Here is a 63,976-nt window from a genome sequence, read left to right as displayed (position 1 = left end):
TTTTTTTTTTTTTTTTTTTTTTTTGTAGAGATGGGGTCTTGCTTTGTTGCTCAGGCTGGTCTTGAACTCCTGGCTTCAAGGGATCCTCTGGTTTCAGCCTCCCAAAGTGTTGGAATTACAGGCATAAGCCACCATACCCAGCCTGTTATTGAGTATTTTTTAAATTGAACTTCACTCTTATTAATAGAAAACATGTTGACTTTGATAGTAGCATAATTTAGACAAGAATTAAGCAGATTTTAAATGAGACACTGCTTGATTTGTGTAGAGGTATTTTTGAGTAAGTGCTTCTTTTTTCCCTCTAACTCATCCACATGCAACTAGAAACTTGCGAGGATGAAGAAGCATTCGTGGAAAACTAACAATGTTAGTCTTTAAGGCAAGCAATTGATATTTACATTACTGCTAGAGTTTAGGCAGACCCTATTACCCCCTGGTGAGAGTTTATCCAAGGAAATAGTCCAAATGAAGGATAAAGCTATCATCCTAAAGATGTTCATTGCAAAAAACAATTAATTATGATGATTAGCAACGTACCTGGCAGTGCCTCTTCACATCTGTGGATTTCAGTGGCTATGTGAGTTTTGAAAGACCAGTATTTTTTTTTTTGAGTTGGAGTCTCACTCTGTCTCCTAGGCTGGAGTACAGTGGCACTATCTTGGCTCACTGCAACCTCTGCCTCCCGGGTTCAAGTGATTCTCCTGCCTCAGCCTCCCAAGTAGCTGAGACTACAGGTGTGCACCACCACACCCAGCTACTTGTATTTTTAGTAGAGACGGGGTTTCATCATGTTGGCCAGGCTGGACTCGAAATACTGATCTCAGGTGATCCGCCCACCTTAGCCTCCCAAAGTGCTGAGATTACAGGCATGAGCCACCACGCCCAGCCAAGACCAATATCTATTTTATGTGTGTCTTTGATTTGTGTGGAAATGAGGAAATTCAAGAAGGAAGGACCATGAAAATTCTTCCTTAGTTTCTACTTAAACAAATTTAGATTCAGCACGGTATTTAGTAAATGGTGCATGATGGCAGGAGTCTAAAAGCCAACCTACCTTATCTCAGAAGGCGTGGTCCACAGAATGGAGCTGGAATGCTTTGGGCTACTGCCCTCAGTCACATTCTCTCTTACAAAAGAGCTCATGGCTCAAGCTTTCCAAATGAATAAATACAGAGTTTCTAAAAATACGAAATAAATAAGAGAACATCGCAATAGTAAAACCTTAATATCGATGATCTGCTGTGGAGACTGAAGAAATATATTCTCCATCACTGACACATATCTCACTTTTATAGGCAGACAGTGAGTAAACACTTATTGTGATGGTCGTTACATTGCAGACTTTTACCACCCACTGTGGATACTTTTGAAAAACATTTCTTGATTGACTGATATTTTTTTCTCTCATTATTTACCTCCTCTCCATACCTAAAGAAGCTATCCAGGGAAGAAAGAAAACTGCATGTGAAATTCTATTTAATTTGTTTTATATTTATTCCTCAAATCACTGGTTTCTTTGAAATAAAACACATTTTTAAACATTACAGTTTTTAAAATTGTTCTCTTAACTCTCTTCTTGAAATAAATGGGTTATGTCAAAGTCATACATACTCTTTTCACATGCGCTGGGACTTCAGTGTGTGGCTTTCAAAGGTCAAAACTCCTCTCTTGTCCAGATGCCAGTGATGAAAAGTGAGGAAAGAGCTTTCCGGTGGTGGCCTCATGCCTGTCCCCCTTTCTGGGTGCTGCATGCTCCTCCATCCTGGAGGAAGAAAGAAGTGGGTCCCTGGACTGAGCGTGGAACTATGTGAACACCGGACCTGGCCAAGATGATTGGCCTATGCCTGATCAGTGACTCAGAAGCTGGGCCAATCAGATGAGCTATTGAGCATTTGGTCACAGAGACTAACTGTGATGGTCTGGATTATTGCTTGGGAAGTATTTATTCCATGTGTCCCTCCCTACTCTGGGTGGAGTGCTTCACTGCCCATCGAGGTTGGGCTTGGCCATGCAACTTGCTTTTGTAGATGAAATGGTCCCAATCATAGGCCTCAAGTATGGTACCTAGCTCTCGTGGTCTGGCAGGAGAATATGCCCCAGGTCGCCACTGTCCCCTCATCTTTGAGCCCCAGTGAGGTAGACTGCACCTTCTAGCCACTGGACCAAGGCCTGAGCAGACTTCAAACCACCTTCAATCTGGGTCCAAAAGCCTAAGGTCTGGCATAGCCTTGCTGAGTTGCAGTTGAATTGAGCATGAGACTAGGTCATTTTCATTTTAAGCCCCTATACTTTAGGGTAGTTTATTATGCAGCATTGCTGAGGCCACGGCCGACCCCTACACTAGCAATGGTTTGGTTGTGGTTCTTGGCAGACAGCAGGTCATGCAGGCTGGGCTTGGGGTGGCTGCTTTGGGGCCCTGGAAGCTAGGGACTAAGTAGAGGAGGCTGCAGACACCTCTTGCTCATTTCCCCGCTGCAGTGTCTTCCTTGTGTCCTGAGGACTGATTTCTAAGTGGTCTGGAAGAGAGAATGGTGCTCAGTCATACATGCCACAAGTATTTCTCCCAGTGTCTTCCGATGTTATTTTTTGCAGCCTGGAATTTTGTAACAAGGAAGATGATAATTCTGAGTAGAATGTGTTGATCAATCTAGGGAAGGGCTGTGTAATGACAGAAAGAAAGGTGGATCTGAATGTTCATAACCAACTCAAATGGGCATTCTTAACACACAGTCACACTGTACAGTGAGAAGGAGGCAAGAGCTGTCCAGCTTAAAAGCTGTTAAGGTTGTTAGGTGCTCACAGAAGATTGTCAATGATGCAGACAGCATCCCTCATGCAGGCACAGAAACGGACTTTCCGGATGTTCGTGAATATGGACGTGCATCCGCACTGACCGGTGGCCCTGGTGGTTTAGCTGAAAGCACAGTAATGAGCCAGAGTAACCCCAAAGTCTTCCTGATGAGAGGAAGAGATGTTTTCCCCTATAAACAGTTCGTATTGCTCTACTGTGAGCCACTGTGCATTTATAATTTTTATGAAATGTTAAGATGGTGACGACTGTATATAAGAATTTGATGCTCTGCTAGGCTGTGATACGATAGAATAATCCAGAGAGAAGTTAAGTGTGCAGTGGAATTTGAGGACTAGGATTTTCTTGGTGGCAAGAATAAGAAAACCAAATCCAACTTGTTTAAACGATAAAGGGAATGTATTAACTCAGAGAACTGAAGAGTTCAGAAAAACTCAGGCTTGTGAAGGTCTGGACCAGTGGGGTCAGCAGCACCAGGTGCTGCTTCTGCTCCCACCTCGAGGCTGGTCCTGCACGATGCTGGCACAACCCGAGGCTTGGCTGTCCCCGGGTGGAAAGCAGGTGGTCAGCAACAACCAGGGCTCTGTTACGCTTTAAATCACTCATAGTGGGGGAGACGGTGCACATCTGTGGTAGCTGCCACTGAAGAAGGAGAACATTCCTTCCCAGAAGTTCCTAGAAGTCTGCTTTAATCTCTTTTGCCTGGATTGGGTCACGGGCTGACCCTCAAATGAATCCTTGTAGCTGAAGGACTGTGCAGGCCACACTGGGCCACGTGGCTGGAAGGGGTCAGCCTAGCGCTGGTTGGTCACTGGGGCCACCACCAGGAGTCCTCTGCCCAGCAGGATTCACAGTGTCCTGGGGCAGGAGTTGAGACAGGCAGATAATTACCCTGCGGTGAGATGGGAGCTGGGGTGGGGAAGTGAAGAGGGCCGCCACTCAGGCAGGTGTAGGGGTGTCCACAGAAGAGTCCCAGCAGGAGGTGCAGGCCTGGGCCTAAAGGATGAACGGGAGGTTAGAGGACAAAGGAGAGGAGAGATGGAAATAATTTTGGGTAGGAGGAGCATCAAGAAGTTTTTCAGAAGCCTGAAGTAACAATTAGTATTGAAGAGTCTTCTTAACAAAAATTGGCTAAGTAACTACAAGAACTGCAAGATTGAAATACTGGAAAAGAGACTTCCTCTCCAGATTTCGTGGCTAACTTCCCGGTGATTGCCTGGGTGCTGGACTAAGGCATCTCTGAGTATCTCCCCAGTGAGCGATTCCACAGCCTTCAGCAGGAGCACAGCAAATTCAGTTGCTTATCAGGGGCTATGTGCTTCTGGAAGGAAAGGGCTCTGTCTATTCGGTCTTCAGTCTGACATCCTCAGCTTTAAACTAAGTGCAAAGGATGCTTACTGGGTCCTGTTAAAAAATGAGAGGTGTGCAGTTTCAAACATAGCCCTCCCCAGGGACTTTGAGAATCTTGACCTACATGGCATTGCAGAGATTACGTCTTTCTAGTGGTCAAAACAAAACAAACATTAAACAGAAACGACAAACCAAAATAGAAATTTGAAAATTCCCCCAAATCCCACACCAAACCCCACACTTCAAGTCCTTCTTTTCCGGCTTGAGGAGGGAATATTGAGGGTTGGGGTGGAAGGGTCCTGCTGTGCCAACAGTGTGTGAAGCCTGTTCAGACTTGACACCCCAGAGTCAGGGAGGAAAAGTAACTTGGTAATTTTGCTGCAGCTGCAAAGAGCTGGGCCTGAGCATCCCCAGGCAGGGGGTGGAGAAAGGGATTCAGCCCAGGGGCCTGTTCATCTCGTTGTGAGGTTCTGCCACTGATGCGCCACCGTCTTCCCACCTGAGCTCCTCCAGTGCCATCGCCTTGCCGTGGCTGGGCTGTTCTAACACTGCAGATCTGAAAGTGTTGTGCTGCTGCTTAAGCCTTGGCAAGGCTTCCCCTTGCTCTTAGCTTCAGAACCTTTGTAGAACCTGCAAAGCCTTGCGTGCCCTGACAAGTTCCTTCCCCAGTCACTGGCACTCTCCCTCCTCCTCAAGGAAAGCCACCCCTCCCGCCTTAGCACCCTAGCTGGATGCTCCCCAGCCTCCTCCCGCCTGGTGACCGCATTTCATCCTTCAGCCCCGGCTTCCACCACGTGCTTTGGCCCACCCCGTACCCCTCACGGGCCTCTCTGCCTGTCCACCTCTCTCCCCTTCGCTTCATGCCCTCCCCCCGTTCCTCTCTGCCTGCCTTTGGGATCCCCGGGCACCTGCATTTCCTCCTCGGTGGCAGTGGGACCGAGGCATAGGGCTTGAGTCCTTAGACTGTGATTAAGCACAGACACCACCTGGGAGTCTGGATTCAGATCCTGGTCCTGCTTTCATCACCAACTGAGAAGTCACATGATGACTTGGAGCTTCCAGCTTCCCCATCTGTGAGATGGTGGGAAGAATATCGACTTTATAGGACTGCTGGGAGAATTCACTGAGAATACGGACATGCAGACCACAGTACTGAATTCACTGAGAATACGGACATGCAGACCACAGTACTGAATTCACTGAGAATACGGACATGCAGACCACAGTATTGAATTCACTGAGAATACGGACATGCAGACCACAGTATTGAATTCACTGAGAATACGGACATGCACACCACACTATTGAATTCACTGAGAATACGGACATGCAGACCACAGTATTGACTGGACACTGCAGGCTCCCAGCAAATGTTCCTTCCCTTTTCTCTTTCTAAGTAAGGTGGGAAACTCGTGCATATCTAGGATTGCATAGCCCAATGTTCATGTGTGACGTGGCAAGGGCATCTACATAAACGTGGGCTTGGGATTGAGAAGATTTGGATCAACAGCTGGTGGCACCACTGACCAGCCAAATAGTGTCAGAAACTCCGTGAACTTCAGAGTCTGTGTATATGAATATGGTAATAATGTTCATACCTCCCAGGGTTGCTTTAAGGATTACATAAGTTAATATATGAAAGTATTTTGTAATCCTTGGAGTTTAAAAATGGTCATAACCCAGCATTTGTGATTGTCTTGCTTTCTCAGCACTCACTTGGGTGAGCTTTGCCTTGCAGCAGGTCTCCTAGTGCCCTCTTCCAGACCCTTGGTGGCATTGAGCACAGAGATGACATTTGTTAAGAGTTTTCTGGTGCCGTGAGAGCGAGAGACACAGAGCTGTGCCAGACGCCTCAGGGGAGGACCCACTGCCCAACTATAGGGGTGGTCTGCTGCCTCCCCCAGCTCTCAGCCCCTCCAGGTTGGCCTCACACCTTCCCAGAAGCAGCTTGCTTCTGGTGACTGAGCTGGGTGGGGCCTGAGGGCTGAGGTTTTTGGGGCTGCCTGGCAGCTCTCTTCTCCCTCCGCAGTCCTGCCCCCAGAAGGCTTCCCCACAGCATCCTGCACTGTGAACTCCTCAGAGCCTGTGACTCAGAGAACCCAGACTGAAACATCCAGTGTCCAGCTAGATTTCACCCTTGCAAGCCTTCACAGATATGACTCCACAGATTATCTCTGTGCATTCGAATTGAGAATCATCTCTGTTGTCAATGTTCAAGAAATAAAACACCTGGGTTGTTGCAGGTTACGCTGGTCCTTGACAGGGAAAGGAACATTCCTTCCTGGGTGGCTCACAGAGTACCATGTCATTGTGTGTGTCCAGCATTGTCACTAGGCTGCTGTTGGGGAGAAAGTTTCCAATGATAGGAATAGCTGAAGAGCTTAGTCTATATTCTCTTAACTCTATTAACCTTGATTCCATTATTTTCCTGCAAGAAACTGAGAATTCCTATACCACCTAAGGTGTTTCAGAATAGGAAAATAATCAAAATCTCTCCCCAGTTTATTTAGCAAAGTTAGGGTAACTTACATGCCAACATCTGATAAAGATAGTATGAAGACAGGAACACTGCACATCAAATCCAGCAGCATTTTAAAAGAATAATGCCCGGTGGCACCAGGGCTCTCAGAGAGGCTATGTCCTGCAGGGAAAAGTGCTTGGGCTCTGAGTCAGTCGGGGCTCAGCTATCTGGCACTGAAAGCCGGGGCTTGCTAAGTAACCTCTCCAAGCACCGGTTCCCTCCATTGTGAGATGAGAAACCCACTTCTAGGGTTTTGTAAAGATTGAGAAAGGTAATTCCTGTTCAACACTCAGGGTCTCCCCTGCACATAGGGCCCCGGGCCAGCTGCCCTGACCAGTGTGGGAGGCTGCGTGCTGCAGTCCAGCTGCTCACCATGCACAGAGGCTTCAATTTTGAGCACTTTCCTGGGACACCAGGACCTTCTGCAGAACCCTCTCTGATCTTGGATGTGAGGACTATAAGCGGGAGTACTTGACCCTGCCGATGTTTTCAACACACAAAAACGAGTTCCCTCCCTCACACTACATTCCCAATGTGTATTCTTAACATTCAGAACGTCCTCCTAGAATTCCACCCCGTGGCTCCCAGCATGGCTCGGGACTCCAGTGGCGTTTGAGACCAGCCAGACTCTGGTCCCCACTCTCAAACTGCTGGAAGGCTGTGATCGTCTGCAAAGCCCAAGGAAAGCTCTGGTAGTGATATGGCCCCATGCATCCCGCCCTGGCTTGCAGGGGCAGTGGTGCTTCTGCCTATCGTGAATATAATGATTCTTTTGGGGGTTGAAGGTCAGTTTTAGGTGTCAGAGAAAGGAGTGGTCCAGAAACTATTGTGAAAGGCCAGGATATTTGACAAGAGTATATCCTTTGTTCTCTTTTTTGCTGGAGTAAGGAAAGCTTGTGTGGTTGATAAAGCCTGGCATGGTACGTGCAGTCCTGGAGGAGGCGTGAGAGCCTCGGGCAAAGAGGGGTGCGGTAGGGCCACAGATGAGGGCTCCCAGGCACTGGGCCTCCTTCCCAAAGAACAATCATCAGGAGATCCCAGAGACCGCCATCCAGGAGAAGCGGGGTGACAGAGCCCTCTTTGAGCTGGGGAGCATTTTAATCAGTGAGTAAGAGGAAGAGAAAAGCAGCAAAAGTGCAACCAGCCAGAAAACAACCAAGCAGCCACCCACCCAACCACCCATCCAACCGGCCACCCACCCACCCACCTACGCAACCAGCCAACCATCCACACTACCCACCCAACCAACCAACCCCGACCCACCCAAGCAAACCAACCAAACACTCACCACCACCCCACCCACTGACCCAACCCAACCAAACCAACAACGCCCACCTACCGAACCAACCAACCCCCACCCAACCAACGCAACCACTCACCAACCACCGCAGCGCGACGCGACCCAAGCCACCCAACCAAATACTCCCCACCGCCCACACCCAAACCACACCCCACTGACCCCAACCAACCACTGCCCATCACCAACCAAAACCAACCCTCACTAGCCGCCAACCAAACAACCAACCACTCACCCAAACCAACCACCATCCATCCACTCCCGGCGACAACCAGCCAGCCACCCACCCAATCAACCAACCACCCACCTACCCAACCACCCACCCAACCAATCAACGAACCAAGCAACCAACCACCTACCAAACCAACCCACCCCACCACCAACCAACCACCAAGCAACCATCCACTCACTCCAACCACCCACCCACCCACCCAATCAATCAACAAACCAAGCAATCAACCACCTACCCAACCAACTAACCCCCATCCACCCATCCACCCAACCAACCAATCAACCAACCAAGCAACTACCCACCTACCCAATCAACTAAACCCCACCCACCCAACCAGTCAAGCAACCAAGTAACCATCCACTCACTTAACCAATCAACCAATCAAGCAACCACTCACCTACCCTACTAACTACCCCGCAACCACCCACCCACCCAATCAAGCAAGCAACCAAGCAACCATCCGCTCACCCACCCAACCAACCACCAACCAACCAAACAAGCAACCACTCACCCACTCAACCAACTAACTATCCAACCAAGCAATCACTCAACCAACCAACCAACCAACCCACCAACCAACCCACCAACCGACCATTCAAGAACGCGTTGGGGGAGGATTTTCGCTCGGGGCTGACGCGGTTCTCTGGCCGCGGTGCCGCGCTGGGCCACTAGGTGGCAGCGGAGGCCGCCCGGAGCGACAGCCGGCGGGGCGGAGGCGGGCCCGGCGCGGGCGGGCAGGAAGTTTAACGCCTGGCAGAGCCGCAACCGCCTCGCTGGGGAAGAGGCCCGTCCCGGGCTGGCCCTGAGCGCCGCGCGGCCGTCAGATCCCGGGGACGCCGGGGGCCCGGGCTGAGCGCCGCAGGCCGCGAGGAGGAGCACCGGTAAATAGCCACAACTTTCTATCTCCTTGAGATCCTGAAAATCAATGCAAAGTTGCGCTTCGGCTGCATGTGGAAGTGAGCGGGGCGGCAGCTAGCGTGCCCCCTGAGTTTTTAACACAGCTCGATATGATGTTTAGTATAGTTCCATCATTTACCGATATCTCTGAGCTGCAACTGGACATAAACATGTAACAAATGATGGCAGTTCAATAAACACTTAGGATTACCAATTTTTTCCTTTTTTATTTTCATAGATTTAGGTGCTGTTTTGTTACATGGATATATCGCCTAGTAGTGGAGCCCGGGCTTTTAGTGTAGCCAGCACCCCTATAGTGCACATTGTACCTATTAAGTAATCTGTTGCCCCTCACCCCCTCCCTCCCTCCCTCCCGGAATGATCACCAATATTAATGATGACAGTGATGACAGAAATTCTCTCCAGATGTGATCTGAGTTTGGAGGGCAAAGGGGTTTTTGAAAATGAATCATGAGAGAGACATTTTGCAACAAAGGAGTGTGGTACATGTAAATTGCTGTTTTTTTATACTGTGCTCACGCGGACCTAATAAACGATCAGTTAGACCTCATGGAATTCCACATAATGCAGAAGAGAGGGAAAAACAGGTATTGAGGAAAAGCAGCACTGTTTTCCTCAATTTTAACATGTGTGTGCAGCCTACACTTCCAAACTTAAGACAGTAGCTTTTAACATGTGACTTTGCTCAGGGTAACAGACCACTCTGGTTATAGCCTCACTTACAGCTCTGGAGGCTGAATCCCAGTGGGTCTGAGAAGTGTCAGGACAAATGTTGGGGATGTACCTGTCTGTCTCTCTTAAGGGAATACGGGTCTGTACAGTCTTAAATCGGAGCTCCCTTGAGGAGAATGTCGTGCAGTAGCCTTAGGAATGTGAACTTCGGGAGACTGGCTGGGATTTTGTAGGTTATGAGTTGGGGACATTTTCGATAGTGAACTTGAGCCCAGGAGAGCAGCCATAAAAAGTGAAACTGTCCTGGGCACATGGAGGTGAGTGTCTCTCTAGTAAGATGCATGTGAAAGGCTGGGAGCTGAAAGCTAGGAGAGCAGAAGAGGCTGGGAAAGATTCTAATCCACATGTCCAGGGACACTCTTCCACGTCTGAGGAATGCAGGTCAGAAGGTGCAAGCCAGCGGCTGGGCACGTGACTCACCCCTGTAGTACCAGCAATTTGGGAGGCTGAGACAGAAGGATCACTTGTGGCCAGGAATTTGAGACCAGACTGGGCAACATAGGGAGGCCCTGTCTCTTAAAAAAAAAAAAAAAAAAAAAAAAAAAAAGAATTGAGCAAGCCAAGCTCAGTCCTCTGATGCACTGTACTCATTCATCCCCTTTCTTAGGCTGTGTTGTTTCTAGGCAAGCTGCTGTCTTTCTTTGGTAGGCTGCTAACTTCTCTGGATTGTGAATTTAAAACACGTTTTGCAGTAAATTTGCTGCCAAGACAAGAGGTGTATTTCTCCAGCAATGAATTCCTCGTTTCACCTGCGTTTCTTGGATCTCAACCTGAATGCCACAGAGGGCAACCTTTCAGGACCCAATGTCAAAAACAAGTCTTCGCCCTGTGAAGACATGGGCATCGCCGTGGAGGTGTTTCTCACTCTGGGTGTCGTCAGCCTCCTGGAGAACATCTTGGTTATAAGGGCCATAGTGAAGAACAAAAACCTGCACTCCCCCATGTACTTCTTCGTGTGCAGCCTGGCAGTGGCCGACATGCTGGTGAGCGTGTCCAACGCCTGGGAGACCATCACCATCTACCTGCTCAACAACAAGCACCTAGTGATAGCAGACGCCTTTGTGCGCCACATTGACAATGTGTTTGACTCCATGATCTGCATTTCCGTGGTGGCGTCCATGTGCAGCTTGCTGGCCATTGCGGTGGATAGGTACGTCACCATCTTCTATGCCCTGCGCTACCACCACATCATGACAGCGAGGCGCTCAGGGGCCATCATCGCCGGCATCTGGGCTTTCTGCACCGGCTGCGGCATCGTCTTCATCCTGTGCTCTGAATCCACCTACGTCATCCTGTGCCTCATCTCCTTGTTCTTCACGATGCTGTTCCTCCTGGTGTCTCTGCACATACACATGTTCCTCCTGGCGCGGACTCACGTCAAGCGGATGGCGGCTCTGCCCGGGGCCAGCTCTGCGCGGCAGAGGACCAGCGTGCAGGGCGCGGTCACCCTCACAATGCTGCTGGGCGTGTTTATCGTGTGCTGGGCCCCGTTCTTCCTCCATCTCATTTTAATGCTTTCTTGCCCTCAGAACCTCTACTGCTCTTGCTTCATGTCTCACTTCAGTATGTACCTCATCCTCATCATGTGTAATTCCATGATGGACCCTCTTATATATGCCTTCCGCAGCTGGGAGATGCGGAAGACGTTTAAGGAGATTATTTGTTGCCGTGGCTTCCGAGTCGCCTGCAGCTTTCCCAGAAGGGATTAAGTGCAAAGTGCTCCTCTCTCTGGCTCTGTTCTCCTTTGTTTGCTCACCTATGACAAAGCGACAGCCAAGGGGTAGGCGGGAGTGCTAGCATCCCCTTTCTCTCTTTACCAGCTCAGGCATGGGCCTAAGAGGCTCTGTCTGTTCAGTTCCTGGTGATTGCGTCCAACATGCAAGGGTTGTTTATCCACTCTGGGAACAGTCATGACAATTTCTTACTGTCCTTTGTGTCCTATGGTTTCTACTGCTCCCACCCATTTCTGGGGGCCCCACCCACCCTCCACCTAGCAGGCATGTGCTCAGGGGACGCAGAGTACTCTGAGTGCAAGCCAGGCATGATGAAACACAGACTGTGACGGGAAGAAAAGTTCTGATATCCAGGTCAGGTGGAATTGCTGCTTCTCCCCAGAAGCAGGTCCACACTCTGCTGGCTGCACTCTGAGCTACGCGTGCTTTTCAGGGAAGATCAGAGCGGCCAGATTCTTTCCATCAGAAGGAGTCTGTCCATTTGTTCTGAAATGTCTTCTTTGCCCGCCTTGCCTGAACTTTTGATTCATGGCTTGTGTTCATAATTGTCCGAATAATTGTACTTCTGTCAATCACGGTGTTGCACTTACCCAGACATAAAACCTTATGCTACACACCTTGCCTCATGTGCTGTGGAAGACTCTGTGACTCTTTCTTACCATCTCATTTGGGCTCAATCTGGGGTTTCCAAATGGATGTTTGGGGCATTCCAGGGGCTCAAGGGGTTCAAGGTGCCCAGTGCTGCATGTAGCACACGTCCACAGCCAGGCTTGCTTTGAGTGGCTCACACCAGATCTGTGTCGGAGTCTGAACTCTGGCCTGTATACTTGGCAGCACGTCAATCTCATTTCAGCAGCCAACAAAAGTTAGGGCCCAACCTATTGCCTGGGGAGCCCCATTTTCTCCCAGCCTAGACTGGAGTGGAGAAGCCTGAGTTCAGGTCCTAACTCTGCCATTCACTGCTGTGTGGCCTGAATCATCTCATTTCAGGTTCCACATCTGTGCTGGCTGTACACGATAGCCATGAGAACTGCAAAATTGTGAGAGCTTCTTGTAAATTTGTAAAGCACTATAGGGTTTGCTTTTTATTTTAAAGAAATGCTGGGATTAGAGGCGTGAGCCGGAGGTTGCAGTGAGCTGAGATTGCACCATTGCACTCCAGCCTGGGTGACTGTTCAAGACTCAAAAAAAAAAAAAAAAAAAAAAAAAAAAAAAAAAAAAAAAAAAAAACAGAAAGAAAGAAAAGAAAAGAAAAAGAAATGACTAGATGGGGTAAATACTAAGAAAGGGCACAGGGGCCAGTGGTCAGAGCAGTGGCCTGGACACCAGGAGGTCTGTGTGGTCCTTCTCTGAAGCGAAGGGTTGGAGTCCTTGCAGCTCTCACAGTCCACTCTTGTAATAACTTTTGGTATGATTCCTGGTTTCTGCTTTGTTTTGGACATTCACATCTAGACTGCACCCAATGAAAAAAATGTAAATAAAGCAGAGGACCACTGGGTCACACAACAGTGAGCCACTGGTGCAGAAGAGGGACCCCTCCTGTTGAGGTCTGCCAGGACAGAGGGGCTTCCTGGGTGTAGCCATATCAATAACGTATGCACTTGACCCCTGCCCCTGCAGAGTACAGGAAAGAAACGGTGCTGGCATGAACAGGAGTATGCATAAGACATCCAAATCATTTGAAAACTGGCAAATTAGCAGGCTGTTGGCAACTGAGTTTTGAAGAGGCAGCTGTGTTTTCAAATGTTTCCTCTTCCTTGTTGCTGAAAATTCACGTGTGTATCCATGAATGGGCAGTAGGTGGTCCTGTGTAACCACCATGGGGAACCACAGTGCATTGTTTCTGTGGGACATATTTCAGGAGCCAGGTTTCTGTGAAGGCTGGACTCTCTTCTGCCCCACCCAACTTGGTGGCCCCATGTCCTACAGCAGCTTCAGGCATGGAGAAGGTGCACCACGAATGCTTGTTATTGTTGAAAAACAAATGTGCATCGACTCTTCTGCCTGCTAGACCTGAGTACTAAGTGAGTTCCAATCCTGCGGGCAGAAACTTCAACCCTGCTGTTGACACTGGCCCCAGCTGGGAACCCAATTCTCTTTAGGCTAATTTTCTGCTCTGGTGCTTCGTGAGTTGCTACAAGATCTGACCTTTCATATAAAGGTCTTTAGGGAGATGCTCAAATGCCTTTTAATCTTTATAAATAGTGCAGAAATAACCCAAGTATTTAGATGTGTCTTCATTTGGAAGGAATACATGTATGTAGTGACTTGGTAAATATCTGTACGTAAATGAGCCACCCCCAGCACCCAACACAAAGTGTCTCCTCCAAAAACAATACATATAACTGTGGAATATTGTGTGATAGGGTGTGTTAAATATCTGCTTCTGTAGGAAATTTGTTTGGTGTAAAAATATGTGTTCAAGGAAATGGTTAATAAAATGGAAGGAGCAGACCACCTGTTTGAATTGGTCAATCTGATGTGTAATATCCAGAATGGTTTTGGTCTTCTGCCAATTTATTAGCAGCTACTGCAAAATGAGAAGGTACATTCGTTGGTAACTTGTGGTGAAGTCTCCTTGACGATATTTATTGCCTGTAGGATGGCCATGTCTCAGATCAAAATGATATAACACCTACAAATAAAATAAAATTGCACACTTGCCCTTACATACCGTGCAAAAGTCTGTGTCTTAGTAAGCAAAAGCATTTTGGGGATATCACCCAGCAGTGCTCAGGGTGGGGCTAGAAGCAGTGGCCATTAGAGAATCTCTGCCACCAGTGAGTTTAGAGGACATAATTATTTTAAGACATGACAGATTTCCAGATCCTACACATCAATAAAATTAGATGATTCTGAGCATGTCTTGTGCTTTTCTGCTTCTAGATTGTGTTGAAGCTGCACAGTCTTCAGGGCATATCGTGTATAACCACGTGAGCCTTAAAGTTCGTCCCAGATGCCTTTCTTCTAGGAGGCCCTTTTGACTTCCATAATTATACCTCATAATGGCACACATTCTGCTGGGTACTCCAGAGAATAGATTGTTTTTATGTCCTTTGCCAGAACACAAGCATTTTTGTGAGAAGGGATTTGTGTTAGGGCAGTGCTGTCCAACAGAACTTTCCATGATGATGGAAATGTTTTGTCTGTACTTTGCCCACTATCGTAGCCACTAGCTACATGTGGCAATTGAGCTTTTAAAATGTGGCCAATGTGACTGAGGACCTGAGTTTTAATTTAATTTAATTTTAGTTAATTTATATTTAAATAACTACATGTGGGTAATGACTATCATATTGGACAGCACAGAGTTAGAAGCCGGTTTGTTACATGGAACAGAAAATCTGCGGAAATCCAGTCACCTGGCCAAGATGAAAGTTTCTCTTTTCAGAGAAGAAGTTGGGAGGTAAGGATTTCAAGACTAGAGTGGAGCTCAAAGGCACAATAAAGAATCCAGACTTCTATCTTTTTTTAAAAAAGAGATGGGGTCTTGCCTGTTGCCCAGGCTAGTCTCGAACTCACGTGATCTTCTTGCCTCAGCCTCCTGAGTAGCTGGGACTATAGGTGTGTACCACCATGTCTGGCTTCTATCATTGCTAAGGTCAATTCATGGCCCAGAAAGGCTGCTGGAGCTCCAGCCATACTAGCTGAATTACAGGATAGAACAGGAGGGCGGTCAGGAACTGAAACCTTTCATCACAGATGTTCTTCTTCATCCTGGGAAATCATCTCCTCTTATTTCTTTGATTAATGTTTTTTTCTTTCTCCATTTCTCTTTGTCTCTTTTCATGACTCCTATTAGTTAAACGTGGGTCCATTGGCTTCCATCTTCCACGTCTCTGAATCTTTCTCGTACTACCTTCTTCCTCTTGTCTTTTTGTTATGCGTCCTGAAAGACTGCTTCAACTTTGTCTTTCCCCCACCTCTTCTATTGAATTTTAATTTGGTAACTATATTTTTAATTTCTGTGACTTTCTATTTATCCTTTCCTTGCCTTCTTTTAATAGCAAGCTGTTTCTGAATTCATAGACCCATATCTTGTCTATTTTTTCTGAAGACTGTCATTAGATTTTTTAAAACTTTGTCATCTGACTTGAATCATTTATTTCCTCCAAAGTCAATTGTCCTGTTTGTCGTGCTCTGTCCCGTGGGGAAGGCTCATTTCCCTTAGCTGCTGGGTGAACCTGGATTGACCACGAAGGAGTGGGTTTGATTGATTTAGTACTTGATTGATTTAGCATGGGTCCGTGCAGCTCTGTTGGATGAAAACACCTGGTTGTGCAGCTCTCTGAGGGTGTGTGGAGCCCACCCGGTGGCAGAGGTTACGTGAAGGATGTCTAGCTGTACCCTGTCTGCTAATAGAATAGCCTGTTCTGGCCGGGTGTGGTGGCTCACGCCTGTAATCCCAGCACTTTGGGAGGCCGAGGCAGGCGGATCACAAGGTCAGGATATCGAGACCATCCTGGCTAACACGGTGAAACCCCGTCTCTACTAAAATTACAAAAAATTAGCCAGGCATGGTGGCGGGAGCCTGTAGTCCCAGCTACTCGGGAGGCTGAGGCAGGAGAATGGCGTGAACCCGGGAGGCGGAGCTTGCAGTGAGCCGAGATCGTGCCACTGTACTCCAGCCTGGGCAACAGAGTGAGACTCCATCTCAAAAATAAATAAATAAAATAAAATACACAATTGTTTAGAGAAAAATCCATATAACATTTCTTGTGAGACTAATAATATTTTTGGATATAATACACAGGATAACCTTAGCATGAAGGAGTGGGGTGGTAGATGGACCCCTGCAGTTGCAAGACTGCTGTGTTTTAAGTAAAATGATGCTACATTAATTCTAAGTAGATTATGAGAGTCTGAGGATGTATATTTAACTCCTAAGTCAAACACTGAAAAAATAATGCAAAGAGAGTTAAAAATTGAAAATTAAGAAAAGACATCTTAAAAGAATAATAATTCACAAAAAGGTGTAAAAGGGTAAACTATGGAAGAAAGAAGAGGAATTATAAAATAGAAAAATAATAAAATGGTAATATTGAATATAAGCATATCAATAATTATATTAAATATTAATTGTCTAACCACACCAATTAAAAGGCAGAAGTGATCAGAGTGGATAAAAAAGTAAAACACAACTGTGCGTAGTTGAGAAGAGAGTCTCAATTTAAAGACACATGGAGGTAAAAACAAAATGAATGGGTGAGGTGTGGTGGCTCACACCTGTAATCCCAGCACTTTGGGAGGCCGAGGCAGGTAGATCAGGAGCTCAAGAGATTGAGACCATTCTTGCCAACATGTTGAAACCCCGTCTCTACTAAAACTACAAAAATTAGCTGGGCATGGTGGCAGGCGCCTGTAATCCCAGCTACTTGGGAGGCTGAAGTAGGAGAATCACTTGAACCCGGGAGGTAGAGGTTGCAGTGAGCTGAGATCGCACCATTGCACTCTAGCCTGGGTGACAAAAGCAAAACTCAATCTCAAAAAAAAAAAGAAAAAGAAAAAAGAAAATGAATGGAAAAATATGTAGCATGTAAACAGCAAGCATAAGAAAGATGGAGTAGTGGCCGGGCGCGGTGGCTCAAGCCTGTAATCCCAGCACTTTGGGAGGCCGAGACGGGCGGATCACGAGGTCAGGAGATCGAGACCGTCCTGGCTAACACGGTGAAACCCCGTCTCTACTAAAGAATACAAAAAACTAGCCGGGCGAGGTGGCGGGCCCCTGTAGTCCCAGCTACTCGGGAGGCTGAGGCAGGAGAATGGCGGGAACCCGGGAGGCGGAGCTTGCAGTGAGCTGAGATCCGGCCACCGCACTCCAGCCTGGGCCACAGAGCCAGGCTCCGTCTCAAAAAAAATAAATTAATTAAAAAAAAAAAGAAAGAAAGAAAGATGGAGTAGTTGAACTGCTATTAGAAAAAAATAAGGTCTAAGAAGAAGGGTATGACAAGATACAAAGTGAGATGTCATGTAAATTAACAGGTCATATACTTTCCATCCTGGGAAGACAGAATAGTGTTCTTTTTTTTTTTTTTTGAGACAGCGTCTTGCTCTGTCGCCCAGGCTGGAGTGCAGTGGCGCCATCTTGGCTCACTACAGCCTCCATTTCCCGGATTCCAGTGATTCTTCTGCCTCAGCCTCCTGGGTAGCTGGGATTACAGGCCCACGCCACCACGTCTGGCTGATTTTTGTATTTTTTTTAGTAGAGACGAGGTTTCACCATGCTGGCCAGACTGGTCTTGCACTCCTGACCTCAGGTGATCTGCCCACCTCGGCCTCCCAAAGTGCTGGGATTGCAGGTGTGAACCACCGTGCCGTGTTCTTGTTCTGATTCCTCCTGTTAAATACAGCCACAACCCCTAGATATTACATATGACTCAAGCATGTGAAGACTCCTCAAGATGGAAAGAAGGAAAGCCAACTGGAGACCTCAGGACCCAAGGAAGGCCACAGAGAGGAGCTCCCTGCCTTAAAATTCCCAGAGTTGAACTAGAAATTTCCAATGATCACAGAGCCATCCTCCCATCCAAAAGCCTGTTCTTCCTAACCGAAGGACCAGGAAAGGGGACAGCCTAGCCAGTAGGAAAATCTTAGATGTTAGCCAGTTTATTTCAGCAAAAACACAATAACAACAAAAAACATGGTTCCACCCACACCACCACCAGCAAAGACTCACTAGGGAGCCAGAAATTTCTACCCCACCTGGTGATAAAGAACCTCCCTCCTCCCTCAGTTGTGTCAGTGGAGACAACAAAGGCAGGCTGGACCACCACTCCCACCCAGCACCAGCAAGGTTCCCTCCTCTTTCCCCTTGAGTGATGTCAGAGGATGCCTAGACTCCAGTCAGGATGTTCACCACAGTGCAGGGGTAACAAGACACCCCCCCTTACATGGCGAGGACAGTGGGGACCAAGTGAGGAGCAACAAGACACCCCCACCCATACTGGTCAGGGCACCATTGGCAGAGGCCAAGGGAGGAACCAAAATTCTCACCTGCACTAAGAAGTAATGAAAAGACCCTTCCCAGTGCAAGGTTCACTAAAGGCAGGTGGGGACCAAGGACTTCTTCTGTTACCCAACAGTGCTGAGGCAGCGTCTCCCCACTTCTCCCAAAGTGAAGTATTAGAGAACACAAGGTAAACCAGGTTTAAATAAGATCAAAGTCACGTAAACCAATACCCAAACATTCAGGTTGCCGTCAAAATTATTCATCACCCCAAGAACTAAGAACACCTCAGTGGGTTGCATTTCATTTCCTGAAAGTCAGGTAGGGACTGTGCAGGGCCGTGAAAGACAGGGGCGATCTGCCGCTTTCCCTTCGGCTCTCTCCACACCCTCTGTGGCTGGGGTCTTTGTCTAGTCTTTCTTGCCATTTCTGTCTTTTCTACACTTCCTGCTTGCTGATTACCTTTCCCAAACCATCAATCTCCCCAAGAAAAGGACTCATGCCATCTCACAGCCTTTCCCAGGGCCTTGCCAGGCAATCTGCCCACTAATTTGCCCATCAAACCCATTCCAAACGATAATGGAGGAAGGGCTGAGTGGGTGATGCCTCTTAGGTAACATAGATTACACATTTGCAAAGCGACATGAAATACCAAAATCCAAAGAAGAACAAACAGGAACATTTGTAAGGATACTTCACCAATTTCAGAAATCTTGGGACTGTGCAGTAGTTTCAGTAACTACTCAGACTGAAGGCCAGTCAAGAGCTAATTCTCAAAAAGTAATCACTGTTAGCCTCTTAATGTGATACACTCGTGAGTCTTCAAAAACCTTCTCCTGGCTGGGCACGGTGGCTCAGGCCTGTAATCCCAGCACTTTGGGAGGCCAAGGTGGGCACATCACTTGAAGTCAGGAGTTCAAGATCAACCAGGCCAGCACAGTGAAATTCCATCCCTACTAAAAATATAAAAATTAGCTGGACATGGTGCCGTGCACCTGTAATGCCAGCTACTCTGGAGGCTGAGGCAGGAAAATTGCTTGAACCTGAGAGGCAGAGGTTGCAGTGAGCCAAGATTGTACTACTGCACTCCGGCCAGGGCGACAGAGCAAGACTCCGTCTGAAACAAAACAAAACAAAACAAAACAAAGCACCTTCTCCTCAGGTCTATTGTATCTTTATTTTCCTGTGTATTAATTACATCTCCAAATCAGGGTGATTATCAATGGGAAATCATGGAGGAGGTTCATAGTCAAGAAGTGCATGCAAAGTGTGTGCATGCGCATATTTTGGTGAAGGGTAGATAGGTATCTTCAGATTCTGAAATTGGATCAGTGACTCACAAAAGGCTGAGCAATCCTGTGTTTGCTCCCCTTCCCTTCTGGGGCACAGCAGGACGACACTTCTAGGAAACCCGGTGCTGCTGCTCCCATGCCCAGGCTGGAGCAGCATCCAGTGTTCCTTGTCACGTGGAAGGAGAAAACACAACAAAGAGGCTGAAAGCCATTGGCTTAAGCCTTTGTTAAAACACTACAACCTGACAACAGCTGCCAGGACCAAGGAGCCTGAAGATTTTATGGGCTAGATTGAAGGTAGTCTGAGTTCAGTTTTGTTCTGAGAATTGTTTACTGTTTATGTTCTTATAAAGTTTGGGTAAACTGAGGTTGTTTTAGTCCAGAGACCATAGGTGGGAACAGCAAGACAAGGGCAGTGGATGAGCGGCCACTGGTTGGTCAATTTGGATTTAGCAAGAGGGGCCGGGAGAAGTAAAGGCTAAGGTCTTGCTCAGGTCAGTGGAAAATTTCAGTTCTCAACATCCTTCACACTAGCATGATATAAATGAGTTTAACTTTTTTCTTAAAATCGTATTTTGCAAAACAAATCATTCTGTCAAAAAGACATATGTGCTCGAATGTTCGCTGCAGGAGTCTTCATAATAGTAAAGACATGGAATCAACCTGGATGCCCATCAGTGGTAGACTGGATAAAGAAGACGGGCAATATACATCATGGAATACCATGCAGCCGCGAAAAGAACAAAATCATGTCCTTTGCAATAACATGGATGCAGCTGGAGGCCGTTATCCTAAGTGAAACACAGGAACAGAAAACCAAATACTGCACGTTCTTACTGAGAAGTGGGAGCTAAACATGGACACAAAGATGGTAACAATAAACACTGGGGTTACTAGAGGCGGGAGGGGAGAGAGAGAGGGGGTGGTGGGCTGAAAAACTAACCACTGCGTACGAGGCTCAGCACCTGGGTGATGGGATTGTTCATACTCCAAACCTCGGCATCACACAATTTACCTGTGCAACAAACCTGTGCATGTACCCTCTAAATCTAAAGATTGAAATTATTTTTAAAATACCTACAAACCAAAAATGAAAGGCAAACAATCCAATTAAAAACTGAAGAGCTCAGTTTTAACTTTAGATATAGAAAATCACAAGAGCATATCACTCTAACATCAAGAGAGAAAAAAAGGATAACATACAATTATACATTTTGTTTAAGTCTATCAGAAGAATGAAGTCACAAGTGAAGCAAGTGAACTGACTCACACAGACTGGTAAGAAGTCTCTTTCTTTTGGCAGAGCACAGGAAAGGAACAGGTGGTTTCCATATAAGTAGTAAGAAGCAAACAGGTTAAACAAACAACAACCAAAACCACAGGCCCAGCGCGATGGCTCACGCCTGTAATCCCAGCAGTTTGGTAGGCCGAGATGGGCAGATCCCTTGAGCCCATTAGCGACTAGTCTGGGAAACATGGTGAAACCCTGTCTCTGCAAAAGAACACAAAAATTAGCCAGGTATGGTGGAGTGTGTTTGTGGTCCCAGCTACTAAGGAGACTGAGGTGGGAGGTCGAGGCTGCTGTGAGCCAAGATTGTGCCACTGCACTCCAGCTTGGGTGACAGAGTGAGACCCGGTCTCAACAACAACAACAACAACAACAACAACAACAACAAACCCCACAAATGGGCACAAAGAAACATTTGGAGGTGATAAATATGTTTATTACCTTGAGCGTGGTGATGATTTCATGGATGTATGCATATGTCCAAACTCATCAAATTATATGCATTAAATATTTGCAGTTTTTGTATAACGCTGTTAATAAAAACTACAAAGAAGCAGCCAGGTAGAAGTTCAACAAAATCTTAAAGGCGAAGTGTGGGTCAGTATAACTATTTAGAATAACTCACTCCCAAGCTTTGTCCTGGATTCTACCAGGGTCTCATGAGAAACATTGGTGGCAGAGGAAAGGCTGGAGCGAGCCCCTTTGGGGTGAGGTGAGAGGCACAGCCCACTTCCCTGGACTCTTCTCTTATAAGAAGCAAAATTCTTAAGCCACTGGGGTAAAGACCGGAAGGATACTCCCCAACCCTCAGGCCACAGGCAAAAGTCCACTAATTCTCATGGGAATAGAAACAAAAGTCACCCGCCTCAGTCGGGGAGGCGGCAGGAAATCCTCTTGAGACCAGAATCCTGCAGGAGTACAAATCAGAGGCCAGCTGTTCCTGAAGGAGGGGAAGGAGACTCACGCTCACTTTCTCTTTCCTCTCCTGCCTGTGGCAACCAAACTCTGTTGCCACAGGCAGGAGAGGAAAGAGAAAGCCCACCTCTAAGGCTGAAACTCACAGGCTGAGCCTTGGCCAGGAGAACCACTCCTTGCAGCCCCCACCTCAAGCCTGGCACTGAGTACTGGTCTTCTGCTGTAAAGGAGGTAAGACAATGGAGAGACATACCTTCCATGGCATAGGCATGCAGGATGGCAGAAACTTGGGCATTGAACAGGAAGACTGAGCAAAGACCTCCAGCACCCCGGGGCCAAAGTTCAAAGCAAACTAATAGGAACGAAATGCTGCAGGATGCTGACATCTGTGGTTCTTCAGTCCTTCGGTGCGGGGTCACACACTGAAGGTGAGAGTAGTAAGAACAAACTCAAATCTAGCCCAATTACTCAATAGGCTGAATCAATTTTCCACAGTAAAGTCCCCACAGAAGTAGATGCACACCCACCTCTGGGTATAGGTGCTATTTACCTCAGTCTTCACTGTTCTACACCTGCTATCCGTTGCTCAATCAAAACTCATAAAATATACCACAAGGTAAACAGATCAAACAACCCATTGTCAGGAGGTAAAGAAAACAACAAAACCAGACACAAAGATGACCAAGAAGTTAGAACAATAGAACTGGAAGTTTAAAATAACATGACAAACATGTCCAAACATGTTAAATAGAGGCAACATGAATGAACACTTGAGAAAACTTAGCACAGAGAAAACCCTGAGTCAAACGGAAATGTTAGAAATAAAATACCTACAATCAGAAGGGAAGAATCCCTTCAGCAAGTTTACCAGCAGACTGGAAACAATTGAAGAAAAATTCACTGAATTTGAATATAAAATCAAATAGAAATTGTCCAAATAAAACCTAAGAGAAAAATGTGCAGAAAAAATACAACAGAGCACCTAACAACTGTGAAACAGAAAGAAAAAGTCCAACTTAAGTGTAATAGGAGTTCCAGAAGGAAAAGAGGCATAAGAAATATGTTGAGGAGTGGCCAAGAATTATCCAAAGTTGCTGACAGGCACCAAAAAAAAAAAAAAAAAAAAAAAACCAAAAAACAAAAAACAAAACAAAACAAAAAACAACAACTAAGAAAACACCTAGATACATCATCAAAGTAACACATCAAAGAAAACTAGAGACAAAAAGATATATTTGAAGCAGCCAAAGGAAAAAAAATTACATAGCTACGAACAAGTAAATGGATTATACAAGACTTTTTCTTTTTCTTTTTTTGGTCAGAAAATACACCACAAGACAATTGAGTGTCAACTTTAAATTACTAAAACCAAAACACTGTCAACCAAGAACTCCATGCCAGGTGAAAAACACCACCCTTAACTGGAGGTAAAAGAAAAACATTTTCAGAAAACAAAACTTGCAAGAATCCATTGACACCTAACATGCTAACTGAAATGGTTAAAAAAAAAAAACATTCAGGAAGGAGTAAGATGCAGGATGGAAAGCTGTGTGTACTAAAAGAAAATGAAGACTGGAAATAGTGAAACTGAGGACAAATACACAATATATGTTTTCTTGACTTCAATTGCCTTAAAATATATTTGCCAACTAGAAAATGGGCAGTTGATTGAACAATTTCACTAAAGAGATGAGTGGAAAATGGAGACATGAACGATGTTAACAATGTTAGCCGTTGGTGAAATGCAAGTTAGAGCTATAGTGAGATACCAAGACACATCTATTAGAATAATTAAAATCATAAAAACTGAAAATGCCAACTGAGGACAAGGATGGAGAGCAACCAAATCTCTTCTGCCTTGCTGGTGGGAGTGTAAAATGGTATAGCCACGGCAGAAACAGTTTGCCAATTCCTTGTAAAATTAAGTATATATAGCAAAAAGTATGTTCACACAAAATCCAGGACATGAATGTTCATAGCAGCTTTATTTGTTACTAAAAATTTGGAAACCACACAAGTGTCCTTCAATGAGTAGCTCGACTTAAAAAAGTGACACATGTACACGCTGGAACACAAGGCAGCAATGAAAAGAGCCTTGACTCATGCAACAGTTTGAATGAATCTGAAGAGCACTGTGCAGAGTGAAAACAGGAAATCCCAAAGGATTATACACCATAGAATTCATTAATATAGTGTCCCCAAAATGACACAATTATCGTGGCAGAGAACAGATTAGCATTTGCCAGATTTTAGGGTTTGGGAGAGGGTATTAGGGGGTGAAACAAGGAGTTTGTGGTGAGGGAATGGCTTTGGGTTCTTTCACCCCCTTCAGGTCACTCTCCAACTTAGTGGGGACTTACAATCCGAATGGGCTTCTCCTTTAAGCTGATTTTTAGCTATTAAAAATGAATGAACTCGCAAATTATGTTTCTTTCATTCCTACTGGGGTTGCCACTCTACCATAGCTGGCGTCTTGGCTGGTGGGAGGCTGACACTTCTCAGTGACCGGGTCTGCTTTCACACTCGTCTGCAGAAGGAGGTGGTTTTGCTGCCCTCAGGTCTTTGGCTTGGGGCTCTAATAACAGCACTGTCGCTTGACGTCTTGTTTTGGTTTTGGTTTTCCCCATAGTCCAAAAGCATGGGGAAAATACACACTCTCTCTCTCTCTCTCTCTCTGTCTCTCTCTCTCTCTCTCTCTCTCTCTCTCTCTCTCTCTCTGTTTCTTAAAATACACATTGGGGCTCTTTTCTTGTACTTCTACATTTGAACAAACACACGTAGTTTGGTTATAGCTTCTTCAAATAGTGGCAATTTTCATCTGGCCTTTATGTATTCCCACATAGGAACTAAATGGATTAAATTTTCATTTCTTCCTTTGAAATGTATGCTCATAAAGCATGAGGAAATGTAACAGGAAAGGGTTTTAAGGCCAGTGGGATACTGAGTGACAAAGAAGACTAACAGAGAAGGTTCATTTGTTATTGGAAACTCGAAGCTGGTTATTTGACATTTATGGTTTATACTCAGCCTACTTTCAGAAACTGAGGTGGCTTCAATACATCAGGCTAACAGGGAGAAGGAGGAGGGCGGAGATTCCACATGGCTGTGGGAGACAGACAAATCCAGCTGCAGCAATGTATTCCTCCCAGTGTATTATTGACTTACAAAGACCCTACAGCTTCTGCCTGGAGTTGCATGACCAGGTACTTTAACTTCTGGAAATTGGTTGCAATGGCCTCCACCCCAGAAATGGCTTGCTAGATGTCCACAGGAAAGCAAGCCTTTGCCTTAGCCCAAAGCCTTTGAGTTTTTGTTGCCGTTTTTATTAGGTTGGTGCAAAAGTAATTGCAATTTTTGGTCATTGAAAGTAATGGCAGAAACCTTAATTACTTTTGCACCAACCTAATACTTTGTATTCTATCCTTCTTTTTTTTTTTTTTTTTTGAGGCGGAGTCTCGCTCTGTCGCCCAGGCTGGAGTGCAGTGGCGCAATCTCGGCTCACTGCAAGCTCCGCCTCCTGGGTTCACGCCATTCTCCTGCCTCAGCCTCCCGAGTAGCTGGGACTACAGGCACCCGCCACCTCGCCCGGCTAGTTTTTTGTATTTTAGTAGAGACGGGGTTTCACCGTGCTAGCCAGGATGGTCTCGATCTCCTGACCTCGTGATCCGCCCGTCTCGGCCTCCCAAAGTGCTGGGATTACAGGCTTGAGCCACCGCGCCCGGCCATATCCTTCTTTTACTACATTGTTTTATCTCTCCAGTTACAAAGTTAAAAAGTTGCCCCTACAGTAAGACTGTTCACATAGAACCTAGGTATTAGAAGCACTAGCTGGTGGGATCATCCTTGCATCCATTAGGGAAGGAAGGCCAGTCAGGAGCACTGGCATTTGTTGGAATGTTACATTATTCTGTCACTTGGCAATGTTATTCCTATGGATTCTAAAATCAGGGATCAGTCATTCTAGCAGTACTGCTGCAGAAGACCATCTTTTTGAATGCGTCCCTGAGCTCTGGGCTCCGGAAGGCATATATGAAGGGGTCAATGACAGCATTGCACATGATCAACATGCCGTTCACCTGGAAGAGAGACATGTAGCAGGCGCAGTAGGGGTTACTTGGGCAGAATGTCATTAAGAGGACATGAAGGACAAAGGGGGCCCAGCAGAAGATGAAGACCCCAAGCAGGATGGTCAGTGTGATGGCCCCTTTCATGTTGGTTCTGGGGAGGGTGGAGATCTTCCTGGTGTGGGATCGAGCCAGCAGGAACATGTGCACATAGAGGCACAGGATGAAGACCAGCATCAGCGGGAACAGTGACGTGAAGGTGATCACTGTGGGCACGTGATGGGAGAAGATCACCATGGCGATGCCACTCGCCGTGCAGAACGTCCAGATGACCGCAAGCACCACCACAGTGCGGTGCATGGTCACGATGCTGTGGTACCGCAGTGCGTGGAAGATGGTGATGTAGCGGTCGGCGGCAATCACAGACAGGCTGAAGATGGACCCAAGCAGGGAGAGGACAAACAGGGAGTCGATGATGTCATCAGCTGTGGTTTCAAAACTGCCACGCGGCTTGAGATAGCCCATGTTTTTCAATATGATCAGGCTATTTTCCAAGATCTTATATAGGCTGCCCAGCATATCAGATATGGCCAAGCTACAGATGAAAAAGTACATGGGTGCCTGGAGATTCTTATTCTTGAACACAGCCAGCAGGACGATCAGATTCTCCAAAACTCCAACAATGGAAATTGTGAAAAATATCTCTTCTGGCAAAACCACACGAGGACAGTCGGAATTATTTCTTGCTGTGTCACTGATGTTTTCATACGAGTTGATAATGTGCTTCATTTCTCCTGCTTGTGGTTAAGGCAGTGGTGTTACTTGGACTTGACTTCACGGAAAACTTGATTGATTCTTCAGGCTCTTTTCTTCCTTGTAGCACTTGCTGGAGATCTAAGTTAAAATCTCCAAATCACCTAAAAGAGGGTATACAGAAATATTAGTTGCAAAGTACACTAGAAAATAAAAAACCAGCCACACTCGCTTAAGGAAACTCTATTCCCTCCATAAAATACAAAGAAATCAGGATATTAGAAAGAGCCTGCACACGTATGTTTATTGCAGCACTAGTGACAATAGCAAAGATATGGAATCAACCAAAGTGCTCATCAGTGGGTGAATGGATAAAGAAAATGCGGTACATATACACAATGGAGCACTCCCCAGCTATAAAAAAGAATAAGGTCATGTCTTTTGCAGCAACATGGATGGAAGTGGAGGTCATTATCAAAGTGAAATAACTCAGAAACAGAAAGTCAAATACTGCACGTTCTCACTTACATGTGGGAGCTAAATAATGCATACACGTGGATGTAGAGCGTGGAATGGACATTGGAGAGTCGGAAGGGTGGGAGGGGGTGGGTGATGAGAAATTACCTCATGGGTAACATGTACATTATTCGGATGATGGACACACTAAAAGCCCAGGCTTCACCACTACACAGTATATCCATGTAACAAAATGGCACTTTCGTATCCCTTACATTTATAAAAAATATATATATAAAGTGTTGCAATTTAGGTAAAATAGTATACTGGGCCCTCATCTTAAGCACTTTGTGAGAAACAGCGTTAGTGGAATTTTGAGCTGAGAGATGATAGCAAAGATTATTCTTTGCCGGGCCACTTTCCCTCCCATCCTTCTCGTGAACACATGTGGGTGTGGGATGAACAGATGAATAGCAATGGTGCCCTTGATGAGCAAGGAGGTAAAGCAAGGAAAGGTTCATGTGGGAACTGGAGAGCCCACAGCTGCCTTCTCCGACTGGGAGGCGGTGACTGGGCTCGGTGGACTCAGGAGATGTTTAGGTCCATTCCTTCTCACTGCTCCTCTCCCTGGGTCACTGCCGGACCCCACAGCCTGTGGGATAATGGCAAAGGTGCCGATGTATCATTCCCAAAGATGACTGTGCAATGCGCGTCATCACTTGTGTTTCAAAGGGGGAGCTCCTGGGACTGGCATTTCTGGAGACTTGTTTTTGGTGTCTCTGGGGGGAAGGTGGACTGCCGCAGTGCAACAGTGGGGAAAGCCAGCACCACATGGCGAGTAAAAGATACTTCCCGGGCAGGACAAATTTGAGAGCACAACCTGTGATCCAAAGTCCATGGGGAGCCCCTCACAGCCTCACTCTAGGGACTCGTCTGGAAAGGAACTAATTCCCTTAGAAAGGATTGGGTCAGAGGTCAAGTGTTCGGAAGGAGGTTTTTGGGTTTGGTGGATGCAGAAGGAGGGCTTGACAGGGTATGGCTGCTGCTAGGGTTCTGCCTGGAACGGCCAATTTACCCAGTTTGCCTGAAACATGGGCAGCGTTTAAAAGTCGGAAGTCCTGCATCCCAGGAACCAACTCAGTCCCGGGCAGACAGGGATGAGTCACTTTGTGCCTCCTGCCCAGGCCCAGGGAAGCCTGTGTGTTGTGTCCCATCTGCTGGGGAAGCCTGGGGATGGGAGGGGAAGCCTGGGGACGGGAGGGGAAGCCTGGGGACGGGAGGGGAAGCCTGGGGACGGGAGGGGAAGCCTGGGGATGGGAGGGGAAGCCTGCGGATGGGAGGGGAAGCCTGGGGATGGGAGGGGCCTGTGGTGGTTGATGTTCATGTATCAGCCTGACAGAGCTTCAGGATGCCAGGTATGTCATGCGACAGTATTCTGGGTGTGTCTGAGGGTGTTTCTGGGTGAGATGCACATTTGAACAGGTGACTGAGTAAAGCAGAGGCCCTCCGGGATGTGGGTGGGCCTTGTCCAATCAGAGGAAGGCCCGAGGAGAACAGAACTGCTCCTGGAGAACTAGGGGGCTCCTCCTGCCTGACTGCCTGATGGAGACACTGGCCTCTTCCTGCCTTTGGAGTAGCACAGAAGCGTGAGCTCCTCTTAGGTCTCATGTCTGTCAGCTTTCAGACCAGAACACACCATCTACTCCCCTGGGTCTCCAGCTTGCTGGGTGTAGAGCTCGGAACTGCACACCCGTATAACTGTGTGTGCCAATTCCTTATAATCAATCTCTTAATGTCTCTACCCATCTCCTGTTGTTTCTTTTCCTCTGCAGAATCCTGGTTAATACAGGGCCCAACTCCTGTGGCCAGCATGGGCCATGTACAGAGACTCTGCTGGGACAGATACCCCCCATCTCATGAGTCCATTAAATGTCATCAGAACTAGTATACACTTTCAATTTCAGATGCATTTGATGGTAAAATTCATAAAAAAAGAAATATTGAAAGTGGTAGTAATTTTTTTTAGAAACAGGTGGTTTGGGAACCCCGCTTCAGTTGCTGTGCATTGCTGACCTGCAACTGCCAATCCTATAAATCCATGGGGAAACCTGAATTTGGACAGATATACAGTGTGCCCATGGAGTCCCTTCAAAAGGCCACCAATCAAGCATTGCTGCTGCACATTTGTGGATGCTGCCAAGCTGGTGGTGGGGGCTGCAGATGGTGTGTGGCCCCATTTTTGGTTGAAGGGACAGTGACATCAATTGGTGGCCTTTATGAGTGCTCAGCATGCACTGGGCACGGCCTAATACTCCACATACATTCAGTCACTCAACTGTCAGAGGAAGCTACCCCAGAGAGGTTGGGCAACTGCCCAAAGCCACAGTCTGGAGAGGACACAGCAGGGCCCGCCATGTGACCACTGTGTCACATCCCTTTCACACGTGGCAAGGGTAATAACAACAGATGCAAGAGACCAGACACAGCATCCCCTACTCCAACACAAACTGCAATAAAATTGACACCAGTCATTTTCCTCTCGACTTGGCCTTTCTCAATGCCAAGTAAGATTTGTAAATTCTGCTGCGTTGCTATGCTCCTATTGTTCCTGCTTAGAGATTGCCTATAGAACACACTAAATGACAACTAGAAGAAGCAAAACTCACTCCATTTAAACTTCACTCACCCCCTGTGAGGTGGCATCAGTGATCCAAATATTTCAACAATGTCTTTGGCTTAAAGAACTTGCATGGGGGTCTGCACCTGCCATGTGTCTGACTCTCACTCATTCAAAGCTGTCTGCTGTCCTCTCCCATTTGTTTTTTTGTGTCTCGATTTCTTCACTGCAAACAACACAGGTCTAGAGTCCTTCCACCTCCTTCCAGGGTTTGTGGTTTGCTGGGCAATAAATACCCACCCTTCAATTCCATGCTGCTTTCCTCTGTCCGTACCCTATTGAAACTTGTCTCAAGCTCCTGGGCTCAAGCCATCCTCCCACTTTAGCTTCCGAAGGCACTGGGGATTACAGATATGAACCATCCCACCTGGCAGAGTGATCTTTAAATCTCATTCTTTCTTATGTTATTGGAACCTCTGGAGTTAACTCCTGGCCTGAAGACCAAGCTCCGTCATCTTGAGCTTGCAGTAAACAAGATCTTAGAAGGCTCTAACTCTGCGGTCCTCCCCAGAGGACCCCATGGGGTGGTGAATGAGAAAGGAGAAAAGAGGCAAGTTTTACATAGCTTTAGAATCTGTACCCAGAAAGAAACTTGGTTGATTCATTTGTCTGAAGGCGTAGGTCTTGGCAGGCAGAGCAGACAGTTGGGGCAGTTACAATTGTTCAAGGGACTACAAGGAAAAGTGAAACCAACTTTTGTTTTTTGGCTGGGAGAGGCACACAAATCAGAGTTAACAGCATCACAGGGCACAAGAACGTGGCCCCAGATACTCAAATGCGGCCCCAAATGTGGCTGAATCTGTTAGATGCTTTTTTGGAAAGTCCAGGGAGCATAGGCAACTCTAAAGTGAGATTTTTATATCAATTACCATCTTTAACCCCCCCCGAAAAAAGATATATATATAATCTTTATATTTTTTAAAGGCTCCAAGGGTAAGGAGAAGGCTCTATTATGTGTTAAATTATCGTTATGTGCCAGCTGGTCCTGCGTCCTGTGCTGTGCCTGGTGGGTCTCATTTTAATCCTCTTGATGACAATATGAGGGAGTCCTATTCTCTCTGACTCACCCCTGAGGAGTTGAGGCCGAGAGACCAACAGACCAGTCTAAAGTCCCATAGGCTTTGCGTTGCGCAGCTGGGATTTAAATCAAGATCTGTTTGGCTCCAAAAAATGATTAATCTTAGCATTTCCATGAATATTCATTTGATAAGGAAGTTTTAATGGCTTTAGTAAAAATGAATACAAAATAACGTAACAATATTAAACCTCTGTATCTGACCAAATCAGGATGGTTTTCCTGACCCTCTCTGAGATTTTTAAAGAAATTTAGAGAACAGAAAGACCCGTAGTCTCCACCTGTGGTTTAGGAAGGGCGTTAATCCTGCAGAAAGCCTTTGAGCAGCAGGGCTGCAGCGTCCTGGGGCCCACGGGCTGTGTTTTCTGGTTCCGTGGATCTTGCTGAAGATAAGTGAGCAGCACTGTGCCGCTTTCCTCTGCGCTGCTGGGCGTTTTCTTGAATTGCTCTTCTGGAGAAGAGCTGGGGAAGGAGGACTGAGTGACTGAGTGATGTTTACCAGAGGCTTTCAGGCTTTTCTAGAGGGCAGTCCTGTAACCCAGGCTTTAGAGAGAGCCAGCATAGGACTGTGCTCCTGAGCTCTGGGTTCTGGGGGTGGGAGCTGTCACGCAGCTGGGGCTGACCTGCACGTGTCGGGGTGAGGTTCTGGGACCAGCTCTGAGTGAATCAGGAGCTCTTTTCAGCGTCCCAGCTTCTGTGCTGCCTTTTCCCCTTGTTTTCACTAGATGTATTTAAGATTTTTATGTCACTCTTTGAATAGGTTCTACGGCCCAATACACTTACGTCTGTGTGTCTGTATGTGTGGCTATGCATGAACAGTACAAAGGCTCCCTCCCCACGCTTTATCCATCGGCCCCATCGCCACCTTCAGATCACCGGTCTCCTTCTTCTGGAATTTCTGTATGCACACACCAGCAAACGTGAATATGCATGCCTTCTCTCAGTTGTTACGGTTTCTGGGAAGCAGATGCTGAGATGGGATTAGCGATGCCTGTCAAGCATGAAGAGGAGCCTGCACACTGGAGGCAGGCATGACTCCTGGGCACGCAAGGAGGAAGAGGATGGAGTAGGGCGAGTCTCAGACTGCAGCACAGATCTCAGAACATTTTCATCTGGCCATGGGGAGGCTTCAAGCCAAAGCTATCCGTGAATATTGGTGGGAGAGGAATTTGGAAAACTGGGCTGTCAACTCTTTTCCAACGACAGGAGACCTGAGTGTCTCATGTCCACGGCCAGAATGCCTCCACTTCCTGTGTATTCAAAGAGAGTGTATTGTATATCACGTCTGTACCCTGTTCTTATCTTGGAGGCTTTCCAACAAGTAAATGGATCACTTCCTCCTCTCCTCGCTCTTCTTTCTTTCCTTCTTCCACTGCATGGTGCTCCATTTTATGGATGTATCCCAAGTTATTTAATCTGCTCTGTATTGATAGTTATTTTGTTTCTTTGCTGTGTAAATCATGCTACAATGCATAATCATCTACGTATATAGTTTTGTGTGAACCTACACGAGGAGGATAATTTTACAAAAATGGAATTGTTGAGTGCAAATGCACACACCAGCAAACGTGAATATGCATGCATGGGTGGTTGTGATAGACGCTGCCAGGCTGCCTTCCACAGGGGCTATCCCGGTTGACATCCTTCCCAGCAGTGTCTGAGTGCCTGCCTCTTCCCTAGCCTCTTCAATGCAAAGTGCTGTCGAGTTATTGGATTATTGCCAGTGACGCATCTGGTGGGTGTTCCAGCGTCTCGCTTCGGTCTGTGCAGTCTGTGATCCCCCTTTTGGTGGCTTTGACATCCCAGCTGGGGCTCGCACGCTGCCGCTGCTGCAGTCTCACAGCGTTCTGGCCCTTCGGGTCTTGGCCTCCAACTTCTGCTTCAGTGCCCAGGAACACACCCAAACATTTGACAGAGGGAGGCAGTGGCGTTTTCTCTTTGTGCATGACCTGTCTTTATTGCTGATTAGTGCTTCTATTTCTTGGTCCTGAATTCAAGCAGAGAAGAAAAAGTGGAAAAACTAAGGAGCAAAATAAGCTAAAGATGATCTAATAAAGAAGAGATGAAAAATGGGAAACAGGATGCACTAGTCAAGTACAAACAAACACACAGGCCCAGGCAGGGTTTTGCATAATTTAAGGGGACCAGCGGTGATGGCCTGTGTCCTGAGAGGCCCAGAGTCTGGGGTCAATTCAGGGGCCCTTCACAGTCATGTGGGGTCGTGGTGGGGGCGCTGGGCTAGGGAATGGATGACTCCCTCTTGCTGATGGTTCGGAGCCCCTGTGGCAGCTTTTAAGCATGTTGAATATTCCTCTGGTGGCAGGTCGGGATGAAGGTGGTCTGAATGTTGATAGCTACCTTCTAAAAGGGGAAGACTTATTGTGACTTTTGCTAGAGATTACTGGCTTTGACTCAAACTTAGAAAACAGGGGATGAAGTGGGGGGCGAGTTGGGAGATGTGGGTCCTCAATAATCTTGTAGGACTGGCTGCCTCTTCCCCTTGAGGGCCTACCAGTCCTTCCCCACCGGCACCCATCCCTGCTCAGCACAGGTCTCTGGGCAGGGTCTGGTGGTGGTTGGAGCATGGGCGGCTGATGAGCCCAGCTCTCCTTGGCTCATGTGCCTTCCTTTTCTGCCAGGGCACCCCTTCACTCCTAGATGCTTGGCTTCAACAGGGTAGAACGCTTTGAAGGACTTGTAATAAAAGTGACAATAAATGAACTTTTTTTTCTTGAGACAGAGTCAGAATAATGTTTGACCAAATGTCATGGCACCCCATAGTTCAGTCAAGTTGAGATAAAATTAACCATGACAATAAAGAAGAAAAGAGAACTATCAACCTTATTTTGAAAGATAGAGAAAAAGAGATGGAGATAGACATAATCTGTCACACACTCACACACATACACACACACACACACACATCTGTTGCTCAGGCTGGAGTACAGTGGTGTGGTCATGGCTCACTGCAGCCTCAACCTCCTGGGCTCAAGTGATTGTCTCACCTCAGCCCCGCAGTGTGCTGGGATTACAGGCATGAGTCACCACTCCTGGCCCCAAATGAACAATTTGCAAAGATTCTTGTGCTTGTTTTGGGTCCCTTACATAACAGATCTCAATCTTCAGTTCATGTAGAGTGAATTATTTTCCCCTTCAGGAGCCCCCACCAAATGTCCTCTTTTTAGACATGAATACTATTGATTGCTGTGAAAGGCTTTGGGACAGCTTCCACCCGATTTCTTATTTGGTTGAATTCTGAATGACATCCTGGAGTTGATATGTTTGTATGATTCACAGGTGGTCCTGAATCAAGCGTTTGCCTTGTTATCCACTGTGGCGTGGGGGGACAAGATGGCTCATTTCAAAGAATATGAGTATTGATAGTGAAAGTCAGAGAGTAACTTTTTACCACTGTGCCTTTTGGTTTTTTAGACTCACCTGAAGTGCAGACCTTCTGCTTTGAAGCTGGTTGATGTGTTTGCTTTGAGTGCTTATGAGTATTCATACGAGCTGTGAAGTAGAAGGACCTTGAAGGTGCCCAAGCTCATCAGGTGTGCTGCTAAGAGTTCTTTCACTAAGGGATTTATTTTTTGCTTGTCTTTCCCTCCACATAAAATAAAAAGTCTTTATATTAATCACCGAGCTTTCACCTCCCTCTTGAGGTAATGGAGATCTCAGCTGGCCCAGCTGTCGCCTGTGCCTCCCCAGTCACTGTTAGTTACTTTGGGGTTTGTGTTGCTTGCTGGCTAGAGGGAAGCTCGATTGAAATCAGTAACAAAAGAGAAGATTTTGAATGTTATACATGACACTCAACGGATATGGATTTTTCTCAAATGATATAGTACAGTGCAGAGGGTGAAGATGAATCACTGATGTGGAGAGGCTGAGTCTGCAGATATTCAGGTATGTGATCACATTTAACTGTATTGCAAGGGAGTAATACTCTGTTCTGGGAAAGGAGCTGAATCTGCTCTAAGAGTAGATTTGAGGGTGTTCACCGGAGGGATGGCCTAAACAATGTTACATTGGATCCCAACACCTCTTCATGAGGAGGCACTGGCTTCTGGGAGTGTATATTTGAGTGATGATAAATCTCTGGGTCTCACCTCTGCTCACTCATCTTTCTCCTTAAAAAGATTCTGACATTCTTCGAAATTTTTCAATAGTCTTGGAAGAGAAATCTGAGAAATAGAAGCGTGTGTGTGTGTGTGTGTGTGTGTGTGTGAGAGAGAGAGAGAGAGAGAGAGGATATATCAATATCAAACTCAAGTTTGATTAGTGACAGGTGATCTTTTGTTCTTTAATTTTCTTTTCTATTTTTTCCCACAATATAGCTGTGAGACAGGTGACCTTTTGGGTATTACTAGAGAGTCTCATCTCCAATTTATCCCCAGTATATGAGAGCTTTTCGTAGAAGTTAGTTTTTGCTTTAGTCTAAGAGAAATAATGATTGAAATCCAGAAACAGCATAAAAGAAGTAGACCCCCTAACGATGGCTGTCTTCACACACGTGTAAATAAATGAAGACAACACTCAGCAGATAGAGTTCACAGGCTGCGGTCTGGATTCTATGTGATAATGCACGTAAATTACCAGCCCAGATCCTGGAACACAGCGTGGGCTCCATAAAGGAAATTATTCTTCAATTAGTTCTCGTTGCCTAAAGTATAAAATTCCACTAAAAAAAAAAGTTTGGCACTTAGAGCTCCATACAATCTGTTCGCAGGCTGTTTTCTCACCGTATTTTCTAGCGTTCTCCTATGTAAAACATGTGTTGCAGCCGGTCCAGGCCTCTTATTGTCTCTAAGATGCCTTGCTCAATTGCCTGTCACATTTTTTAGTGACTGCCCTCCCTCTGAACTTTTCAAATCTTTCCTCTGTCTAAATCATATATTGATTTAAGCCCAAACAAGATCAAGTGTGTGTGTGTGTGTTTTTTTTTTTTTTCTGAGACGGAGTCTCACTCTGTCACCCAGGCTGGAGTGCAGTGGCCGGATCTCCGCTCACTGCAAGCTCCGCCTGCCAGGTTCACGCCATTCTCCTGCCTCAACTTCCCGAGTAGCTGGCACTACAGGCGCCGCCACCTCGCCTGGCTAGTTTTTTGTAGTTTTTAGTAGAGACGGGGTTTCACTGTGTTAGCCAGGATGGTCTCGATCTCCTGACCTCGTGATCTGCCCGTCTCGGCCTCCCAAAGTGCTGGGATTACAGGCGTGAGCCACTGCGCCCAGCCAAGATCAAATGTCTTGAAGGTCTCTGTCTGCATCTCAACCCACGTGACCTGTCTGTACCATCATAACACCACAGCGCGCTTTGTTCTCGGCTTGCGTGTGGCAGGTGACACTCTCTGCTCTTGGGAAAAGTCTCCTTTAAGTGTAGATGTCTTGTCTCCTGAGCAGCTGGGCAGTGCCCTGCAAGATTGCCAGATTTGACACCGTCTCCTTTACATCTTCCTGGGTAACTGGGGTGCTCAGTAACAATGTATGGATGCCTTGGGATGTGACCATTAGCAACTTGAATAATCCAGGGTAATCTGAATAATTCACAACCAGTGCTTCTAAACGAATATGTTTGGGGGAGACATAAAGTGTACAAGAAACAGAGTTAGTGGTTTTGTTTTGTCTATGTCAGAGCTTACATTTTAGTGGATAATAGTTGAGTTAAAATTTTATGGGAAAATAAGTGTTTCTTCTAGAGATCAAAATGCTGCCTTTCTCTTCTTTCAAAGTAGTACCAGAAAAATGGACAGCCTTCACTCTCCTCCTAGGGGAAGTGTTAGAGTCCCTGAAAACAGCTTTATTTACAAGAGCAGTGCTTGCAGGGTCAGAGGTCTCCGGGTGGTGAAGGCAGGAAATGGTGGGACCTTGGTGCAAGAGTCAGAAGAGGTTTTCATTTAGCAGGAAGGGGCAGGAGAGGACCCTGTGCATGTAGTAAGCAGCTAAAATCAGACCTGTTAGTTTTTGAATGTTGAAAAAGAAAAAAAAGTTCAGCCTTTGGGAATGTTTATTCTCGGGAAGGGGAGTGGATACAGTCTACCTCAAGAAAGAGTGGAGAGGTGACGTCAGACCTGGTTTTGGCCGGAGCCCCAGGGGTGGTTAGCACCCTGGGAAGGCTGTGTGTGGGACTGAAAGTGCAGGGCACTAGGAGATGAACCGCCTGCACTAGCAAATTCTGTGAGAAGGTGGAGGAGCTGTCTCCAACAGCAACACCATGAGGCAGCGAGAAGTAAGGACAGCAGCAGATCAGATACCAGACTGGTCTTGCTCAGATTTGGACTCCATAAGTCTCTAGGTTTTAGAAGATTCAGGGGGACAGAGGTAGCCCAGAGGAAGACATTGGCTTTTTTTTCCCCACACATATTAGATTGGCATTTGAATATTTAATTTGGATATTAACAGATATGACTATTTTACCACTACTTTGTGGAGCAACTCATATTGGTTATATAAGGTCTATGTCTAAATGTGAAATCTATGAGGCACATAGGATAAAAAGCACTATGTTGTTCCAATAAATAAGAGTTAGACACTATATATCATGACTAAAAAGTATAAGGCCAAGATTCTCAATGTAAAGGGATGAAAATTTTTACTAGTGTCAGATTTCTGGGGTTCCATTTGGTGCAAATCAAAAAAGTAGCACAGGGAGTTAAGAAAGGTGATGTGTCACCCGTAAGCAGTCTTTCCCGCCTTGACCCTGGCACAAAACTTTCTCAACCAGGAAAAATATATGAGAATTGGCTGAAAAGTGTGAGAGGTAACTATTCTCTGCTTTGGGTAAAAGTTGGGGGAAGAAAATAGGAGTACAATGATTCAGCAAATAGTTTTCTTTTAAGATTGGAACCTAACGTGAACAATGACAGTTCATAGAAAGGAAAATCGAAGAAAAGAAGATAAAAAACAGTTATAAATAAAATAAGTTTCTGTGATTTATTTAAATTTAAGTAAATATAAATCATTCAAAATCTGGGTACCAATTTTTATTAAATATAGGTATCTAATATTACTTTAGACCTTGTAGTTATGAAATTTGTTATCACTAAATATCTGGCGTAAGGAGCAGACTCTCTGCCTTTAAGACCTAAAAACCTGACTGATATATGACTCAGTGGCCTTAAACAAATAATCAATGATGTTCACAAAAATGCGTATACAATGATATTCACTGACTTGTTATATCAGGTAGTGAAAAACTAAAGACAGCATAATAAACTGGTGATTAAGGATTAGTTAAATATGCTCTGGCAAGTCCATACGATAGAACGCTATATGACAATTAAAATCGCGGTTCAACATACCTTGAAATAACAAAGGCAGAGGCAGAACAGAATAGAAGGCTCCACTGATTGCCCCCCTACAAGGACACCAATTCAACAACTATCTACATAGAAAAAACACCTTTATAAGAGCCAAAAACCGGGCAAGCCCTCATGGTACCTGGTTTTAACTTCATATCGCTGAAAGAAGCACTGAAGAGATAGAAAAAACAGTCTCAAATTGCAGACACTACCCCTTCCACACTCCCCAGTGGTAGCATGGTGTGGAAAGCATCTCTGGATGCTGGGGGAGGGAGAGCACAGCAACTATGAGGCATTAAACTCAATGGTGTCTTGTTAGAATGGAAAAAACAACCAGACTATGCTCAGCTGATGCCCACCCACGGAGGAAGCTTTTAGACCAGCCCTAGCCAGGGAGAATCACTGGCCCCAATGGTCGGAACTTGAGTTCCCGCAAACATTGCCACAGAAAGCTACAGCACTCTAGGTCTCTAAGTAAACTTGAAAAAGCAGTCTAGGCCATAAGGACTGCAACTCTTAGGCAAGTCCTAATGCTGAACTAGGCCCATAGACAGCGGACTTTAGGGACACACAACCTACTGAGATACCAGCTGGGGTGGCTAAGGGAGTGCTGGCGTCAGCTCTCCCCTAACCCTAAGCTGCACAGCTCATGGCTCCAAAAGACACCCCTTCCTTCTGCTTGAGGAGAGGAGAAGGAAGAGTAGGGAGGACTTTGTCTTGCACCTTGGATGTCAGCTCAGCCGCAGCAGGATAGGGCACTGGTCAGAGCTGTGAGGCTTCCATTCCAGGCCCTACATCCTGGACAACATTTCTAGACACACCCTGGGCCAGAACTTACTGCCTTGAAGGGAAGGAACCAGTTTTGGCAACATTCATCACTTGCTACCTGAAGAGCCTTTAGGCCCTGAGCAACCAGCGGCAATATCCAGGTATTACGTTGAAGGCCTTGGGTGAGTCTGAGACTTGGTGGCTTCAGGTGAGGCTCAGCACATTCCCAGCTGTGGTAGCTATGGGGTGAGATTCCTTCTGCTTGAGAAAAGCTGAGGGAAAAGTAAAGGGGACTTTGTCTTGCACCTTAGGGACCAGCACAGCCACAGTGGAACAGAGCACCATGTAGGCTCTTGGGGTCCCCAGTTCCAGGAGTTGACTCATGGACAGCATTTTTGGACCAGCCCTAGACCAGAGGTGAGCCCACTGCCCTGAAGGGTGATTCCCAGAGCAGGTAGCATTCACCACAGCCTGACTGAAGAGCACTTGCAAACAAGGAAACATTGCTGGTAGGCTGGCAGTGCTCCCTGTGGCCTGTGGTGGTGGTGGCTACAGGATAAGGCTCCTCTGCTTTCGGGAAAGAGAGGGGTGAGTGGGAAGGACTGTGTCTTTTGCTTTGAGTGCCAGCTCAGCCACAGACAATAGAACACTAGGTAGACTTCTAAGGTTTTTCACTCTAGTCCCTGACCCTTGGATAGCACCTCTGGACCTACTCAGGACCTGGGGGAACTTCCTGCCCTGAAAGGAAGGACACAGGCCTGGCTGGCTTTTCCACCTGCTGATTGTAGAACCCCAGGGCCTTGAGTGAACACAGGCAGTAGCCAGGGAGTGGTTACAGCATGCCTGGGATGAGACTGAGTGCTGTGCTGGCTTTGGGTCTGACCCAGCACAGTCACAGTGGTGGTGGCCACAGAGGTGCTTGCGTCACTCCACCCCCAGATTTAGGTGGCTCAGAAGAGAGAGAGAGACTCTGCATGTTCGGGAGAAAGAAAGGGAAGAGAACAAGAGTCTCTGCCTGGTAATCCAGATAATCCTCCTGGATCTTGTCCAAGACCATCAAGGTGGTACCTCTATGAGTGTGCAAGAACTACAGTGTTACTGGGCTGGGGGTGCCCCCTAAAGAAGATACAGCTTAGATAACAACTCCTAAGTCCTTTCAAATATCTGGAAAGCCTTCCCAAGGACAAGTACAAACAAGCCCAGCCAGTGAAGACTACAATAAATAACTGACTCTTCAGTACCTAGACAGTGATGAACATCAACTAGCGTTGCCATCATCCCGGAAAATATGACCTTGCCAAATAACTAAATAAGACACCAATTCTGAAGAAAAAGAGATATGTTACCTTTCAGACAGATAATTCAAAATAGCTGTGTTGAAGAAACGCAAAGACATTCAAGACAACAGAGATGGAATCCAGAATACTATCAGATAAATTTAACAAAGAGATTGAAATAAAAAGAATCATGCAGAAATTCTGGAGCTGAAAAATGCAGGTGGCACACTGACAAACGCATCAGAATCTTTCAAGAGCAGAACTGTTCAAGCAGAAGAAAGAATTAGTGAGCATGAATACAGGCTATTTGAAAACATACAGTTAGAAGAGACAAAAGAAAAAATAATTTAAAAAAATGAAGCCTATAGGATGCAGAAAATAGCCTCAAAAGAGCACACCGAAGAGTTATTGGTCTTAAAGAGGAAGCAGAGAAAGAGTTATTGGTCTTAAAGAGGAAGCAGAGAAAGAGTTATTGGTCTTAAAGAGGAAGCAGAGAAGAGATGGGGCAGAACATTTATTCAAAGGGTGATAACAGAGGACTTCCCAAACCTAGAGAAAGATACAAATATGGAAGTAAAAGGTTATAGAGTATCAAGCACATTTCACCCAAAGAAGATGACCTCAAGGCATTTAATAATCATACTCCCAAAGATCAAGGATAAAGAGAGGCTCCAAAAAGCAGCAAGAGAAAAGAAACAACAATGGAATTTCAATACACCTGTCCCAAACTTTTCAGCAGAAATCTTACAGGCCAGGAGAGAGTAGCATGGTATATTTAAGGTGTTGAAGGAAAAAACTTTTACCTTAGAATAGTATATCCAGTGAATATATCCTTCAAACATGAAGGAGAAATAACAACCTTCCCAGACAAACAAAAGCTGAGAGAGTTCATCAACACTAGACCTGTCCTACAAGAAATGCTAAAGGGAGTACTTCAATCAGAAAGAAAAGGACGTTAATGAGCAATAAGTAATCACCTGAAGGTACAAAACTCACTAATAATAATAAGTACATAGAAAAGCACAGAATATCATAACACTGTATCTGTGCTGTATAAACTACTCTTATCCTAAGTTCAGAGACCAAATAAAGAATCAATAAAATATAATAACTACAACAAATTTTCAAGATATAGACAGTATAAAAATATGAATAGAAACAACAGAAAGTTAAAAAGTGGGGGATGAAGTTAAGGCATAGAGTTTTTGTTTTGCTTGTTTGTTTATGCAAACAATGTTAACTTGTTATCAGATTAAAATAATGGGTTATAAGATAGTATTTGCAAGCCTCTTCGTAACCTCAAACCAAAAAACATACAATGGATACACAAAAAACCAAAAGCAGGAAACTAAATCATATCAGCAGAAAAACATCACTTTTACTAAAAGAAGACAAGAAGGAAAAAAAGACGGAAGAGAACACCAGAAAACAAATAACAAAATGGCAGGAGTAAGTCCTTACTTGTCAATAATAATATTGAATGTAAATGGACTAAACTCTCCAATCAGAAGACACAGAGTGGCTGAATGGATGAAAGACAAGACCCATTGATCTATTGCCTACAAGAAACACACTTTACCTATAAAGACACACATAGACTGAAAATAAAAGGATGGACAAAGATATTCCATGCCAATGGAAACCAAAAAAGAACAGGAATAGCTATACTTACATCAGAAAAAAATAAATTTCAAGACAACACTGTAAGAAACAAAGAAGATCACTACATAACGACAAAGGAGTCAATTTAGCAAGAGGATATAACAATTTTAAATGTATATGCACCCAAGACTGGAGCACCTAGATATATAAAGCAAATTTATTAGCGCTAAAGAGAGAGACAGGCCCCAATACAATAATAGCTGGAGACTTCAACACACCACTTTCAGCATTGGACAGATCTTCAAGACGGAAAATCAACAAAGAAACATCAGACTTAATCTGCAGTATATGCCAAATGAACCTAATAGATATTTACGAAACATTTCATCCAATAGCTACAGAATATACATTCATTTTCTCAGCACATGGATCATTCTCAAGGACAGACCATATGTTAGATCACAAAACAAGTCTTAAAATATTCAAAATTTTGAAATAATGTCAAGTATCTTCTCTGACCACAATGGAATAAAACTAGAAATTAATAACAGGAGGAATTATGGAAACTATACAAATACATGGAAATTAAACAATATGCTCCTGAATGACCAGTGGATGAAGAAATTAAGAAAGAAATTGAAAAATTTACTGAAACAAATGATCATGCAAACACAACATACCCAAACCTATGGGATGCAGCAAAAGCAGTACTAAGAGGGAAATTTATAGCTATAAGTGCCTACATCAAAAAAGAGGGAAAGTTCCAAATAAACAATGTAATGATGCATCTCAAAAAACTAGAAAAGCAAGAGCAAACCAAACCAAAAAGTAGTATGAGAAAAGAAACAATAAAGATTGGAGCAGAAATAAATGAAATTGAAATGAAGAAAACAATATAAAAGATCAAAGAAACAAATAGGTGACTTTTTTTGAAAAGTTAAAGAAAATGGACAAATCTTTAGCCAGACTAAGAAAAAAAAAAGATATAAATAAATAAAATAAGAAATGAAAAAGGAGACATTACAATTGATGCACAAAAATCATTAGTGGCTACTATGAGCAACTATATTCCTATAAATTGGAACACCTAGAAGAAACTGACAAATTCCCAGACACATACAACCTAACAAGATTGAACCAGGAAGAAATCCAAAACCTGAACAGACCAATAACAAATAGCAAGATTGTAGCCTTAATAAAAAGTGTCCCAGTAAAGAAAAGCCTGTGACCCAATGGCTTCACAGCTGAATTCTACTGAACATTTAAAGAAGAACTAATACCAATCCTACTCAAACTATTTTGAAAAATGGAGGAGGGAGGAACACTTCCAAACTCCTTCTACAATGCCAGTATTACCCTGACACCAAAAGCAGACAAAGACACATAAAAAAAGAAAACTGTAGGCCAATATCTCTGATGAGTATTGATGCAGAAATCCATCCCCACCACCGCCACTGCCCCACTGCCAAATACTGGCAAATCAAATTCAACAATATATTAGAAAGGTCGTTCATCATGACCAAGTGGGATTTTTTCCCCTAGGATGCAACGATGGCTCAACATACGCAAACGAACATGTGCAAACCAATGCAAAATACAATGTGATATATCATATCAAAGAATGAAGGACAAAAACCATATGATAATTTCAATGATGCTGAAAAAGCATTTGATAAAATCCAACATCTCTTTATAATAAAACCATCAAAAAAACTGGGTAGAGAAGGAACATACCTCAACATAATAAAAGTTATACACAACATACCCACAGCCATGCAATCCCTATCAAAATATTAAGGACAATCTTCACAAAAATAGAAGAGAAAATTCTAAAATTTATATGGAACCACAAAAGACTTAGAATAGTCAAAGCTATCCTAAGCAAAAATAACAAAACTGGAGGAATCCCATTACCTGACTTCATATTATACTAGAGAGCTGTAGTAACCAAAACAGCATGGTACTGGTATAAAAACAGACACATAGACCAATGAAACAGAATACAGAACCCAGAAACAGATCCAGACACCTGTGGTGAACTCATTTTTGACAAAGGTGCCAATAATATGCAATGAGGGAAAAGACAATCTCCTTAATAAATGGTGCTCGTAAAACTGGATATTCATATGCAGAAGAATAAAACTGACCCCTACCTCATGCCATACACAAAAATCAAATAAAAATGGATTAAAGACTTAAATATAAGACCTCAAACTATGAAACTAATACGATAAAACATTGGGGAAAATCTCCAGAACATTGGTCTGGGCAAAAATTTCTTGAGTAAAACCCAACAAGCACAGATACCCAAAGCAAAAATGGACAAATGGGATCACATCAAGTTAAAAACCTTCTCCACAGCAAAGGAAACAACCAACAAAATGAAGAGACAACCCATAGAATAAGAGAAAATATTTGCAAATTACCCATCTGACAAGGGATTAAGAACCAGAATATATAAGGAGCTCAAATAACTCTATAGGATAAAGTCTGATAATCTGACCTTAAAACTGGGCAGAAGATTTGAATAGATGTATCTTTAAAGAGGACATACACATGGCAAACAGGCGTATGGAAAGGTGCTCAACATCATTGATCATCAGAGTAATGCAATGCCAAAGTACAATGAGTTATCATCTTACCCCAGTTAAAATGGTTTATATCCAAAAGACAGGCAATAACAAATGCTGGTGAGGATGTACAGAAAAGGGAACCTTCATGCACTATTGGTGAGAATGAAAATCAGTACAACCATTATGGCGAACAGTTTGGAGGTCCCTCAAAAAATTAAAAATAGAGTTACCATATCATCCACAAATCCTACTGTTGAGTATATACCCAAAAGGAAGGAAATCAGCATATTGAAGAGATATCTTCACTCCTATGATTGTTGCAGCACTGTTTACAATAGCTAAGATTTGGGAGCAACCTAAGTGTTCATTAACAGATTAATGGATAAAGAAAATGTGGTGCATATACACAGTGGAGTACTTTTCAGTTATAAAAAACAATGAGATCCTGTCATCTGCAACAACATGGATGGAAGGGAAATAAGCCAGGAACAGAAAGTGAAATCATGTTAAGTGAAATAAGCCAGGAACAGAAAGTGAAATCATGTTAAGTGAAATAAACCAGGAACAGAAAGACAAACATCGCATGTTCTCACTTATTTATGGGATCTAAAAATCAAAACAGTTGAACTCATGGGCATAGAGAGTAGAAGGATGGTTGCCGGAGGCTGGAAAGGTCGTGTGTGGTGGGGGGTGGTTCAGGAGGGAGGTGGGGATGGTTAAGGGTACAAAAATAGTTAGAAATAATTAATAATACCTACTATTTGATAGTACAACAGGCTGACTATAGTCAATAATAACTTAATTGTACATTTTGAAATAAAAAATGCAGATTTAAAGGAAAATTTTAAAAAACAACAAAAAAGAGGAGAATGAAAATGCAGTTTTAATATCCCTGTTAGAGGTATGTTTAAAGCTGTGCTCTTTCTTAGATCTCTGTATGATAACATCCTTAAAAGAGAGTTTAGGTTTTTAAGAACTGCAGATTTTTTTTTTCATTTCCACAGATGTCTGCTTGTATTTTGAGTCACCCTGTTTCTTCTTTCAGTGAAATAAACCCACTCAAAATGTTTTAAAAATCATAATAGGGGCCGGGCATGGTGGCTCACGCCTGTAATCCCAACATTTTGGGAGGCCGAGGCAGGCAGATCAAGAGGTCAGGAGATCAAGACGATCCTGGCTAACACGGTGAAACCCCGTCTCTACTGAAACTACAAAAAAATTAGCTGGGCCTGGTGGTGGGTGCCTGTAATCCCAGCTACTCGGGAGACTGAGGCAGGAGAATGGCGTGAACCCGGGAGCTTGCAGTGAGCTGAGATCACGCCACTGCACTCCAGCCTGGGCGACAGAGCAAGATTCTATCTCAAAAAACAAGAAAAAAGAAAAAAGAAAAAAATCATAATAGGCCAGGCATGGTGGCTCATACCTGTAATCCCAGCAGTTTGGGAGGCAGAGATGGGTGGATCACAAGGTCAGGAGATCGAACTATCCTGGCTAACAGGGCGAAACCCCTTCTCTACTAAAAATACAAAAAAAAATTAGCCGGACGTGGTGACACGTGCCTGTAGTCCTAGCTACTCGGGAGGCTGAACCTGGAAAGCAGAGCTTGCAGTGAGCTGAGATCGCACCACTGCACTCCAGCCTGGCAACAGAGCAAGACTCCATCTAAATAAAAAAACAAAAGCTCAACATTACTGATCATCAGAGAAATGCAAATCAAAACCGCAATGAGATACCATATCATGCCAGTGAGAATGGCGATCATTAAAAAGTCAGGAAACAATAGATGCTGGCAAGGCTGTGGAGAAATAGGAACTCTTTTACACTGTTGGTGGGAATGTAAATTAGTTCAACCATTGTGGAAGACAGTATGGTGATTCCTCAAGGATCTAGAACTGGAAATACCATTTGACCCAGCAATCTCATTACTGGGTATACACCCAAAGAAATATAAATTATTCTGGCCAGGTGTGGTGGCTTACGCCTGTAATCCCAGCACTTTGGAAGGCCAAGGTGGGTGGATCACGACACCGACATCGAGACCATACTGGCCAACATGGTGAAATCCGGTCGTTACTAACAATACAAAAATTAGCTGGGTGTCGTGACTCACACCTGTAGTCCCAGCTACTCAGAGAGCTGAGGCAGGAGAATTGCTTGAACCTGGGAGGCGGAGGTTGCAGTGAGCCAGACTGTGCCATTGCACTCCAGCCTGGTGACAGAGTAAGACCCCATCTCAAAAAAAAAAAAAAAAAAGAAAAGAAAAGAAAAAGAGAAATATAAATCATTCTACTATAAAGACACATGCACACATATGTTTATTGCAGTACTATTTACACTAGCAAAGACATTGTATCAATGATAGATTGGATCAATGATAGATTGGATAAAGAAAATGTGGTACATATACATCATGGAATACTATGCAGCCATAAAAAGGAATGAGATCATGTCCTTTGCAGGGGCATGGATAAAACTGGAAGCCATCGTCCTCAGCAAATTAACACAGGAACAGAAAACCAAACACTGCATGTTCTCACTCATAAGTGGCAGTTGAACAATGGGAACACATGGACACAGAGAGGGGAACAACACACACCGGGGCCTGTTGCGGGGGTGGGAGGTGAAGGGAGGGAACTTACAGGACTGGTCAATAGGTGCAGCAAGCCACCATGGCACATGTATACCTATGTAACAAACCCGCACGTTCTGCATATGTATCCCGTTTGGTTTTTTTTAAGAAGAAGTAAAGGAAAAAAAAAGAAATCAATTTAGCCTTGTTTGCAGATGACATGATGCTATACTTAGAAAAACTCAAAGACTACACCAAAAAACTGTGAGAGCTGATAAATTCAGTGAAGTTGCAGAGTACAAAATCAACATACAAAAATTAGTAACACTTATATACAGCAACAGTGAACAATCTAAAAAAGAAATGAAAAAGTAATCCCATTTACAATAGCCTCAAATAAAATTAAATACTTAGAAATTAACCAAAGAAGTGAAAGATCTCTATGAAAACTATAAAATGCTGATGACAGAAGTTGAAGAGGACACCATAAAACGGAACAATGCTCTATGCTTATGGGGTGGAATAATTAATATTGTTAAAATGTCTATACTACCCAAAGCAATTTATAGGTTCAATGCAATTCCAATCCAAATACCAATGACATTCTTCATAAAAATAGAAAAAAAATCTAAAATTTATATGGAATCACAAAAGACCCTGACTAGCCAAAGCAGTCCAGAGCAAAAAGAGCAAAGTTGCAGTAATCGCAGTACCTGACTTCCAAATTTACTACAAACCTGTAGTAACAACATCAGCATGGCATCAGCATAAAAACAGTTACACAGATCAACGGAAGAGAATAAATAACCCAGATATAAGTCCATGCATTTACAGTCAATTCACCTTCGACAAAGGTGCCAAGAACATACAATGGGAAAAGGACAGTTTTTTCAGTAAATGGTGCTGGGAAAATTGGATATCCATATGCAGAGGATGAAAGTAGGCCTCTATCTCTCACTGAACACAAAAATCAAATCAAGATGGATTAAAGACTTAAATCTAAGACCTGAAACTATGAAACTACTTGAAGAAGACATTGTGGAAATGCTTCAAGACACTGGTCTCTGCAAAGATTTTTGGAGTAAGATCTCAAAACCATAAGCAACAAAAGCAAAAACAGGTAGGTGGAACTATACCAAGATAGAAAGCTTCTGCACAGCAAGGAAAACAATCAACAAAGTGAAGAGACAACTCACAGGATGGGAGAAAATATTTGCAAACTCTCCATTCGGGAAGAGATTAATAACCAGACTACATAAGGAGCTCAAACAACTTAGCAACAAAGGAAAACAAGCAAATAATCCAATTTAAAAATGGGTAAAATATTTGCACAGCCATTGCTCAAAATAAGACATACAAATGGCCAAACAGGTATATGAAAAATTGCAAAACATCACTAATCATCAGAGAAATGAAAATGAAAGCTACAATGAGATATAATCTCACCCCAGTTAAAATGGCGTATATCCAAAAATGGATAATATCGGATGCTGGTGAGGACGTGGAGAAAGAGGAACCCTCGTACACTGTTGGTGGAAAGGTCAATTACTACAGCCACTTTGGAGAACAGTTTGGAGGTGACTCGTAAAACTAAAAATAGGGTTACCATATAATCCAGCAATCTCACTACTGGGTATATATTCAAAAGAAAGGAAATCATTATATCAAAGAGATATCTGCACTACCATGTTTATTGTAGCATTATTCACGAGAGTCGAAATATGAAATCAACCTAAGTGTCCATCAACAGATGAATGAATAAAATGTGGTGCATAAACATAATGAAATATTATTCAACCATAAAGAAGAATGAAATCTTGTCATTTGTAGAAACATGAATGGAACTGGAGGCCACTATGTTAAGTGAAATAAAGCAAGCCCAGAAAGACAAATGTCACATGTTCTCACTCATATGTGGGAGCTAAAAAAGTAAATCTCATGAAGATAGATAGGGGTTGTTACCAGAGCCTGGGAAGGGTAGAGGGGAGAGGGACATGAAAAGAAATTAACTAATGGGTACAAATACGTGGTCTGATAGAAGAAATAAGAGCTAGTGTTTGATAAAGCAGTAGGGTGACTATAGTTTACAACAATCTACTGCACATTTCAAAATGGCTAGAAGAGAAGAATTTGAATGGTTCTAGCATAAAGAAGAGACAAATATTTAGGGTGACAGATACATCTAAGTACACTGATTTGATCTTTACAAATTATATGAATGTATCAAATTATCACATGTACCCTGAAACTACATATAGCTATTAAAACTACATACATACACCAGTTCATAAAATTGCAGTTCAATGGTACAGGAGCTTCTTTGTGTGTGTGTGTGTGTGTATCTCAAAGGCATAGAAAAATCCATGACATCAAATTTTGATGTTGGTTATCACTGGGTGGTAGCGCTATGAGCTATTTTTTAAATAAACATTTTATTTTAGAGCAGTTTTAAATTTATGGGAAAGTTGCAAAGATAGTACAGAGTCCCCACAAACCTCACACTCAGTTTAACATCTGACATCGTGTTAACATCTTACCTGAGTACGCTGTATTTATCACAACTAGTGGACCAATATTGACACATTATTATTAACTAAAGTCCATACCTTTTTCAAATGTTCTTAATTTTGACCTAATGACCTTTTGTGTTTCAGGATCTCATTCAGGACATGGTATTATTACCTTTAGCCATCATGTCTCCTTAGGCTTCTCTTGGCTGTGACAGTTTCTCAGACTTTCCTTGTTTTGATGACCTTGACATTTTTAAGGAGTACTACTTAAACGTTTGGTAGACTTGCCACAATTGTGTGATATTTTTCTCATGATTAGACTGGGGCTATGGGCTTCGGAGGAGGAAGACCACAAGACCTAAACTATCATTCTCATTACATTACATCAAGGGACACGCTATCAAGGTGTCTCACAACTGTGGTGCTAACCACGGTCACCTGGCTGAGTTTGTGCTTGCCAGTTTTCCCCACTGCAGTTACTGTTTTCTGCACACAGTTTCCACGGTGGATTCTTTGGAAGGAAGTCAGGATGCACAGCCCTCACATACAGAGCAGAGAGTTCTGCCCCACCTCCTTGAGGGTGGAGGGTCTACATAATCCATTTGGAGTTCTTCTGCAAGGAGATTGGCCTATCCTTCCCCATTTACTTATTTATTCAATCATATTTTTCTATCAGTATGAATGCATGGACAACTATTTGATACTTTAGATTATAATAAAATGCTATTTGATTTGTTTTATTGCTTAAGTTGTTCCAACTTTGGCCACTGGGAGCTCTCTCAGTTGGCACATGTCTCCTGTGCCAGCCCTGCATCCACTGTGGCTTTCTGCAACACGTATTTACTCTCTGGCACTGCAAGAAGTTCCAGGCTCAACTTGTTATTCCTGACATAGTCATAGAATAAGCCACTTTCCCCAAGGATCCCTGATTTCATCCACTGCAGAATGGTATTAGAAACCAGGATCAGAGTGCTCAATGTACTTATTGCTACTGGGGTGCCATTTAAATTTTAATAAAGTCTATTATTTATTTTTTCTTTCATGGATGATGTTTTTCATGTTATATCTAAAAACACCAAATCCAGTGTCATGGAGATTTTCTCGTATGTTTTCTATCAGACATTGTGTAGTTCTGTAATTTTCATTTAGGTCTATGATCATTTGGAGTTAAGTTTTTTTCTGTAAGGAATAAGATCTATGTTTAAAATAATTTTTTCCCCATATGAATGTCCAATTGTTCCAGCACCGTTTGCTGAAAAGTCTACCCTTTTCCCATTGAACTGCTTTTGTGCCTTTGTTGAAATCAGTTGGCTGTATTTGTGTGGGTCTCTATTTGTGTGGCCCTTACTATTTCATTGATTGATCTATTTGTCTACTCTTTTGCCAAGAACATGCTGTCTTGGTTACCGGCTTTAGAGGAAGCCTGAGAGTTACTCAGACTTGCTGTGGGTAAGGAGTGGCAGTCCTCCGGTGTTGCTGTTCTTTTTCACTGTTGGCTCTTCAAGCTCATCTGCTTTTCCTTATAAATTCTGGAATAAATTTACTGACATCTTCAAAGTAGCTTTCCGGATTTTTGACAGGGATTGTGTTGACTCTGTTGATCAAGTTGAGAAGATTAAAAAAGTGTGTGTCTTGCTGTTTTGCAAGTTTTCTGAATTTGGTATTTAAAACATACACTACACAGTGTCTGAGGGGAGCTTGTACAGCTTCCTGCAGCCTGCCTGGAGGAGAGACAGCTGCTGCCAGAAGGTTCCTGGGGGGCTGCTGGTCCCTGGCCCAGTCCTGGTTGGGCTGAGGCTGCTCCTGTTACGCTCAGTACTAGGGCTCCCTTCAGGGCACCAGGCATCTGGAGGACAGAGAGGCAGCTTGGAATCTCTCAGTCCATCTGTTTCTCATCACAACAGTGTTTGCCCCAAATCAGGCCAGCCACAGTGCGGGAGCTTGTGGATGCTCCTGTGTCCCAGTGTCTCTCCTACAAAACTAGCACCAGTCACCACCTTTCATGGGTGAAAACATCATCCCCAGAAAATGCTTCCTTTTTCAATTCTTATCTTTTACACCTGAGACCAAGTTGACATTGGCTCACTTAATCCCATGATTTATGATTTATAAAAAGCAGTCAGCATGGCTCAGCAGGGAACACAGGCAGGTGCAGCTGCCTGAGGTGAGAGTGTGAAGCAGCAAAACACCATAGCCGGGGTGATTGCTAGAGCAAGGAGGCCAGTGACAGTAGCAGGGACTAGGGGCAAAAGGACATGGGAACAGGACAGGAGCTGACGGCCGGGCAGCCGAGGGCAGAGGCTGGAGTGTCAGGGAGCAACCCGGGCAGCCTGCAGTCTCTTCTGGAGCTCCCTTTTTATTAGATAAAGAAACTCCATTAAATCCTTGTAGTTCACCTTAAAATGAGTACTAAATTCTTCCCTGCACGATCCCATTTTTGTTTTGTTTTGTTTTGTTTTGTTTTGAGACGGAGTCTCGCTCTGTCCCCCAGGCTGGAGTAAGTGGCCGGATCTCAGCTCACTGCAAGCTCCGCCTCCCGGGTTCACGCCATTCTCCTGCCTCAGCCTCCCGAGTAGCTGGGATTACAGGCGCCCGCCACCTCTCCTGGCTAGTTTTTTTTTTGTTTGTTTTTTTTGTTTGTTTGTTTGTTTTAGTAGAGACGGGGTTTCACCGTGTTAGCCAGGATGGTCTCCATCTCCTGACCTCGTGATCCGCCCGTCTCGGCCTCCCAAAGTGCTGGGATTACAGGCTTGAGCCACCGTGCCTGGCCACGATCCCATTTTTGTTCTCATCTCTGAAACGGCTCAAAATTTTCCCTTTTGAAAAAGCATGAACTGGTTTATAACTGGTTTAGTTAGCCAAACAAATGCCATTAAATAAAAGGATATCAGTAAAGATCTGTTTTTTTCTCCCAGATGAAGGATTTAAAATGTACTGGGTATCTTTGGACAAGTGCCTGGAAGACTTCTCCGCCTTACCTAGCTCCTATTAGCCCTACCTTTAAAAAGTGGCCGAGCCCAGCCCCCCCCAGGACCACCATGAGTGCAGCGGGTAGCTTTGGCTTCTAGACCTTGCTCTGGAGTCACTGGCTTTGTGCCCTCCATGGCAGGGTCTCCATCCTAGGGTCTGGGGGGTGTTAACTGGGAAAAAGGGGGTTGGGGCATATGGGGAGGACAGGAAGAAGAAAGACTTAAGATCTTCTGGGGACTTTAATCCAAGTAATCATTTAAGGAATTGGCAATTTTTAGCACCTCTAGGATCCAATTTTAGGTTATGTGCCATTGGAAATCCAAAAATACAGGAAATGCCGTACTGCCCATGAGCATCTAGCTGAGGAGGTAAGACATGCACAGCTGAGAGAGAGGACAGGTAAAGCTTTGGTCACTTCCAAATTGCGGTCAGAACTGCTCCATGGTGTGGATGGTATGGACAAGAGCTGGTTCCACTTACGAATGCTTTAGGTAATTCATTCTGTACTGTGTTGGGCCCACAATGCATATTCAGCAATTTTACTTAATACTCAACCAGATAAAATAGCAGATTCCTGGATACCTCGGCACATCCTTACAATTCTGCACTTTAAGGGCAATTTGATTTTGTCATGGTTTCTCTTACAATGTTAAAGGTTGGAGAAAGGGCAGAGTGAGAGGTATTCTCCCTTAATGCTCCAATTACATGTAAAGGGTAGGTGTTCCTGTTTCCTGCTCTGCTGACTATATTATAGATAAGGAAAGTGAGGCTCAGGGAGGTTGGGTTACTTGCTTAAGGTCACCCAGCTGCTAATCTGCCTCGTTCCAAGGTCTCTGCTCGCTCAGTTATTCCAAAGAGCCCGAGAGGCTGAGTGTTTGGAAGCAGGACAAGCCTAGCTCTGAGGGCAGGTATGGGTAGGAGGACAGGGTCGGTTTGGGCCAAGAGCTGTGGGAGGAGCCAGGAACTGAGGGGCTCAGGACTCTGAGGCTTTGGTGCTAAATAAAACAAAATAACAACATAGCACCGTAATAAGACTTGTAGATTATTATTAATCAATTAATCAATACTCTGTTGAAATAGGAAAACTTCAAGGACAGATGAATTTCTACTTTGTTTACTGCTCCTGGACTGTCCCAACTGCTTTGCTAGGGCCCAGTCACTGTCTCCAGCTGAAGTCAGTTTTCCTTGGTCTTAACTGATGTTGATCTTACAGAGTTAAAAGTTACGCTTATCACTCTGAAGACTGGCTGCAGCCAGCGGAGCTCGTTGTGGTAGGCAATGGCTCATTCGAATCCAGCGCACATCTTGTTTCAAATTCCGCATAGGCTCAATTATGAGAGGCCTTCAAGGGAGCCTTATTTTGGGGGTGGCCTTATTCTTTTCCCCCATGCTGGGCACAGGCAGAAGCATCTCTCGGTGTGAGCATCCTGCAGGCCACTGGGCAGGTTTACAGCTTTTCTGACACTTCACAGAGCACTGCTGCTTACAGTATGCTTTCTTTTTTAATATACACAAGACTGGAAATTAGGCATGAATGACGATGTTATCACATCTTAGGACGAGCAAAGGAAGGTCCCAAGAATGGAAGCTTTCGCCGGAGCTCAGAGTAGGGAGGCGTGAAGCCTGGGCTGGGTGTTCTGGTTGGAAATCAGTGTGATGCCCACCTCCCTGCACAGCCTCACCCAGACCACCACCTTCCACCCGCTCACATCTCCCGTCCTCCGAGCTCCACTGCTCATGGCAGGCTTCCTCCATGGCGCCTTCATGCCTCTGTGACCCACTCAGACCTTTCCCTGCCATGGCTGTGACGCTCACACAAACACTCGCCGCCCCCCAGGTTTTGACGCTGGGACGCCTAGTAGGTTAACTTAGTCTCCATAATTTGCCCGTGTTGTTTTCCCACCAAGTCAGGCTCTGTGTGTTACCCATGCTGCTAGCATAGTGCTTGGCACACACTTATTTTGAGTTTAGAACTTACTTTAAAACCGTCTTTCAAATTTTTGTACCCTGGCAACTCATAGTCAGAGAACAGAGAAGTTAAGACTTTAAGACTCCACCACTCTATAAAGCCCACTGGGTGGGGTCTGCGTTCTCTCTCCCTGGGCCCGGACACGTCCTTCCTCACTTCGCACACTCGGCACTGCGTCCTTGCCCAAGTACAGACTCTCCTCCACGGCCTCCTCCCAAGGGGGCCCAGGATCATTGCCCATCTATGTGCCTGTAGCTCTTTGTTCTTATTTCTACAATGGCAATTATTCTACAATTATTCACATGAAAAGCCTGCACATGGATCTGAGTTCCTTAGGATAAGACCTGCCCTGACCATGTCTAAGTCTAGCCCCTGCAGACAACCTGGCCCACAGCAATTATATTTGCATAATGAAGGCAAGGAATGTGGCTTACACAGACATGAAAGTTCTCATTAAAATTTATTAGACGCTAAGGATCCCATAGGAAACATACCTGGGATCATTAACAAGGTAAAGAATAGGATTTCTTTTTTTTTTTTTAAGATGTCTTAAGTTGCTCTGAGGCAGTGAGAGGGCAATTTGCTGCTGAGCAAAAACCTCCTCTGCCAGAGAATCAGGCTCCACTGAGAAGTCAGGACGGCTTTAGAACCATCTACCCCATTACCCTGGTCCATGCCCTCCTCCTCTGCCTGGGCCTAAGCGGGGTCCCAAAGGCAGGGTGAGGGCTCCCTTGTCCCTGCTCCCACAGCTCTTTGTGGGTGTATGCCCTGTCGAGCTAGTGTGAAGTGTTGTCTCAGCGTGCTGTGTCCTCAGCCCTGGGGCTCCAGGAGGCTCCACTCTGACTTAGGCCTGCAACAAGGCCCAGCACATAAGGGTTCAGTACCCCTTGATCCAGGCATGAATGTGTGAGCAGAGCCTGTGACCACCGCTTCACTCCCACACCTGGGATGCGGTGAAGAGGGGATATGAGGGGTGCTCCTCCTTCTGATCTGCTCAAGGCTATACTCTCAGCACCCCTTTGTACCCCTTTCCCATTCCTATCCCTTTTGGGCTTTTTGCATGTGTGTGTGTATGTGTGTTTACAAGTGTGTGCACATGTATGTGTGTATGTGTGTGTATGAGTGTGTGTGTGTAAGTGAAGAATGGCGACAGTTATCTGAAGGCAGCTTAGATAAACTGAAATATGAAGAAGAGCTGTTTAATCGAAAACCTGGGCCTCCTTTCTAGGTAACATGTGCCCCCGACAGAGCCAGCCAAGGGAAGGTGTGAGCCCCTCGTGATGGCGGTGACTGCATGTTTCCCGGGTCAAACACTTTGCAGGAGTATGTGATAATCAGTATACTTTTAGTTATTGTTCACGCTGCACCCCATGTTGCTGCCTAGGAAGGTGGAGGACGACTGAGCTAGTGGTTGAGAAAGGCACAGAAAGTGTGTGTGCATCCCCCAGAACTGTAACGTCACACGTGTGGGTGGTGGAGTTGCTTAAACACCAATGCTTGAGGTGCAGGAAGCCGCTGCATGCCCACGTCTTTGTGGCACTAAAACCCCCACACTCTTACACCTAGAAAAGCTCATCAGGTGAAGGGGCGAATGCCAGAAGTGATAATAGAAGCATGAGTTGTTTCACCCCCAATTCTATTAGGAAAAAATTGGCTGTAGTCCTTGAATAGAGCTCAGTGACAATTTGAAGAGTACTAGAGAAGCTAATAAATTCATTAATAGGGAAGATTGTTTTAACTAGACAAAAAGGTAATAGTTTAATTAGAAAAATAATAAACTCCCTTAGGAAGGATGAAAACCCATAATTAAAAAGAGGAGCTATTAGGAGGAATTCCGAATAGTACCTCTTCTCAGATTTGTTCCTAGCTGCTCTATTCATGGTCCAAAAGCACTCAACAAGCTGAGGAATTAGTGGAAAATGTACTTACCTTCCGCTCTGAAGCAGGAAGCTTCTGGGCAAAATGAATGAGAAGGAATGAGCTCTGAGCGAAAAGCAAGTGGACCTTGGGCCAGGAAGGGCCGGAACACATGCATCACTGGAGACAGTTAGATTGTTATCATTACCTTGAGTAAATGTCATCCCACATGAGCTGCGCATTTCTGGTAATGTGAAGTTAGAGAAATGGAAAGACACAGGCAGATGAAGACATAATTTTCATGAGCTCAGCCAGTCAAGGTTGCTTCCATTGTTTACACAATGTCTCCAGCAGATTATGGAATTGCCATCTTGCTCTTTTTAAATGCCACGTTAGAGTTGCATTTAGTTCTAAAAAGAACTAAGGAATTAAATAAATCGGGTTTTGAGGAAACGGTTTTGGAAGAATTTGTTTTAAAACTTCTAGCAAACTTCTCGAGATCTCTTGCAAACATTTGGCTTGTTAGTCTCATTAAGAAGGCACAAGCCCCATTATCCATATTTCACAAGACTAAACAATGAGAGCGAGAGAACTGTGTGCTCAAGTGCACATGTGACGCATGGGTCCAGACAAGAAAAAACCCTGTGTTCTGCCAATGCTTCTCCGTTCAAAACCTTCACAGAAACCGCCATAGATAAGAGCCATCGTTCAAAGCAAACTTCGTCTGTTTTAGGGTGCAATGCTGTGTGTTTTCTGCCTGCCAGGGCCTGCAGGGAAGGGTTACTGTTGGTGTCAGTCACAGCAACAGGAATGTTGAAGTGTGGATTTGGGCCAAGTTTCCAGATGGTCCTGGGTTTTTGGGGCTGGGGCCAAACCAGTGGCTGTTTCTGAAATGTGAGCTTCCACCCCAAGCCAAAAAGTGTTCACACGTGGGTGGTCTGGAGAAGACCGAAGTGAGAGGCCTGAGTTGAATTTGCCAGGCGGGTAAACACAATTTTATGAAGTGGCTTTCCCTGGCCTGTCACTGAGGCAAAGCGTGTTGTTCCCAGGAACTCACGGACCCTCGGTCATCCCAGGCTTTGACGGTTTCTGAGTCTCTGTCTGCCCCTGCAACATGCCCTGCAGCTCAAACCTGGTATTCCACAGGCCTCTTTCCCCTCCTGAGTCATGTAGTTGAGATAACAGAGAAAAGCAAGGCATTGCCTCCAGAAAGCTACTGTATTATCTGAAAAGTAGAGACAACTTGTCCTTAGCGCTTGTACTTGTACTTGCAGAAGCAGAGGTCCTTTGTCAGAGATCTGTGGATCTGATTAGCTGATTGGGAAAGCCCACCCGGTGGCCAGCCCCGGGGAGTGGGACATCAGGCAGGCTGCAGACGGCGGGGACACAGTCTGGACGAGGCGAGCCTCAGCCAGTCCTCTGGGTGGGACCTGGGCCACTCTGACTGGGAGGGACAGAGACAGACTTCCAGCAGGAGGAAGGTTGCCTAGGGGTTGGCTAAGCCATGCAAAGAGAGTAGCTATTGCTATTTTAGTTCTTCCATTTTGGGGACTCATCTCTTTCCAATTTTTAGAAAAAAGGGGGCAAAAATTTCTTAGAAGGAGCAGAGTAGAAATGACAAAGGGTTTAGAGCCAGAAGACATGGTGTCAGAGTTCTGACTGCCAGGCCTCTAGGACTCCATCGCCTCTTGTAAAGTGGGCTGTTGTGAGAATTCAGTCCAGGTTTGTAAGAGTGCTCAGGAGGCCGGGCGCGGTGGCTCAAGCCTGTAATCCCAGCACTTTGGGAGGCCGAGATGGGCGGATCACGAGGTCAGGAGATCGAGACCATCCTGGCTAACACGGTGAAACCCTGTCTCTACTAAAAAATACAAAAAAACTAGCCGGGCGAGGGGGCGGCGCCTGTAGTCCCAGCTACCCAGGAGGCTGAGGCCGGAGAATGGCGTAAACCCGGGAGGCAGAGCTTGCAGTGAGCTGAGATCCGGCCACTGCACTCCAGCCTGGGCCACAGAGCGAGACTCTGTCTCAGAAAAAAAAAAAAAGAAAGAGTGCTCAGGGAAATGTAAAACCATATACCAATCCCTGTGGTTTTTATTATGAACCCATCCAAACACTCTTGAAATAGTGGCTTTTAAAAGAAATATCTTTGCTGTAGCGAAACCCATTCAGCTACATTGTGATCATTGGAAAGCAAACTAAGCAAACTTGTAAGTGGAGATGCTGGTAGATGAACTCTGATGACCATGTTACAACTGTGCCACCATTCCATCACCAACCCAGTCTCTCTCTCATCCCAAGAGATAGGAATGGAAAAGGGGAATTTTAGGGAGCATTCAAAGGGCTTCTGTATGCACCCTTTTTTCTCTTCTCACACAATCGTATACAACTCAGTCACTTTCACAAATACAACTTCCTACCCAGTGCTTGTCTCTCTCACGGAAAAGCTGAAGAGGCAGAGAGTGAGAGGTTGGCAGGGACTTGGGAGGCAGAGCAAGGGGAAAGGAGCTGGAATGGGGAAACAGAAAGAGACAGGAAGAAGAGACAGGGCCAAGGATCTGTCTTTTGTGTTTGCAGGACTGTCCCATTCTGACATAGAAAATGCTGGGGTTGGAAGGTAACTCACAAATGTCTCTGCTGAAATCTGCAGTTGAAGCAATGGTAGTAATCCACACTGGGTTCCCTATGTGCCAACCATGATGAATGTTCTCAGTGCTGTACATATCTCAACAGTTAATCTTCTCAGCACATGTGTGAAGTCACCTTACAGACCCCATTTACAGATGGGTATCTGAGAAGTTCAGTAGCTCTGCAGAGGCCATGATAGCACTCAAGACTTCCCTGTAAGAATGATGAGGAGTCAAGACTAGGATGACATGACCTGATTCAGGTTTTAAAGGATCCTTTCCATGGAGAATGGGTTGTAGGGGCCAGAGGGGAGATGGGACAGTGGTGGAGGTGGGTGCCTGGTGGGAGCTGCTTGAGGAGGAAATAGGAAGTGAGGACAGGAGACCGCAAGCATGGACGAGCTTTTATAAAACACTTAAATTTAAATTTTAAATAAATATTGTATATATTTAAGGTGTGTATGATGTTTTATGTGTATCCTTATGGTGAACGACTGACTGCAGCCAATCAACTGAACATATCCTTTTTGAGTGTGGTGAGAACACTTAAGATCTGCTCTCTTTGCACATTTCCTTCTTGTTTTTTCTTTTTTTTAATATCTTTTTATCTGTTTTTTTTTTATTATACTTTATGTTCTAGGGTACATGTACACAACATGCAGGTTTGTTACATATGTATACATGAGCCATGTTGGTGTGCAACACCCATTAACTTGTCATTTACATTAGGTGTATCTCCTAATGCTATCCCTCCCCTCTCCCCCCACCCCACAACAGGCCCTGATGTGTGATGTTCCCCACCCTGTGTCCATGTGATCTCACTGTTCAATTCCCACCTATGAGTGAGAACATGCGGTGTTTGGTTTTCTGTTCTTGCGATAGTTTGCTGAGAATGATGGTTTCCAGCTGCATCCATGTCCCTACAAAGGACGCAAACTCATCCTTTTTTATGGCTGCATAATATTCTATGGTGCATATGGGCCACATTTTCTTAATCCAGTCTATTATTGATGAACATTTGGGTTGGATTCCAATTTCTTGCATATTGTGATTAGGCCCGCCTAAACTGACGTGCTGCATGTATCTTCATAGTAGCATGATTTATAACCCTTTGGGTCTGTACACAGTAATGGGATGGCTGGGTCAAATGGTATTTCTAGTTCTAGATCCTTGAGGAATTGCCACACTGTTTTCCACATCTTTTTTTGAGATGGAGTCTCACTCTTTTGCCCAGGCTGGAGTGCAGTGGCGTCATCTTGGCTCCCTGCAACTTCTGCCTCCCAGGTTCAAGCAGTTCTCCTGCCTCAGCCTCCTCATTAGCTGGGACTACAGGCACCCGCCACCATGCCCGGCTTAGTTTTTGTATTTTAGTAGAGACAGGATTTCACTGTGTTGCCCAGGCTGATCTTGAAATCCTGAGCTTAGGCAATCTACTCGCCTTGGCCTCCAAAAGTGCTGGGATTACAGGCATGAGCCACCATCCCCAGCCCCTTCTCTTTGCACATTTCAAGCATACAACACAGGATTAGCTACAGTCACCATGCTGTACCTTGGGCCTGCAGAACTTACTCCTCCTGCACCGCTGAAACTTCATGGCCTTTGCCCAGCATTGCCCCAAGTCCCCATTCCAGGCCCTGGCAGCCACCCTTCTCCTCTCTTCCTAATGATTCGACTTTTAAATTATTCTACATAGAAGTGAGATCAAGACATGGCGAGGGCTTTCAAAAGTTTTGATGTGAGAAGGTGTGGAGCAAGAGTGCACAGGGAGCAACAGGGGCCTGCCGTTTTGGAAGAGACCTCCTGGGTAGGTAACTTGTGTGTGGATGGGAGTATCCAGCAGAAACCACAGGCTCAGTCAGCAGGTCACAGTGCAGCAGAGATGGACACATGTTCCTGAGCAGGCAGGGGGCGAATCCTGAGCACTAGAGGAGGGAGTGACCTTGGCCAGAATGGTGAGACAACAGGCACAGTTGTAGGGAGGCCAAAGCCTGGTGGAGGGGAGATGAGGGCCTGCCTCTTGATTGCATAATTTCTCAGAGAAGTACGAGGCAATCTTATTTTAGTCTGATATATAAACAACTGGGTAACTGCTCCAACATCTGAGCTACTCCAATGAATTAGGAGAGTGTATTTGATACATGAGCATGACCGACAGGGCTCACTAAAGCCACACAACCTAAAGAGGACCAGCCAAGGACACAAATGTAGCTCCTACCTGTAAAACCAAAGGAAGCACATTTCCAGTTTAAATTTCCCATCTGGACCCACTTTTCAGTCTTCGAGGAAACATTTTGAAATCCGTTTGTAGAACACGTCCACTCGCACAGAAAGCCCCACAGTGATGACTGGCACAGAGCTGGTGCTCAGTAAGACTCTCCTTCTGCTCCTGACTTCTTTTGCTTTTTGAGACACAGTCTCACTGAGTCACCCAGGCTGGAATGCAGTAGTGTGAACTTGGCTCACTACAACCTCGACCTCTCAGGCTCCAGCAATCCTCCTGCCTCAGCCTCTCGAGTAGCTGGGACTACATGGAAGTGCCACCATGCCCAGCTAATTTTTGTATTTTATGTAGTGATGGGGTTTTGCCATGTTGCCCAGGCTGGTCTTGAACTCCTGAACTCAAGTGATCCACCCGCCTTGACCTCCCAAAGTGCTGGGATTCCAGGTATGAGCCACTGCACTTGGCCCCTGTTCCTGACTTCCTGTCAGCCCTCTGTTAATTTCCAAATGCATTTGCCTCTTCATCCTCACACCAATCTCATGCATTGCATAAAGGATAACGAAGATTTGTCCATTAATTTCCTCACTTATTCAGCTCCCATTTGATGAGTATGTACCATGCGCCTGGCACCGTGCGGGTGCTGGGGATGCAGGTGTGTATGACACAGCCTCTGACTTAGAAGAGTTCAGTATCTAGTTGGGAAGAAGGACAACATAGGTGTAAGTGTGCCACACAAGTGATAAGGGCTAGATCCAAAGTCTATCTAAAGTATTTGGGAACTCTGATGTAAAAGTACCTATTCCTCCTTTAGGTAAGCATAAGGATGTCTTCCCATGTTGTTTAAGTTGCATTGTGAGGGGTAAATAGAATTTTGCTAAGCAGATATGGTTGGGACGAGGATCGCAGGAGGTGCAGGAAAGCAATTATGAAAGCATGTATGAGAGGGTCTAGGTGAAGGGGTGGCCAGTCCCTCCACACCTGTGGGCATTTCTCGTCAGGTGGGATGAGAGACTGAGAAAAGAAAGAGACACAGAGACAAAGTATAAAGAAAGAAAAGTGGCCGGGCGCGGTGGCTCAAGCCTGTAATCCCAGCACTTTGGGAGGCCGAGGCGGGTGGATCACGAGGTCAGGAGATCGAGACCCTCCTGGCTAACACGGTGAAACCCCGTCTCTACTAAAAAATACAAAAAACTAGCCAGGCGACGTGGCGGGCGCCTGTAGTCCCAGCTACTCGGGAGGCTGAGGCAGGAGAATGGTGGGAACCCAGGAGGCGGAGCTTGCAGTGAGCCGAGATCACGCCACTGCACTCCAGCCTGGGTGACACAGCGAGACTCCGTCTCAAAAAAAAAAAAAAAAAAAAAGAAAGAAAAGTGGGCCCAGGGGACTGGTGCTCAGCATACGGAGGACCCGCGCTGGCACTGGTCTCTGAGTTTCCTCAGCATTTATTGATCATCATCTCTACCATTTTGGAGAGGGGGATGTGGCAGGACAGTAGGGTAATAGTGGGGAGAGCGTCAGCAGGAAAACATGTAAACAAAGGTGTCTGTGTCATAAACAAGGTTAAGAAAAGGTGCTGTGCTTTTATGTGCACAGTACACAAACATCTTGGTGCATTAAAGAGCAGTATTGCTGCTAGCATGTCTCACCTCCAGCATTAAGGCAGTTTTCTGCTATCTCAGTAAATAGCACATACAATCGGGTTTTACACGGAGGCATTCCATTGCTCAGGGATGAGCAGGAGACAGATGCCTTCCTGTTATCACAACTGCAAAGAGGCCTTCCTCTTTTACTAATCCTCCTGAGCACAGACCCTTTATGGGTGTCGGACTGGGGGACGGTCAGGTCTTTCCCTTCCCATGAGGCCATATCTCCCCAGGCTCACACATGGGGAGAAACCACGGACAATACGTGGCTTTCCTAGGCAGAGGTCCCTGCGGCCTTCCACAGTGCATTGTGTCCCTGGGTACTTGAGATTAGAGAATGGTGATGACTTTTAACAAGCATACTGCCTTCAAGCACTTTTTTAACAAAGCACATCCTGCATAGCCCTAAATCCATTAAACCTTGAGTCAACACAGCACAAGTCTCTGCAAGCACAGGTTTGGGGCTAGGGTTACAGATTAACAGCATCTCAAGGCAGAAGAATTTTTCTTAGTACAGAACAAAACGGAGTCTCTCATGTCTACTTCTTTCTACATAGACACAGTAACAGTTTGTTCTCTCTTTCTTTTCTCCACACTAGGAGGAGTGGAGAGTGAACCGGGAAGGGTGAGGGAAAGGACGTACCAGTCATGGTGGTTCACAATATGGACTGTGGGGCCAGACTGCCCGGGTATGGATTTTGGATCTGCAGCTGATTTTGAACCAGTCACCTCACCTTTCCAGGTCTTTTCTTTTCAGTTTCCTTCTCTCTAAAAGAATATTAATACCTCCTAGCTGTGGCAGAGACACTGTGCTCACCAAACATCGCATGTGATCGTCCAAGTTTCTCAGTTTTTCTTATAGTTGCCACTTGCGGAGCTCCGGGCATCTCTAAAGCCCTCAACCAGAGTCCTCCAACCCACCCGCGAGGCTCGCGCACCAGCAAAGCGGCCCCACCCGCAGGGACCCCGCCCACCTGTGGCGCTACCCCCCCTCTGCGGCCTCCCCACCGCTAGCGCGGCCCCACCTAGGACGACCCCCGCGTA

General features: G+C 45.1%; 2 protein-coding genes and 1 long non-coding RNA gene across 7 annotated transcripts in view; 1 reads left to right on the top strand and 2 right to left on the bottom strand.

Annotated features, from left to right (window-relative positions):
* LOC108533084 (uncharacterized) overlaps positions 1 to 9,003 on the bottom strand; it is a 15,159-nt gene extending 6,156 nt beyond the window's left edge. The window contains exons 1-4 of one of the 5 annotated variants that reach the window (XR_001886643.1): positions 8,802 to 9,003; positions 6,389 to 6,497; positions 5,068 to 5,230; positions 1,502 to 4,715 (exon numbers count right to left, since the gene is read on the bottom strand). This is a non-coding gene — a long non-coding RNA (uncharacterized LOC108533084). Of the gene's footprint in view, positions 1 to 1,501; positions 4,716 to 5,067; positions 5,231 to 6,388; positions 6,498 to 6,688; positions 6,801 to 8,801 lie in introns of those variants that run through there. The other 4 variants (XR_001886642.1, XR_001886644.1, XR_001886641.1 and 1 more) reach the window with 4 other exon arrangements.
* On the top strand, positions 8,998 to 11,716 carry MC5R (melanocortin 5 receptor). Its single transcript, XM_017877460.1, has 2 exons — positions 8,998 to 9,090; positions 10,467 to 11,716. The coding sequence occupies exon 2, from the start codon at positions 10,591 to 10,593 to the stop codon at positions 11,566 to 11,568; it is 978 nt and encodes a 325-aa protein (XP_017732949.1). The 5' UTR covers positions 8,998 to 9,090; positions 10,467 to 10,590; the 3' UTR covers positions 11,569 to 11,716.
* A 14,261-nt stretch (positions 11,717 to 25,977) lies between these two features.
* Positions 25,978 to 56,568, bottom strand: MC2R (melanocortin 2 receptor). Its single transcript, XM_017877492.1, has 2 exons — positions 56,520 to 56,568; positions 25,978 to 27,014 (listed from the first exon to the last, which is right to left on the bottom strand). The coding sequence occupies exon 2, from the start codon at positions 26,884 to 26,886 to the stop codon at positions 25,978 to 25,980; it is 909 nt and encodes a 302-aa protein (XP_017732981.1). The 5' UTR covers positions 26,887 to 27,014; positions 56,520 to 56,568.
* Positions 56,569 to 63,976: the final 7,408 nt, after the last annotated feature.

Source organism: Rhinopithecus bieti, unplaced genomic scaffold (assembly GCF_001698545.2).
Source record: "Rhinopithecus bieti isolate Rb0 unplaced genomic scaffold, ASM169854v2 scaffold_11273, whole genome shotgun sequence".
NCBI classification, from domain to species: domain Eukaryota; kingdom Metazoa; phylum Chordata; class Mammalia; order Primates; family Cercopithecidae; genus Rhinopithecus; species Rhinopithecus bieti.
This window is presented reverse-complemented; position numbering and strand designations above follow the sequence as displayed.

Excerpts from the sequence above, each read along its gene's own strand:
- MC5R (XM_017877460.1), top strand. The coding sequence starts at position 10,591 with ATGAATTCCTCGTTTCACCTGCGTTTCTTGGATCTCAACCTGAATGCC.
- MC2R (XM_017877492.1), bottom strand. The coding sequence starts at position 26,886 with ATGAAGCACATTATCAACTCGTATGAAAACATCAGTGACACAGCAAGA.